This window comes from Pseudophryne corroboree, chromosome 6, assembly GCF_028390025.1.
Source record: "Pseudophryne corroboree isolate aPseCor3 chromosome 6, aPseCor3.hap2, whole genome shotgun sequence".
NCBI classification, from domain to species: domain Eukaryota; kingdom Metazoa; phylum Chordata; class Amphibia; order Anura; family Myobatrachidae; genus Pseudophryne; species Pseudophryne corroboree.
Genome location: NC_086449.1, coordinates 514,870,998 through 514,943,086, shown reverse-complemented (window position 1 = coordinate 514,943,086; position 72,089 = coordinate 514,870,998). Strand labels below are relative to the sequence as shown.

Below are 72,089 nucleotides of genomic sequence, written 5' to 3'. Positions count from 1 at the left end.
GTGAGACCTCCGCGGCGAGTGGTATCCCTTGCATAGTGATCTAAAAAACCACTTGGTGGACGGGGGGCAGAATGGTCGGTATCAGATGTTGAAGGGGAAGTTGTAACCTCAAATCTATCGAAACCCTTTTGTTTGAAATACCTCTGTGGCTCCGGCGTCGAGGTGTTTGTGCGTTACCAGTCAGCCAGCGATAGACCTGGTGATTAGCATAATCACTGGTTACTGTCTGTAACTTCTTCCTCTTAAAGGATACTAACTCGTCTTTAAAGGCATCAACGGAGGATTGTAGTTTTTCACACCACTTCTCAGTTTTATCCGCCTTAAAAGAAGGCAAACTGGCTTTGTCCAAAACTACAATCTCCTCGCGTACCTTAGCTACTTTAGACCCTACCTCTTCTATTGCTAGAAGTATAAGGTCTAAAGAGCATTTATTCAGCACGCCGCACCATTTGCTACAAAAGAGAGCATTGGTGCGGCCAATTGTAGGTATGTTAGCAACCCGAAAGCCGCGTGGGATTTTTTTGGTTCTGTGATATTCTGACAAGAATTGACCGTGCAGGGTCAATTCCACCTCTCTACGTTTTAGTCTAAGAAGTTTATGATAGATATCAACTGTTTTTTCAGTGGGTAATTTCTTGAATTCCAGATGGTCAAAGCAGATCTTGTCTGCATCGTCATCTGTCAGAGATACCAAACCACTTTCTGCGGCCTGTAATAAACTCTCGTCAAAAGCGATTGAAGCTGTCTGAGACATAGATAGAGATGAATGACCCAGAAGCAGAATTCTGTAACGGCAACAATGCAATCTGCGTACAGCCCGGTATAATATAACTAGCTGTTAAATACCAATAGCCCAACAGTTATATATCTGCTCTCTAAAATCTAGGAGCTTCAGCACAAAATTTACATGTGTTAGATCAAAACCTGAAATCAATCCATATCAAAGCATCATGATGTGAAGAGGCAGCGAGGAGCACCAAAGCCAACACGTCTAAACAACAAAAAAATGTAAAAACTGAAGAGCACCTTCAAAAATTAAGCAAGGTGAAACTTCCAATAAAAACCACTAGACTAAAGATGATATGAAAAAAACATCCATGTCAATAAGTAACGTGGGTGACAGACCAAAAACAATGTCCATATAGATGAGACTTTGTTCAAAATAATACTTCCAGGTATAGTCGCACTCTCACCGACCCAATAGATCAACGACTGGGGTGACTCCCAAGAGGTCCAGTGTAAAGTCCAGACTCCAGCATATAGAAAACCAATATAAAGGGGCAATCACCATATATATACATTTAGATTTATCAGATTTCTTTGATATTTATCTTTTATGAGACTATACAGTATGAAGTTTACTGAGGGCAGCTGACCTCTGCGGATAAGTTTCACTGTAGTGGTCTGAAAACTTAGGGCCTAATTCAGACCTGATCCCTGGGCAGCGATTTCTGCAGCCCTGCGAACAGATAGTCGCCGCCTACTGGGCGAGTTTATTTTAGCTGTACAAGTGTGCGAACGCATGTGTAGCAGAGCTGCACAAACTGATTTTGTGCAGTCTCTGGCTGCGCAGACCAGGACTTACTTACATACTAGCCGCTGCGATCACTTCAGCTTGTCTGGGACCGGAATTGACGTCAGACACCATCACTTCCAACGCTTGGACACGCCTATGTTTTTCCAGACACTCCCTGAAAATGGTCAGTTGCCACCCACAAATGCCCTCTTCCTGTCAGTCACCTTGCGATCGCCCGTGCAATCGCTTTTTTCGCACCATCCCGTCGCTATGCACCGATCCCCATTGCTGCGGTCTGACGTGCCTGTGCATTGCGGTGCATGCGCATGCGCAGTTCAGACCTGAACGCAGGCTGTGAGAAAATGCAGCCTAGCGATCAGGTCTCAATTACCCCCTTAGAAATAAGTATATTTTAAAACTAGAATGCTCTTCCTGTTGATAATATAGGGCAAAAGCTGGAGATTAATATCTAGAGCGGGATGTAATGCCTTCCGAGTTTGCCTGAGGTGAAGGATTCCAGCCAAACTCTGATGTTTTTTTTAAAGGGTATTCATTTACAAGGCATGGTTTTGCCTTGAAAATGACTGCCACCATGGCCGGATTAAGGGATGGCCGGCAGGAACGGCCGTCTCGGGCCCCCACACACTGCGTTGTCAATCAGAGGCAGGGCACACTGGAAAATTAGGAAATGTACACAGGTGCACGCCACTGAGCTGAGCCCGACAACCGCCGCCACGGACAGGCAGCAGAGGCGAGTGCCGGCTACGTCTGTGTTAACCACACATTGCAGCGGAGCAGCTCAGCCCGGCCCCTTTCCTTTTCCAGTAACAGCTCCATTGGCCGAGCAATAGCCGCTCCTCCCTCCCAGCTAGCCTGAATGATGGCAGTGGCGGCCAATCAGCCACCAGCAAATCCAGCCCCTCACAATTTAGTGAATAATGGCGATGCCAACCAATCACCAGCTGGCACCGCTGAGCCAATAGATGGAAGAGGTCCATCCTCCTGAATAAACATCCCGGCTCTCAATGCTCTTACATCTCATCATCTTGCTGGAAGTAAGGTACAGTAGCATCAGGTACAGTAGCAGCTATATGAAGTGTGCTATGTTTAATGGTTAATGTGCAAATAAACAATGTGCCCTGCCCTGTTGAACCCTTCCCTGTCTGGTGCACAGTGGGCAGCTAGTTACACCCCTTGTACACGGCTGCAAGTTTAAGAATATACAGAATGTACATGCACTCTATATATATATATATATATATATATATAAAAAATTAGATTTTAAACCTACCGGTAAATCTTTTTCTCGTAGTCCGCACAGGATGCTGGGACTCCGTAAGGACCATGGGGATAGACGGGCTCCGCAGGAGACATGGGCACTTTAAGAAAGACTTTGGATCTGGGTGTGCACTGGCTCCTCCCTCTATGCCCCTCCTCCAGACCTCAGTTAGAGAAACTGTGCCCAGAGGAGACGGACAGTACGAGGAAAGGATTTTTGTTAATCCAAGGGCAAGATTCATACCAGCCACACCAATCACACCGTCTAACTTGTGATATACTAACCAGTGAACAGTATGAAAACAACATAGCATCAGTCCAAGACTGATGAAAACTATAACATAACCCTTATGTAAGCAAAACAATATACAAGTCTTGCAGAAGAAGTCCGCACTTGGGACGGGCGCCCAGCATCCTCTACGGACTACGAGAAAAAGATTTACCGGTAGGTTTAAAATCTTATTTTCTCTAACGTCCTAGAGGATTCTGAGACTCCGTAAGGACCATGGGGATTATACCAAAGCTCCCAAACGGGCGGGAGAGTGCGGATGACTCTGCAGCACCGATTGAGCAAACAGGAGGTCCTCCTCAGCCAGGGTATCAAACTTATAGAACTTTGCAAAGGTGTTTGACCCCGACCAAGGAGCAGCTCGGCACAGCTGTAGTGTCGAGACCCCTCGGGCAGCCGCCCAAGATGAGCCCACCTTCCTAGTGGAATGGGCATTAACCGATTTTGGTAACGGCAATCCTGCCGTAGAATGCGCCTGCTGAATCGTGTTACAGATCCAGCGAGCAATAGTCTGCTTTGAAGCAGGGCCGCCGACCTTGTTGGCTGCATATAGGACAAACAGTGCTTCTGTTTTTCTGATCCTAGCCGTTCTGGCCAAGTAAATTTTCAAAGCCCTGACCACATCAAGGGACTCGGAATCCTCCAAGTCACGTGTAGCCACAGGCACGACAATAGGTTGGTTCATATGAAAGGATGAGACCACCTTAGGTAGGAATTGAGGACGGTCCGCAATTCCGCTCTATCCAGATAGGGGCTTTTATGTGATAAAGCCACTAATTCCGAAACTCTCCTAGCCGAAGCCAAGGCTAACAACATGACCACCTTCCAAGTGAGATATTTCAACTCCACTGTTCTAAGTGGTTCAAACCAATGTGACTTAAGGAAACTTAACACCACGTTAAGGTCCCAAGGCGCCACCGGAGGTACAAAAGGAGGCTGAATATGCAGTTCTCCCTTCACAAAAGTCTGTACTTCAGGTAGAGAGGCCAATTCCTTTTGAAAGAAAATGGATAAGGCCAAAATCTGAACTTTAATGGAGCCTAATTTTAGGCCCAAAGTCACTCCAGTTTGTAGGAAGTGAAGAAAACGGCCCAGATGGAATTCTTCCGTAGGAGCATTCCTGGCCTCACACCAAGAAACATATTTTCGCCATATACGGTGATAATGTTTAGATGTCACGTCCTTCCTAGCCTTTATTAGCGTAGGAATGACCTCATCCGGAATACCCTTTTCCGCTAGGATCCGGCGTTCAACCGCCATGCCGTCAAACGCAGCCGCGGTAAGTCTTGGAACAGACAAGGACCCTGTTGCAACAGGTCCTGTCTTAGAGAAAGAGGCCACGGATCTTCTGTGAGCATTTCCTGCAGATCTGGATACCAGGTCCTTCGTGGCCAAACCGGAACAATGAGTATTGTTCTCACTCCTCTTTTTCTTATTATTCGCAACACCTTGGGTATGAGAGGAAGAGGAGGAAATACATAGACCGACTGGAACACCCACGGTGTCACTAGGGCGTCCACAGCTACCGCCTGAGGATCTCTTGACCTGGCGCAATACCTTTGTAGCTTTTTGTTGAGACGGGACGCCATCATGTCTATTTGGGGCAGTCCCCACTGACTTGCAATCTGTGCGAAGACCACTCTCCCGGATGCAGGTCGTGTCTGCTGAGGAAGTCTGCTTCCCAGTTGTCCACTCCCGGAATGAACACTGCTGACAGTGCGCCTACATGATTCTCCGCCCAGCGAAGAATTCTGGTGGCTCCCGCCATCGCCACTCTGCTCCTTGTGCCGCCTTGGCGGTTTACATGAGCCACTGCGGTGATGTTGTCTGACTGAATCAGAACTGGTTGGTCACGAAGTAAGTTTTCCACTTGACATAGGGCGTTGTATATGGCCCTTAGTTCCAGGATGTTGATGTGAAGACAAGTCTCTTGACTTGACCAAAGGCCTTGAAAATGTCTTGCCTATGTGACTGCTCCCCAACCTCGGAGGCTCGCGTCCGTGGTCACCAGGATCCAATCCTGAATGCTGAACCTGCGGCCCTCTAGAAGGTGAGCACTCTGCAGCCACCACAGGAGAGATACCCTGGCCCTGGGGGACAGGGTGATCCGCTGATGCATTTGCAGATGTGACCCGTACCATTTGTCCAATAGGTCCCATTGGAAAATCCTTGCATGGAACCTGCCGAAGGGAATGGCTTTGTACGTCGCCACCATTTTTCCCAGGACTTGAGTGCAATGATGTACTGACACTTGTTTTGGCTTCAACAGGTTCTTGACTAGAGTCATGAGTTCCTGCGCTTTTTCTATTGGAAGAAAAACCCTTTTCTGGTCTGTGTCCAGAATCATGCCCAAGAAGGGCAGACGAGTCGTAGGATTCAGCTGCGACTTTGGAATATTGAGAATCCAGCCGTGTCGCTGTAACACCTTCAGTGAAAGTGATACGCTGTTCAGCAACTTCTCCCGTGATCTCGCTTTTATGAGGAGATCGTCCAAGTACGGGATAATTGTGACACCCTGCTTGTGCAGGAGCACCATCATTTCCGCCATTACCTTGGTGAAAATTCTCGGGGCCGTGGAAAGCCCAAACGGCAACGTCTGAAATTGGTAATGACAATCCTGTACCGCAAATCTCAGGTATGCCTGATGAGGAGGATATATGGGAACATGCAGGTATGCATCCTTTATGTCCAGATATACCATAAAATCCCCCCCTTCCAGGCTGGCGATGACCGCTCTGAGCGATTCCATTTTGAATTTGAACCGTTTTAAGTAAAGGTTCAGGGATTTGAAATTCAAAATGGGTCTGACCGATCCGTCCGGTTTCGGGACCACAAACAGAGTTGAGTAGTACCCCTTCCCTCTTTGAAGCAGGGGAACCTCGACCACCACTTGTTGAAGACACAATTTGTGAATCGCATGTAACACTATCTCCCTTTCCAGGGGAGAAGTCGGTAGCGCCGATTTGAAAAACCGGCGAGGAGGCACCTCTTCGAATTCCAGCTTGTATCCCTGGGAAACAATTTCTATTGCCCAGGGATCCACCTGTGAGTGAACCCAGATGTGGCTGAAAAGTCGAAGACGTGCCCCCACTGGAGCGGACTCCCTCAGGGGAGCCCCAGCGTCATGCGGTGGATTTTGCAGAGGCCGGGGAGGACTTCTGTTCCTGGGAACTAGCTGTGTTGTGCAGCTTTTTCCCTCTGCCCTTACCTCTGGCAAGAAAGGACGATCCACGTACTCTTTTGCTTTTATTTGAACGAAAGGACTGCATTTGATAATGAGGCGCTTTCTTAGATTGTGAGGGAATATAAGGCAAAAAATTCGATTTACCTGCCGTAGCTGTGGAGACGAGGTCCGAGATGCCCTCTCCAAACAATTCCTCACCCTTGTAAGGCAAAAACTCCATATGCCTCTTTGAATCGGCATTACCTGACCACTGTCGGGTCCATAAGACTCGCCTAGCAGAAATAGACATAGCGTTTATTCTGGAACCCAGTAAACTAATGTCTCTTTGAGCAACCCTCATATATAAGACAGCATCTTTTATATGCCCTAGGCCAGGGCTGGCCAAACCGGTCCTCGATATCTACCAACAGTTCATGTTTTCCAGGCCTCCTGGAGATCTGTAGAATTGTCAGTTAGGAATGAATGCAGCACATCTTAATTAGTAATGACTACACCTGTGCACCAGCTAGGTGGTCTGGAAAATGTGTACTGTTGGTAGATCTCGAGGACTGGTTTGGCCAGCCCTGCCCTAGGGTCATTAAAATGGTATCCTTATCAAGGGTCTCAATATCCGCTGATAAGGAATCTGTCCATGCTGCTACCGCACTACAAACCCAGGCCGACGCAATTGCCGGTCTGAGTAACGTACCAGAATGTGTGTAAATGGACTTCAAGGTAACCTCCTGCATGCGGTCAGCAGGATCCTTGAGGGTAGCCGTATCTTGGGATGGCAGCGCTATCTTTTTTGATAAGCGCGTCAATGCTTTTTCTACCCTAGGGGAGGATTCCCACCGTATTCTGTCCTTTGGCGGGAAAGGATACGCCATAAGAATCCTTTTGGGAATCTGCAGTTTTTTGTCTGGAGTTTCCCAAGATTTTTCGCATAATTCGTTCAGCTCATGTGAGGATGGAAAGGTGACCTCAGGCTTCTTTCCTTTATACATGTGTACCCTCGTGTCAGGGACAGGGGGTTCCTCTGTGATATGCAAAACATCTTTTATTGCAATAATCATATATCGAATACATTTAGCCACTTTTGGCTGTAATTTTGCATCATCGCAGTCGACACTGGAGTCTGAATCCGTGTCGGTATCTGTGTCAACTATTTGGGATAGTGTGCGCTTCTGAGACCCCGAAGGTCCCGGCGACATTGGGACAGATATGGTTTGACTCCCTGACTGTTCCCTAGCCTCAGCTTTGTCTAATCTTTTGTGCAATAAATTTACATTAGCACTTAAGACATTCCACGTATCCATCCAGTCAGGTGTCGGCGCTGCCAACGGAGACCTTACATTCCTACACTCCCCCTCCTCCTTAGGTGAGCCTTCAACCTCAGACATGTCGACACACGCGTACCGACACACCACACACACACACACACACACACACACACACACACACACACACACGGAAGCTCTTTTCTGAAGACAGGTTCCCCACCAGGCCCTTTGGAGAGACAGAGAGAGAGTATGCCAGCACACACCCCAGCGCTATATGACTAGGAAAAACACAGAATGTTTACCCAGTAGCGCCTTTATGTATGTATATGCGCCAATTATGTGCCCCCCCCCCCCTCTTGAAAACCCTCTGTCACCGTGAGTAAGCAGGGGAGAGTCCGGGGAGCTTCCTCTCAGCGCTGTGCTGTAGAGAAAATGGCACTGGTGAGTGCTGAGGGAGAAGCCCCGCTCAAAATTCTTAAAAACATGGCGGGGGCTCTTTATATACACGTACAGTGCCCAGCTGTACATGTATATATACTCTTTTGCCACAGGAGAGGTTTATATTGCTGCCCAGGGCGCCCCCCCTGCGCCCTGCACCCTTACAGTGACAGATGTGTGTGAGGTGAATGGGAGCAATGGCGCACAGCTTCACTGCTGTGCGTTACCTCTATGAAGATCAAGATGTCTTCTGCCGCCTCTGAAGTCTTCTTTTCTTCTCATACTCACCCGGCTTCTATCTTCCGGCTCTGCGAGGAGGACGGCGGCGCAGCTCTGGGACGGACGGCGAGGGTGAGACCTGCGAACCAATTTCTCTGGAGCTAAAGGTGTCCAGTAGCCTAAGAAACAGATCCTTGAAACTCAGAGAAGTAGGTCTGTTTCTCTCTCCTCAGTCCCTCGATGCAGGGAGTCTGTTGCCAGCAGGTTCCCTGAAAATAAAAAACCTAACTAAAATACTTTCTGACAGGAAACTCAGGAGAGCTCCCTGAAAGCACCCAGTTTCCACTGGACACAGTATCAAACTGAGGTCTGGAGGAGGGGCATAGAGGGAGGAGCAAGTGCACACCCAGATCCAAAGTCTTTCTTAAAGTGCCCATGTCTCCTGCGGAGCCCGTCTATCCCCATGGTCCTTACGGAGTCCCAGCATCCTCTAGGACGTTAGAGAAATAAATATATATATATATATATATATATATATATATATATATATATTAGTGGGGACCCCCATACCTTCATTGCCCTGGGCCCCTATCAGCCTTAATCCGGCCCTGACTGCCACCTAAAAATAAAGTCAGAGTTGAGACGGGATCCCGCACCTCTGGCAAACTTGGACGACATTACATGCTGCTTCAAAAATCTGTTTTAGTGCAGAGCAGTTGGTTGGATGGAGTTGGTGTCAGGGTCGATCTCACGTGTAATTCTACTTTTTCACTGCATTAGTACACACTAGGCCAATATAGGCATGATTTGCTGTATTGGCATGACAAATCGTGCATATCAGCTAGTGTGTAACCACTATGGCAAGCTCCCGTTGGTCGTACGTGATGTCTTCCAATCGGCTATGCTGCACGGTCAACCGGAAGATATTGCGTGCTACCTGGTGCATTATAATGAAGGACAAAATAGTGATTGTTCCATCCTGGTGTCTATGGGCAATCGGGCATAGTCCGGGCCGAAGGGAATTTGGTCCCACCATCGTCCCGATTAGCCGTGGTACTTGTGTGTACCCAGTCTTACTCTCTCCCCCTATACTTATTGTAAAGTAGCGCTGGACATTCCCAGTAGGCGGCACTAGACATTCCCCTCCAATGATGCAAACCCTAATGAAATGTGCTGCGCACGCTTATGGCTTTAATAGATAAATAGGTCTAATGGATAAAGCTGGGGCCAAAGATATAGCTTATCTAGACTTTAGTAAAGCTTTTGACACTGTTCCATGTCGCAGACTGTTATAAATAAACTTGAAAGCTTGGGATTGGATACTAAGATGGTTGATTGGATAAGATCTAGGTTGCAGAATAGAAAACAGAGTCGTTGTTAATGTAGTGCATTCACAGGAGGGAAATGTTTCCAGTGGAGTACCCCAGGGATCTGTACTTGGACCAGCGCTTTTTAATATCTTTATTGGTGACATTGCAAATGGTTTTGAAGTATGCCCTTTTCCAGATGATACAAAGGTATGCAACAGGGTAGACACTGTAGGAGGGGGTGAAACAAATAACTAATAATCTAGGTAGATTAGAAGAATGGTCAAGAGTGTGGCAGTTACAGATTAAAGCCAAAAAATTTAAAATTGTGCATTTTGGTCTGGGTGCCATAATGTCTAGAAATGTCTCTGAATATAGTATTAATGGCACTATACTGGAAACTACTGAGGAGGAAAGGGATCTAGGAGTCACTATTTTAGGTGACATAAAGGCAGTCAAGCAATGTAACAAAGCAATGAGGAAGGCTAGTGAGATGCTTGGTTGCATAGGGAGGGGAATCCGTAGCAGAAAGAAAGAAGTGATAATGTCACTGTATAAGTCATTGGTACGGCCTCATCTAGAATACTATACATTAGAGACTATACAAAGAAGGGCAACTAAAATGGAGCATGGCCTACATCACAAAACTTACTTGGAAAGATTAAAGATCTTAACATGTATAGTTTGGAGCAGAGAAGGGAAATTATAGAAACTTTCAAAAATATTAAGGGGTATATGCAATTCACGGCGAATCGCGGCAAATTATCGCCGTTTTTTAATTCGACACAATTTGACAGGTGAATTCCGGCAGGTGGCTGCCGGAATTCACCATATTCAATGAAAAACGGATTCGACATTCCCGCGGGCGAAAAACGGCCGATTTGCCGGATTTTGCCGCAAATTAAAAAAACGGGTAAAAACGGGAAACACCCGGAAAAAAATGGCGTGGGGTCCCCCCTCCAAAGCATAACCAGCCTCGGGCTCTTCGAGCTGGTCCTGGTTCTAAAAATGTGGGGACAAAATTGACATGGGATCCCCCGTATTTTTAAAACCAGCACCGGGCTCTGCGCCTGATGCTGGTGCAAAAAATACGGGGGACAAAAAGAGTAGGGGTCCCCCCGTATTTTATACACCAGCATCGGGCTCCACTAGCTGGACAGATAATGCCACAGCCGGTGGTCACTTTTTTACAGCGCCCTGCGGCCGTGGCATTAAATATCCAACTAGTCACCCATGGCCGGGGTACCCTGGGGGAGTGGGGACCCCTTCAATCAAGGGGTCCCCCCCCCCAGCCACCCAAGGGCCAGGGGTGAAGCCCGAGGCTGTCCCCCCCATCCAAAGGCTGCGGATGGGAGGCTGATAGCCTTGAGTAAAATGACAGAATATTGTTTTTCCAGTAGTACTACAAGTCCCAGCAAGCCTCCCCCGCAAGCTGGTACTTGGAGAACCACAAGTACCAGCATGCGGGAGAAAAACGGGCCCGCTGGTACCTGTAGTACTACTGGAAAAAAATACCCAAATAAAAACAGGACACACACACCGTGACAAGTACAACTTTATTACACACTGCCGACACACACATACTTACCTATGTTGACACGCCGACTGCCACAGTCTCCGACGATCCGAGGGTACCTGTTAAAAAATTATACTCACCTTCCAGCGTCCAGAGATAAATCCACGTCCAGAGTATAATCCACGTACTTGTTAAAAAAACAAACCGCATACCCGACCATATGCCGGACTGAAAGGGGTCCTATATTGACACATGAGACCCCTTTCCCCGAATGTGCCGGGACCCCACGTGACTCCTGTCACTGAGGTCCCTTCAGCCAATCAGGAAGCGCTACTACGTGGCGCTCACCTGATTGGCTGTGCGCTGTCTGTGCTGTGACAGCGCATCGCACAGCTCTCTCCATTATTTCAATGGTGGGAACTTTGCAGTCAGCGGGGGGGGGGTTACCCGCGGTCAGCCGCTGACCGGCGGGTGACCCCACCGCTAACCGCAAGGTTCCCACCATTGAATATAATGGAGAGGCTTTGCGATGCGCTGTCTGAGCTCAGACGCGCAGAGCCAATCAGCAGAGTGCAAGGACAGCTGTCACGTAGAGGTCTCTGCATTCGGGGAAAGGGGTCTCATGTGTCAACATGGGACCCCTTTCAGTCCGCTGGCACGGGTTTTTGCGTTTTGTTATTTTGCCAAGTACCTGGATTATACTCTGGATGTGGATTTATCTCTGGACGCTGGAAGGTGAGTAGGTGAGTATAATTTTTTAACAGGTACCCTCGGATCGTCGGAGACTGTGGCAGTCGGCGTGTCAACATAGGTAAGTATGTGTGTGTCGGCAGTATGTAATAAAGTTGTACTTGTCACGGTGTGTGTGTCCTGTTTTTATTTGGGTATTTTTTTTCCAGTAGTACTACAGGTACCAGCGGGCCCGTTTTTCTCCCGCATGCTGGTACTTGTGGTTCTCCAAGTACCAGCTTGCGGGGGAGGCTTGATGGGACTTGTAGTACTACTGGAAAAAACAATATTCTGACATTTTTCTCAAGGCTATCAGCCTCCCATCCGCAGCCCTTGGATGGGGGGGACAGCCTCGGGCTTCACCCCTGGCCCTTGGGTGGCTGGGGGGGGGACCCCTTGATTGAAGGGGTCCCCACTCCCCCAGGGTACCCCAGCCAGGGGTGACTAGTTGGATATTTAATGCCACGGCCGCAGGGCACTGTATAAAAGTGACCCCCGGCTGTGGCATTATCTGTCCAGCTAGTGGAGCCCGATGCTGGTGTAAAAAATACGGGGGACCCCTACTCTTTTTGTCCCCCGTATTTTTTGCACCAGCACCAGGCGCAGAGCTCGGTGCTGGTTTTAAAAATATGGGGGATCCCCTGTCAAATTTTTCCCCGCATTTTTAGAACCAGGACCAGTTCGAAGAGCCCGAGGCTGGTTATGCTTTGGAGGGGGGACCCCACGCCATTTTTTTCCTTGATTTTACCGTTCCAGCTATTAAAAAAAAAAAAAAAAAATCTTTTTAAAAATATATAAATAATACTTGTGCAACCAAAAAAGACAAACCAAGTACCTAATCCCTTCTAATATAAATAGATATGCTATTCCCAAAAAAAAACACACCAAAAAAAACATGTTTTAAATTTTTTTTATTGGTTTCACCCTCCAAAGTGTGGCGGATTGAAAATGACGAATTTAATGTCTAAAAGCACTGTTGTCGAATTTCCAAACTTGAATTGAATACACTTTGGTCGAATTGCAGCACTTGTATCATTGCAGAAAAGTCGAATTTGACAAAAGTCGAATTTCAAAAAGTCGAATTTTGAAAGTCCGTTTTTTTGACGGAAAGCACTGAATTGCATTGACGAATTTTTTTTTGGGCGAAAAAATCCAGAAATTCGACAATTTCGGGAATTCGACCGCAATTGCATATACCCCTAAGGGTTTTAACAAGGTACAGGAGGGAGGCATTTTTCAAAGGAAGAGAAGTATTAGAACACAAGGACATGCACTGAGACTGGAGGGAGGTAGATTCAGAGGAAACGCTAGGAAAAATTACTTCACAGCGAAGGTAGTGGACAAGTGGAATAGCCTCTCATCAGAGGTGGTAGAGGCTAAGACAGTAGAGCAATTTAAACATGCATGGGATAGGCATAAGGCTATCCTTATAAAGAAATAAGGATCAAATAGGGTATGAGGTAATAATATGGTTAAAAAGGGGGCAGGCTATATGGGCCAAGTGGTTCTTATCTGCCGTAAAATTCTATGGGCTAGATGCATCATCGCTTGGAGAGTGATAAAATGGAAAGAGAAAAAGTACCAGCCAATCAGCTCCTAACTGCCATGTCACAGACCCTCTTTGTAAAAATGACAGGAGTTGGTTGACTGGTAATTTGTCACTTTCCATTTTATTACTCTCCAAGCGATGATGCATCTAGCCCTATGTTTCTATGTAACATCGGTCACAGAGTTCAAACATGAATTATGCCCTCAGGGTGAGACTGGAGGGATCTACCCACACATAGAAGAAAAAGTAGATGTGACCACACCTAGAAACTACTCTGTGGAGACAGAGCCCAGATGGGGTCAGACAGTCCATGGGGACTGCAGTCAGCACCCAGTGTGCCTGGAGGCCAGTAGGGGCTATGAAGCCAGTGTTCTTACCTGCTGGATGCAATGAGAACTATATAACTCTGTATTTGAGAAGTTGTGACAGCCAAGTCAGTCTGGATACTATAGACATACCTACAAAGAGCAGGCAAGACTTTGAGACCTTTGTATGCAGACTAGCTGCCAAGTATAGGTAGAGGTCAAACAGTGAAATAGTTCAATTAATGAGGGGGGGTTAGGTTGTTTGTTATTTCTGCAGCAGGGTACATTGGTTTCCACAGGGAAAACATTGGGGGTGTAGTGTGGTTCTGGATCCAGAGGCACCAACAGGCATAGCTTTAGCTGTCCCAGGATATATAGGGGCCTCCTCTATAACACCGCCTCCAGACGCTGTGAGCTCAGTTTTGAAGTTGGTGCCTGCACAGCAGGTTACTAAACAGGAGGGCTGCACTGGCAGCCCTGAAAGCTTTTACTTTTTGACAAGAAATCTGACTTTTTTCTTCTGGGCTAGCAGCACTGTAAGTCAGAGTGACTTCAGAGCTGCAGCTCCATCACCTCCCAAGCGGTGCTGCATACTCCCGCTGGCCTGGTTCCCGGGTACTTGCGGCGTGGATGTCCGCGGACATAGGCACAGTCATGGACTGCTCTCCAGGATCATGTGGCTGCTAACGGGAGGCAGGTAAGAGGGTCTCCTAGCGGGACCCGCCATTAAATCGTGTTCCGACCACGGTCTAGGGAGATGGACCGTGGCGCTGGCGTGGACACTGTCACCGAGCAGGGACCCCACTAGACCACCAGGGCATATGGGCATAGGTATGGTGTATTAACACCTGTTTAATAAGGCCCTACAGGACCTGGTGTGGAAGACCAGCATAGGGGATATGGCGCTTGACCTGTAACCCCTCCCCCTGGTTTTGGGTGCCATCTAATGCAGATTTTCCGCCCTTGAGCTGCCTTAATCTCTCCCACTTTCCTCACAGAGACACTGACAGCCATCTTAACAGCATGTTGCTGCAGGTCTTAGGGATTGCTGGGCAATGTCTCCCATGTAAAACCGTCTGTATAAAGAGCTGTGTTTTTACATTACACTTCAGTATCCTACCTGTCTCTGAGACAGCGTTAGTGAGAAATGTGTACCTTGCAGATTATATTGTACGAGTATTCTGCTATATCCTCCAGTCTCTGGACCACGTTGTGATATACAAGTCCAGTGCAGCATTATTGTGATATAATTCTCTGCATTGCATGTGACTTTGTGTGCCTATACTGCTGTGTGGTTTCACTTTCAGTGTTTCCCAGCTATAACTATCACTGTATTCTATACCCTGGGCTAGGTGCGTTTGGGTCAAGTAATATAGTTGTACACAGTGTTTATTCATATGTAAGTATATTACATCTGTGTCACAGTCACACTATACCTTGTCTGTTTATTACACAGATTACTGTATTTGCCTGGCTATATATCGTACTGTCTGTGTAAGTCCACTTGTTCACATTGTGCAATGTCTAACAAAAAGGGCAGCAAATCAGCGGAAGCCCCTGCAGCATGCAGAATGTACTCCACGGGTTTCACAGAGGAGGAAGCATTACATGATGGTCTCTACACTGTTTGTAATACACCTCACAGTCAGTCCACAGCTCCTGTACCTAGTCAGGCGCCACCATCGGAAGCATTTACTGCAATGCTATGTACTCTGGTGGAACGCTGTCATGACTGTAGTTTTGTGAACCCGGCGTGTATGTGAAGTCCATGTGGGTAATTGGAGGACTGTGTGTATATTGACTGGTCTTTGGGAATCAGTGAGATGAAGAGCTCAAGGAAGACTATGGACAATGAAGTACTGTCGGTACAAAAAGTAAGATTTAATGGAGTAACGATAATTCACAGAGGCTGAGGTTACCCCAATGGCTGAACTGAAGAATGGAGTTAATAATTGTAAAACGATGCTGTAGCACTCTGTATGAAGAACAATGACTGTGGTTGTGACTTTAAGACAAGGCTGAAGAAGAACTGAAGACTGTGGCTGTGACTTTAAGATGAGACTGTACACTACTGTGGCTGTGTCTTTAAGACTAGACTGAAGAATACTGTGCCTGTGTCTTTAAGACGAGACTGAAGAATACTGCAGCTGTGTCTTTAAGACGAGACTGAAGAATACTGCGGCTGTGTATTTAAGACGAGACTGAAACTGGATATTACTAGTAACACAACTGTAATCCGGACTGGGTAGCAAAAGAGCAGAGTTTACAGGAACTAAGATAATAGTGTTACCTCTTAGGGAGCTCAGCTACTAAGCTCACACTGAGCTGTGTGACTCAAGGAACTGGATGCGTCTGTAACACAGGTCTCTACTTATACCTCTTGGTCCTTGGTGATTGGTGACTGGAGTAAGGTGATTCAGTGAGTCTCAGGTTGGCACAGGATTGGCTAGCTCATGGTCAGGTGATCAGACCCTGTCACGTCAGTACTCAAGGTTAGGCTCTGATGTGGAGTGAGGCCTAGCAGGCCGAAAAAACACTGAAGCCTGAACTTCTTAAAATGAACAGAGGATGCTGGCTTTTAGGCCTAAACTCCAGATTGCTTTACACAGTGAAGAATCAAATGCTGCTTTTAGATGACTACTGATTACTCGGAGGAATTCCTTCTCAGGTGGCTTAATCAAGAAAGCAGCACAGATTTGCAGTCTTCATGCTGAGCTTAAACAGATGCAGGTTACTGGATATGCTGAGGTAAGCCATAGAATATAAGTAATACAGTCAGGATCTTGAAAAACACCTTGCACCCCCTAGGGGGGCGCCTATGGCACTACCCCCACAAATTGTACCTATGGTAAATCCGCCTTGGGAGGAATATTTATCTAACCAACTGCAACAGCTTAATCAGTATCTGGTTAGACAAAAAATTTACACAAGTCACACACGTGTCCCTGGTCTCTCTAAGGGGGTTATTCCGAGTTGATCGCTAGCTGCATTCATTCGCTGTGCAGCGATGAGGCAAAAAAATGGCACTTCTGCGCATGCGTATGCGGCACAATGCGCACGCGTGTCGTACAATTGCAACGATCGATGTAGTTTCACACAAGGTCTAGCGAAGCTTTTCAGTCGCACTGCTGGCCGTAGAGTGTTTGACAGGAAGAAGGCGTTTCTGGGTGTCAACTGACCGTTTTCAGGGAGTGTTTGGAAAAACGCAGGCGTGCCAGGAAAAACGCAGGCATGGCTGGGCAAACGAAGGGCATGTTTGTGACGTCAAAACAGGAACTGAACAGTGTGAAGTGATTGCAAGCGCTGAGTAGGTATTGAGCTACTCTAAAACTGCACAAAAAAGTTTGCTGCCGCTCTGCGATCCTTTCATTCGCACTTCTGCTAAGCTAAAATACACTCCCAGTGGGAGGCGACATAGCGTTTGCACGGCTGCTAAAAACTGCTAGCGAGTGAACAACTCAGAATGACCACCTAAGTGGGCTGCTTCTTCCTCTCAGTCGACAAACCTCTCTGATGTCTCATCTGAAGAGGAGGGGGAGCATACTATACTGTCTGACACTGATTCCTGTGCTGCAGATGGGGAATCTCCCTTATTAATAGATGTCCCTGCCCTAGTGATTGCTCTTAAGCATATCCTCCAAATCACTGATGAAGAGGATTTCACTACAGTGGCAAAGAAAACTGACAAGTTTTTAGACAACAGAAGGTGATTAAAACTGTATTACCCCATTCTGATCATTTAGTGGACATCAGTAGGGAACCCTGGTCTAATCCAGGGAAGAAATTTCCTGTTCCCAAAACGACTTTGGCTCGCTATCCTCTCCCTGCAATGTGTACAAAATGGAAGACTCTGCCACCGGTGGATTCTCATGTCACCAGCCTTGTGGTGTTGTCCACTCTGCCTGTCAGCACTGTCATCTCACTGAGGGAGCCGTCAGATAAACGTATTGAGGGATGCCTGAAATCTATACTCCCTTAAAGGGGCTGTTCATAGACCCACTATAGCTGCCTCTTGGGCTGCAAGAAGTATTCAGGCGTGGTTTCAGGCATTAGAGGAGGATATCTCTGAAAATGCCAGACAATGCCTGTCTGATATTACCATTGATTCTTAGTATATTCAAGAAGCATCCTCTGAGGCGGGAGTATTGGCGGTCAAGGTGTCAACTACATCTGTCCTGGCACGCCGCGTACTGTGGTTGAGGTCATGGAAAGTGGTCTTGGACTCTAAAAAGACTTTGGAAGTCCTCCCCTTTACTGGGGACATTTTGTTTGTGGATGACCTGAATAAAATTGTGTCAGAGCTAGCAGCTGCTAAGACAGCTTTTCTCCTCTCTTCTAATCCTTCTCAGAAGGCAAAAAGTACCACTTCTCACTCCTTTTGAACTCAAGGGAAAGCTAAAAGTCAGTCATACCCTAGACAGTCTCGCGTTTCCAAGACCTCCAAGCCCAAGGTGAAACAGCCCCGGGCAGCTCGTCAGCCTGCAAAACATGACAAGTCTGCTGCATGATGGGGCGGGTCTCCCCCTAGAGGACCCCAGGGTGGGAGGCCGACTTCTGTAGTTTGCCCAGGTCTTGCTCACAACCACATTTAGATGATTGGGTGCTGGAAGTTGTCTCCCACGGGTACGTTGTCTCATTCAACAGACGGCCCCCTCACCAGTTCTGCACAATGGCTCTCCCATCAGATCGTTGAAAGCGCAATCTCTACAAACGGTTGTAAACTCCATCCTGAGTACTGGAGTGGTAGTGTCGGTTCCTCTGTCCCAGAGGAGCAGAGGTTACTACTCTACTCTGTTTCTGGTCTTGAAACCCAATGGGTCATACCGGCCTTTTCTCAACCTCAAGGCTTTGAACAAGTTTGTGAGAGTATCCAAGTTTTGTATGTAAATACTGCATTCAATAGTGCTGGCTATAGAACCCGGACACTATATGGTATTACTGGATATACAGGATGCATATCTGCATATTCCTATTGCCATCTTGCATCAGCAGTTCCTGCAGTTTGGTATTGGCAACCTTCATTACCAATTCCAGGCTCTGCCGTTTGGACTGGCTACGGCTCCTCGGATCTTCACCAAGGTCATGGCCGTGATGACGACCCACTTCCGTCGCCAGGGAATCAGAATCCTCCCATACTTGGATGACCTACTAATTCTGGCAAGTTCACACAAAGTTCTCCTCAGTCATCAATAACTGACGGTAACTTTCCTGCAAGCCCACGGGTGCCTGAAAAATTGGAAGAAGTCCTCGCTGGTCCCTGCTCAGAGTATGGTACATCTAGGGGCTCTCTTGGATACACACAGTCAGAGACAGTTCCTGTCTCCAGACAAGGTCTTGAAATTCCAGAACAGGATAAGGCATTTCATTTGTTGCCCCAGAGTGTCGATACACTCAGTGATGCAAGTCCTTGGCCTGATGGTGTCGTCCTTCAACATGATAGCGTTCGCTCAATTTCATTACCGCCCTCTACAACGGTTGATCCTTTCCAAGTGGGACAGCTTACATCATCGGATCAGATCTCAAGTGGTCTCGTTGACCCCAGAGGTTCGTCTGTCACTGACCTGGTGGCTCCAGGACCAGCAATTGAGCAGGGGACATCCCTTCTGGATCCCCAACTGGGTCCTAATGACAACAGACGCCAGTCTTCGGAACTGGGGAGTGGTGTTGGAGCAACACTCTTTTCAGGGTGGTTGGACCAGGGAAGAATCTCTTCTTCCAATTAATATTCTGGAGCTGAGAGCAGTGTTCACTGCACTGTCTCTTGCCCTGCCTCTGGTGCAGAACAGGCCTGTTCAGGTACAATCAGACAATGCCACCACGGTGGCATACATAAACCATCAAGGCGGCACTCTAATCCGCATGGCAATGTTGGAAGTGTCCAAAATCCTATGTTGGGTGGAATGCCATCTGCCAGCCATATCGGCAGTGTTCATTCCAGGCCTACACTGGGAAGCAGACTTGCCCAGTTGCCAGGACATTCACTCTGGAGAGTAGGGTTTTCATCCAGAAGTCTTCCAACTCCTGGTGGACCAGACGTGGACCTCTTGGCATCTCGATACAATCACAAGGTTCTAGTCTTCACATCATGAACCAGGGATCCTCAGGCAGTGTTTGTGGATGCATTGGCAGTTCCGAGGACATATTCCTTCCGGTGTCACTCCTGCCCAGGGTTCTTCATAAGTTCAAACAAGAAAAATTAATGATGACTCGGAACGCTCCAGTGTGGCCCAGATGGCGCTGGTTCTCAGATCTACAGGTTTTCTCGTCAGAGCGTTCCCTTCTACTTCCTCAGTGTCAAGACTTCCTAGTGCAGGACCCTTGCCTCTACCCAGACCCGGCCAGACTGGTTTTGATGGCATTACTCTTGAGGCATCACTCCTAAGGTCGAAAGGGTTCTCTGAGGCTGTTATTCAGACTATGCTGAAGGCCTGCAAACTGGCCTCTACCCGGATTTATTACATTCTTACTTCACCTGGTGTGCTGATAGGAATTATCACGCCTAGATTTTAAGAACGTCCCTCAAGGTTCACATTTGTGCCTTGTCGGTGTGGTTTCAATGCAAGATTGCCTCTATACCTGATGTTCACACGTTCATTCAGGGTATTTTACATATTCAGCCTCCCTATGTCTGCCCAGTGGCTCCATGGGATCTGTCTATTGTTCTGAAAGCCCTTTAAGAGTGTTCCTTCGAACCTCTTGAATCGGTGGACCTTAAATGGCTCATGGCCAAGGCCCTGTTCTTGCTGGATATTGCCTCTGCAAAAAGGGTCTCGGACCTGGGCGCTTTTTCCTGTCGTCCGCAATTTCTGATTTTCCTCTGTGACAGGGCGGTTCTCCGAACTCGGCCCAGTTACTTACCTAAGATGGTGTCATCATTTCACCTTAACCAAGAGATGGTGGTCTCGACCTTTTTCTCTTCAACTTTGTCGGCTAAAGATCGTTCTTTAGATGTGGTAATGGCTCTCTGTGTCTATATGGACAAGACTGCCTCTTTTAGACTGTCTGATGCCCTGAAGGGGCACCTGCATGTACCGCAGCACTTGTGTCGTTCACAGCGGGATCCAAGTGTGATTGCTGCTCTTCCAACGGATCTCTGCAGTGTACATGCCCTTTTTTATCCTGTTTGGATTTCACAAATGTGGCTGGCCTGCGAATAGGTAAACCTTGGCCAGATGGATTAGAATGGTGATTGCACATGCTTATGCGCAGGCTGGACTTCCTGCTTCTGCTGTGATTAAGGCCCATTCTACTCGGTCTGTTGGACCTTCTTGGGCGGCCCGCCTTGGCGCGTCTCCAGAACAATTGTACAAGGTGGCTACGTGGTCCTCAGTGAACACGTTTCTTAGGTTCTATGCCTTTGATACATTCGCCTCCCAGGATGCTTCCTTTGGACGCCGGATTCTCCTATCCACTAAGGTGTGTCCCCTCCTTTGAGGAACTGCTTTAGGACATCCCCGATGTTTTCCCTGTGGAAACCAGTGTACCCTGCTGCAAAAAGTAAGAGTTTTGGAAGACTTACCATAGTTAACTCTCTTTCTGCAAAGTACATTGGGTTTCACAGGGCACCCACCCTGACGCACCTAGCTTCTGTGGGTTTGTATGGCATTAGCCACTGGTACCTTCTCCTGTCATGAAAATGTATTCTTATGTGACTAACATCTTCCTTCTCTCTTGCCTGCTTCCTGCATTGAATTGGTTAACAAAACTGAGCTCACAGTGCCTGGACGCGGGGTTATAGAGGAGGCCCCTATGCATCCTGGGACAGCTAAAGCTTTGCCTGTTAGTTCCTCTGGATCCAGATCCACTCTACACCCCCTACATTTTCCCTGTGGAACCCAATGTACTTTGCAGAAAGAAAGTTAACAATGGTAAGTCTACCATAACTCTTACTTTTCTGTTTCATTTGTGTTGAAAACAGTAAAGCATTATTTTCATTTATTTAAATCTGGAAATCTGCGTGTGGACCCTTATTAAGCACCTAGACACTGCACCACTGATAACTCTACCAAGCTTATTACCCCTAGATTGCCACACTAACGTATAAATGCATGCCAAAGAGACAGGTTGACAAACACACAGCTACATGCCAATGTGCATTTCGCTGGTGCTTCATCAGGGTTTTAACCTATCCTGGGTTTAAAGGATTGCTGTTGAATCAGCTTCTAGGTCAGTTATCTGTAAATCATGTTTGAATTTCCATTAATGTAGTCAATAAGAGATATTTTTCTATGTTAGTATTTGTATCAATAATTAATTATATCTAAATAATCCTGTCTTATAATTGTGCCAAATTTTATTTTTCAATGAAATTATATTTACTTATAAATAGTTGTGCTGTTTGTATTTGATTATTTGTTAATGTGCTAGTAATAGCATTAATTTGTTACATTATTATAATACATTGAATATATTTATAATACATTGAATATATTTACATAACAATCTATATATAAACATAAAAAATAATAAAAAAAATATATAATGGAACAGCAATTATAATGATCTAATTGCATAAATAAAGTATAATAATAATAATAATAATAATAATAATAATAATAATTTGAATATAGCTAGTAGCCTGTCATAAAAAATGATTATTGATTAAAATAGGCTTACATAACATAAAATTAAATATAAGCAGGTACAGCGTACTGCTGACAGTTTAATACTTTTTTTATTTTTGTTAATAAAGGCTCAGTGACATGATGACATCACAAAGGCTGTATGTGATATTATCCTACTCAGGTGATAAATCACATCTTACCTGCATCACACCACTGCACGGGTGGATTGGGCCACCAGGATTGTGGGTAAGGTCCCACTGGGATGGTATCTTGACCCCCTCTGCTGGGCTGGGCCATCTGACAGTGACACAAACAGGTTACAGTGATGAATAATGTACTTCCCAGCTGGCGAACTTCTGGGATTTGCATTCCACTTGGAATGTAAATCGGAAGCTCCTGGCTTTACAGTACATTACTCATCACTGTAAACTGTCTGTGTCATGTTTGCGGTGCCCCATTCCTCTGCCATCCGAAGCTTGTGCCCCCTTCCCACATGTCTGGGACTGCTGGTGGAGAAGGACAGCTGAATTACATAGTATACAGACAGTAGATTTGTGTGGGATGCTGTTGAGGATCGTGACATGGGAGACTTCTGTCACACTCAGTCTCCTGTGTCTATGAGGGACTTATCCCTTCTGCCCCATTTTTTTCCTGTGGGGGCCAATACGTTTGCATTTTTTCTTTTTGGGGCCAATGTGTATTTTTTTCCCTGTGGATGCTAATATGTTTTTTTCCCCTGTGGGGGCCAATGTCTTTAATTGTTTTCTTATGGGCAAATGTGTTTTATATTTTTCTTGTGAGAGGCCAATGTGTTTTATTGTTTTCTGTGGGGGTCAATTTGATTTTTTTTTGTTTCCTGTTGGTGGTCAATGAGTTTGTTTATTTTCCTTTGGGGCCAAAGTTTTTTATTGTTTTCTGTGGTGGCCAGTATTTTTTCCTGTGGGGGCTAATGTGTTTTATTATTTCCTGTGGGGGCCGATGTGTTTTATTTTTTTCCTAGTGAGGCCAAAATATTTGTTTTTCTCTGTGCGTGCAATGTGTTTTTTTCCTGTGAGAGCCAATGTGTTTTAGTGCTTTCTTAGGGGTCAGAGTGTTTTTTTTCCTGTTGGGGCCAATGTGTGATCTATGAGACTGTGGTCGAGGTACTCAATGCTTAGTGTACCCCCTGCAATAATGGCACCAACGCTGACTGGTAAAACTAAGTGCTGGTTAGTTTATAGGGACCCAATGCATTCTTGTCACTTTTCCACCTCCAACCTAGGCTTAAATTTGTAAGGTGCCTTTAAAAAAAAATATATATATAAATAGATGGCTGTATCAACCCCTGTATAATGGAGGCTGTACAAGAGCAGCAGGGGCGTAACTCCCAGAGGCAATTGAGATGCCTGCCTCTGGGCTGCAAGCCCTGAAGGGGCACCTGCATGTACAGCAGCAATTGTGTCATTCACAGCGGGATCCAAGTGTGATTTCTGCTCTTCCAACGGAGCTTTGCAGTGTACATGTTGCTGCTGCTGCTGTGCTGCTGCAGTGTTAATTGGTTCTGTTCCAGGAACCCTGCTGACACCTGCAATTGGGGAAAGGACGGCTCCATCCTGGTACCATTCAGCCTGCGCTGCAGCAAGCAATGGTGCACCCGCCGCTGCTGCTGGACTGTGGAAGGCTTATTCTGCATGCTCCAGGTGTCAGAATCTCATGAGTCTGACCCTGACACAGCGACCGTTGTCACACAGCATAGCTGAAGGCCTGCCGATTCACTGTAGTCTCCGGTCCCTGTAGACTGGCTGAGAGCACTATATAATTCTGTAAAATGTACGTGTTTCCTTTTTATTTTAAGGGGTGGGGCACCAAACTCCAACTTGCCTCCGAGCGACTGGGATGAACTTACGACCCTGAAGAGCGGTATTTATATTCTCAGCATTCTGGAGGCTGGAGCTCACTTCTGAGCTACACCTTCCGTCTCCTGCAGTTTGTGTAGAAAGAAATGTCATGACATCTTTCCCATAGTGCCTAGAGCACAGAGGAGCTGTGGGTGGTGGGCGCAGAAGGACATTTAGTTTCGCAGGCAGGTAAGGCAGATGATCTGGACCAGCAATGAGTGAGTGACAGTGAGAGATTGGTGGCCAAACGAGATCTGGCACTGTGACTCACCCTATGGAAAGGGGCATTACTGTGTGACATTAGTGTATGGCATAATGTGTAAGGGGCATTACTGTATGGCATTTATGTGTAAGGGACACTACTCGGTGGCATAATATGTAAGGGGTACTCAGGGCCGGTGCAAGGTCTCTCTGCACCCTAGGCAAAGCTTCAGCTTAGCACCCCCTAACCTTCAAATTCCCCCCACCACCACCTCTAGGAGGGGAGATGCAGATGGTCACTAGGTGGGCTGGGATGAATTGCATAATTATACATATACAGAGACAAGGGACAACACTCAATGACTTTTAAAGTGAAAATGTATTCACAATATACTTTCACTTTCAAATCCTTGAGTGACGACCATTCGTACTGCCTATGTATACACGCTAGCTGCCATGTTAGGAACTGTGAAGGACACTGAGGCCAATTTAAAATTTTTGCTGAATAGCAGGATAATATATATGTATATTGGAGGAGGTGTATCAGAGCTATGAGGAGCGGCCGTGGGGGCGCCCCTCGGAAGCCATAGTTACATCTGAGGCACTGTAGTATAGCCTGATAGCGGCGGCCAGGGGTTAAAGTGAGCCGGAACGGGGCGGAACTGCGTTCCGTCAGTTCCACTTGGAGACGGAACGCAGTTCCGCCTCCCCCGGCTCACCTAACCCAATGTCCCGGCGCTGCAGGGAGATGCCGGGTGGCCGCTGTTATCAGCGGCGCCCGGCTCTCCCCGCACAGCGTTAGCTGGAGGCAGGAGCTCAGTACTGAGCTCCTGCCTCCGGCTCTGTCAGTACGCGCTATGGGAGAGACATCATGACGCCTCTCCCATAGTGCCGAGGAGCGGGCGCCAAGAGAGGACTGCGGCGGGAGCGGGGCTTGGTAAGTATGGTGCCTCTCTCTCCCCCCCCTCCCATATGTGCACTACTAGCGGCGCTGTTATTGGGGGGTCTATACTACAGAGGGGCCAAACTACTGGGGGGCTATACTACAGAGGGGCCAAACTACTGGGGGGCTATACTACCGAGGGGCAAACTACTGGGGGGCTATACTAAAGAGGGGCAAACTACTGGGGGGCTATACTACAGAGGGGCAAACTACTGGGGGGCTATACTACAGGGGGCCAAACTACTGGGGGGCTATACTACAGAGGGGCAAACTACTGGGGGGCTATATTACAGAGGGGCAAACTACTGGGGGGCTATACTACAGAGGGGCAAACTACTTGGGGGCTATACTACAGAGGGGCAAACTACTGGGTGGCTATACTACAGAGGGGCAAACTACTGGGGGGCTATACTACACAGGGGCAAACGACTGGGGGGCTATGCTACAGAGGCAAACTGCTGGGGGCTTTACTACTGGGGCAAACTACTGGGGGGCTATGCTACAGAGGCAAACTACTGGGGGCTTTACTACTGGGGCAAACTACAGAGGGGCAAACTACTGGGGGGCTTTACTACTGGGGGCATTACTACAAGGGGCAAACTACAGGGGGGCTGGGGCAAACTACTGGGGGCATTACTAACGGGGCTAAACTACATGGGGCAAAACTACTGGGGCCATTACCACTGGGAAATCTTGGGGGGGATGGGACAAACCTTTGGCGCTACCTGTCAATGATTAGTGGTTTGCAATAGAACACAATTTTTCACAATTGATATAAATTTAAATGTGCATAATTAAGCAACAGAGTATAGATATGGAGGCAGTGGAGTGTATTTAAATAACAGATTTTTTATTTAGTAAGTATTTGAAATTTTTGACAATAAAAGATTTGCACCTGAGTGCTTATTTGCGTTCTGTATATTGCTAGCAATCAATGAGATTAATAAAGGTAACAAAGAAAAATTAAAAATAATGGCTAAATTCTACTAAATTTAAAACAAGGAAAAATAAATGGAAATAGAAAAAATATATATAAAAAAGAAAAAATATATATAAAAAATATATAAAAATAAAAATAAAAATAGGAGTGAGAATAAAGGAGACCGGTCCCTTTGTATTTGCGGTGATTTTTGATGTGTCCCGGCAAAGGCGGTTGTTGCCGCAAAGAGGTCCGGTTTAAATGTGTTCCTGATGATCCGTGAATGCAGTTTTCAGTCACAGTGGTTTGGTTCTTAGGTGTTTGAAAAAAGGTGTTTGAAAAGAAGTTCGCTTACGTGTCTTCACCCTATTCAGGGCTGGGGAGTCCGTACGTGTCTGATGTTGCTGCAGGTGTCTTGTCTCCGTAGTCGCGGGGTGTTACAGGCGCCTGTAACTCCGGTTCCTTTGATGTTGTCTCGCCGGCGTCTTCCAGGGAATCGGGATCTCCGGGTTTCGGGTAGACAGAGAAGGGGGGCGTGGTCCAACGCGTTTCACTCGGCCAATGGTGCCGTGCTTCGTCAGGGACAGTTAGGATGATGTGTGTCTCAGGCTTTCTTAAGTATTATTAAGTCTGCTGTGATTGGTTCATGAAGGTCTCTTTCCAATTAGTGCAATTAGCAATTATATTGTAGGAGCTGTTTTTCTTTGAAGTCCTATTTTCGGTTTGTTTAATAGTAATGGAGATCTCTTTTCAGTATTACCTTTTCATAAACATTATTTTGTTACATATGAAAACAAAAAGTTATTTTGTTACATTTTAAGCCGAAATGCAGGTTTCTAGTCCAAGCTGTACGTCTGGAAAAAAGGTGTCTAATAAACCTTTTATATGAAGCTGGTGTTTTTTTTATAGGAAAGTTTGTAATTAGAAGGGGAGTGAGGAGGTTGTTAAAACGAAATTATATGTAGATAAATAGATTAATTGTTGATAGATGGATGTTTTAGACTGACAGTGCAGTAGTATCACATAAAACGGCTTATAATATTGTTTATGGAATTTGGGTATTGTGTTTACGAAATATTTATGTTAATATATATATGATATGGTGGCATCACGGGGAGCACTCTTTAGTACTGATGTTGTTTCTAGCAAGTGTTATTTGTAGCCGGTGTGTTTTAGATGTGGTGCCTTTTGTGGATCTGAAAAATTTATTAGAACAATTATTTTCTTAATTCGCATACAAATGAGTATTAGTAGTTATCCTGTCTTAATTGATAAGTGGGTGACTAGAAGTTTTCAAGCGGATGTTTCGTGGAGCAGTTCGATATTTAACGTTTCAGTTGTGGAAAGTTTGTTCTTTTTTGCTTGGTTATGTGTATTTTTGGTTGATTTTTCTTCTTCCTTGGTTTTTATTTGGTTTGAACCTGAATGTTTTTCCTGGTGGATTAGTCCTAATTCCACTTGTGTCTCAGGTAGGTTGTCCCATATTTTCACCAAGGTATTATCATAAGTGACATTACTGCACCCAGGGTTCATAGATGGTCCCCCAGTCTATTACTTGCTGGGCCCAAACCTCTTTACTTCCGAGTTCGGAATGGGATCGGGTGGTTTGTGGATGGTATGGCAGTATTTATTCACTTAATGGTAATTCTGGTGGTGTGGGTACATTCTACCGGGCATTATTGTGGTATTGGTTAATCCCCCAAGAAACTGCTGAGTTCAAAGTCAATGTTTAGACCTTTTGGCGTTAGGGTCTGCATATTGTATATCCAAAAGGTCTAAACATTGACTTTGAACTCAGCAGTTTCTTGGGGGATTAACCAATACCACAATAATGCCCGGTAGAATGTACCCACACCACCAGAATTACCATTAAGTGAATAAATACTGCCATACCATCCACAAACCACCCGATCCCATTCCGAACTCGGAAGTAAAGAGGTTTGGGCCCAGCAAGTAATAGACTGGGGGACCATCTATGAACCCTGGGTGCAGTAATGTCACTTATGATAATACCTTGGTGAAAATATGGGACAACCTACCTGAGACACAAGTGGAATTAGGACTAATCCACCAGGAAAAACATTCAGGTTCAAACCAAATAAAAACCAAGGAAGAAGAAAAATCAACCAAAAATACACATAACCAAGCAAAAAAGAACAAACTTTCCACAACTGAAACGTTAAATATCGAACTGCTCCACGAAACATCCGCTTGAAAACTTCTAGTCACCCACTTATCAATCAAGACAGGATAACTACTAATACTCATTTGTATGCGAATTAAGAAAATAATTGTTCTAATAAATTTTTCAGATCCACAAAAGGCACCACATCTAAAACACACCGGCTACAAATAACACTTGCTAGAAACAACATCAGTACTAAAGAGTGCTCCCCGTGATGCCACCATATCATATATATATTAACATAAATATTTCGTAAACACAATACCCAAATTCCATAAACAATATTATAAGCCGTTTTATGTGATACTACTGCACTGTCAGTCTAAAACATCCATCTATCAACAATTAATCTATTTATCTACATATAATTTCGTTTTAACAACCTCCTCACTCCCCTTCTAATTACAAACTTTCCTATAAAAAAAACACCAGCTTCATATAAAAGGTTTATTAGACACCTTTTTTCCAGACGTACAGCTTGGACTAGAAACCTGCATTTCGGCTTAAAATGTAACAAAATAACTTTTTGTTTTCATATGTAACAAAATAATGTTTATGAAAAGGTAATACTGAAAAGAGATCTCCATTACTATTAAACAAACCGAAAATAGGACTTCAAAGAAAAACAGCTCCTACAATATAATTGCTAATTGCACTAATTGGAAAGAGACCTTCATGAACCAATCACAGCAGACTTAATAATACTTAAGAAAGCCTGAGACACACATCATCCTAACTGTCCCTGACGAAGCACGGCACCATTGGCCGAGTGAAACGCGTTGGACCACGCCCCCCTTCTCTGTCTACCCGAAACCCGGAGATCCCGATTCCCTGGAAGACGCCGGCGAGACAACATCAAAGGAACCGGAGTTACAGGCGCCTGTAACACCCCGCGACTACGGAGACAAGACACCTGCAGCAACATCAGACACGTACGGACTCCCCAGCCCTGAATAGGGTGAAGACACGTAAGCGAACTTCTTTTCAAACACCTTTTTTCAAACACCTAAGAACCAAACCACTGTGACTGAAAACTGCATTCACGGATCATCAGGAACACATTTAAACCGGACCTCTTTGCGGCAACAACCGCCTTTGCCGGGACACATCAAAAATCACCGCAAATACAAAGGGACCGGTCTCCTTTATTCTCACTCCTATTTTTATTTTTATTTTTATATATTTTTTATATATATTTTTTCTTTTTTATATATATTTTTTCTATTTCCATTTATTTTTCCTTGTTTTAAATTTAGTAGAATTTAGCCATTATTTTTAATTTTTCTTTGTTACCTTTATTAATCTCATTGATTGCTAGCAATATACAGAACGCAAATAAGCACTCAGGTGCAAATCTTTTATTGTCAAAAATTTCAAATACTTACTAAATAAAAAATCTGTCATTTAAATACACTCCACTGCCTCCATATCTATACTCTGTTGCTTAATTATGCACATTTAAATTTATATCAATTGTGAAAAATTGTGTTCTATTGCAAACCACTAATCATTGACAGGTAGCGCCAAAGGTTTGTCCCATCCCCCCCAAGATTTTGCAAAACAGGAAACAAACAAAAAGAGTTTCCTACTCCAAACCTGGGCTGCTCGGTCACACAAACAAACAAGTACACATTCTTAGGGAGCGCAGAGCACACCCCCAGCTACACCATTACCACTGGGAGGCTAAACTAAAGGGGGGGGAGTAAATTACTGGGGTCATAACTGCAGGGGCATTACCAGTGGGGGCATGACTACTGGGGCTAAACTACAGGGGGCTAAACGACTGGGGGCATTACTACAGGCAAAATTACTACTGGGGGCAATACTACACAGGGGCATTACCATTAAGGGCATTACTGATGGGGTGCACTGCTAATGAGGGCATTGTAAAGAGGACACTTCATAAGGGGCACCACTCTTGGGGACATAAGGGGCACTACTATTGCGGGTATTGCATAAGGGGCACTACTACTGTGGGCATAGTATAAGGGGTGCTACTGCTGTGGGCATTACTGTATGGGCTGACAAAGAAGCTGAGCTCCTGGTCCGCCCTCCGTGGCTCTGCCCCTACCATCGCCGCCGCACTGGGATCCCTGGTTCCAGACTCCCAGCTGCAGCGGATCTGGGACCAGGCTGTCTTTATAATCCCTGCCGCCGCATCGCGCTCCTGTGACTGCGGCGCTACTAGTTCAAATCTGTCGCTGATTGGCTGCCGGTCCGCAGCAGTTTTGAAATATTAGCACCGTGGTGACAGGAGCTCGATGCGGCGGCAGGGATAATAAAGCCAGCCTGGTTCCCGATCCACTGCAGCCGCCCTCAGCCTCCTCTGCCGCCCCGCCCTCGGACCTCTGCATGCCCACAGCCTCCTCCTCCGCACTATCTCCGAGGCCCACAGCCTTCTCCACTCCACGCCTACCACAGCCTACTCATCCACAGCACTGCAGACCACCGCCACTGCTAAACAGGTAATCTTACCCTGCTGTCTTTCTCTCTCTCTAGTGCCTACTGTATGCCCCTGCTGTCACTCTCCATGTCCCTGCTGTCACTTTGCATGTCCCTGCTGTCATTTTCCATGTCCCTGCTGTCACTCTCCCTGTCACTCTCTCTATAATGTGAATTTCGGCTCATTCTGTATGCTATAATGTGAATTTCGGCTCATACCATGTGCTGTAATGTGAATTTCGGCTCATACCGTGTGCTATAATGTGAATTTCGGCTTATACTCTATGGTGTAATGTGAATTTGGCTCATACTGTGTGGTGTAATGTGAATCTCGGCTCATACTGTGTGGTATAATGTGAATTTCGGCTCATACTGTGTGCTATAATGTGAAAGGGGTCCTGTTAGTGTGGTGTATAAGGGGTATATGGTGTGGTAAACTACACTGAAGGGCACACCCCCTCTTGCATGGCCATGCCCCCTTTTCAGGAGCGCGCACGCCATCGGCGCGCACATAATTACAACCTTCACTTTTCCATACCCCCACTTCAAAATTTACACTTGGGTGCTACTACTGTGGGCATTATTACTATTGTGTGACCACGGCCCTTTCTTTTTGAGACCACACCCCCTATTTGCCGCGCGCGCCTAAGGCGCGCGCAATACCTTTATTACATGGCCGCCGTGGGGAGGGGGGTGAGTTCCACCACCTCTCTAGGACCACTTTAAGCATTGGCGGCGGCTGCACCTGATTAGACCCGCAGCAGCAGCCAGCACAGTGTTAAAGGAGGAGGCCGCATACAGAGACATCCTTCAATTTTTTGATAGATGAATTCAGTGGCACCCTTCAGGAACCGGCGCCCCTAGGCAGCTGCCTAAAGCTGCCTAATGGTAGAGCCGGCCCTGGGGGTACTACTGTGTAGCATAATGTGTATAAGAGGCACTATTTTGTGGCATAATGTGAATAAAGAGCTCCTGTGTGGTGTAATGTATATAAGGTGTACTGCTATGTGGTGTAAAAGTAAATAAGGTACACTGCGGGGCAGTACGGATGGTGTAAAGGTTAGCATTACTGCCTCACAGCACTGAGGTCATGGGTTCAATTCCCACCATGGCTTTAACTGTGTGGATTTTTTTGTATACTCCCCATACTTGCATGAGTTTCCTTCGGGTACACCGGTTTCCTCCCACAATCCAAAAATATGCTGGTAGGTTAATTTTCTCCCAACAAAATTAGCCCTAGTGTGAATGTACATGTGTTAGGGAATATAGATTATAAACCCCACTGGGGCAGGAAGTTATGTGAATGGCCAAATATTCTCTCTGTAAAGCGCTGCGGAATATGAGTGCGCTATATAAATAACTGGTAATAAAGAATAAATAATACTGTACAGTGTGATGTGAATACAGTTGCACACAGTTAACAGTTAACACCACCATCTTGATCTGTATTCCTTCCTATGCAGTTTTGTGTTAATTTAGACACAATCCACTACCCACTACTAAGGGGTCGGTTTAATTAGGTGCGAATTGGGTGATGCAATCCCTTCTTGACATACTCACACTATGGGTGCAAAAAGGTAAGGCGAATGTTCATTTTAAGGGAAAAAAATGTCAGGACTTGCTTCAGAACCCCTTGGAATCCTTTCTAATGATAAATTAGTAATTAGTAATTTGTGAGTTTTCATTTAGCTTATTTGGACCAATAACATCATTATTTACCTCAAATTACCCCAAAATAAAGTTGTTGTTTTTTTCATTTTCTTATGCACCACAAATTTAATTAAAGTATTTATATCAACAAAAACTTACTTTTTCTAAAAAAAAAAATGACATTTAAAAAAAATTAAGTTTTTTTTAATTTACTTTTTTTGCATTTTTCATTTAATTAGTTTGTAAGTAAATTAAATTAATTTGCCGTTTAGCATTTTGTTATTGTTGTTGTTTGGCACCCATAAAGAACCTCGTCTAGCAATTTTCCAATGCATACCAACAGCCTTATTCACCGTATATATGTTTCTACTATCTCAGTTGTCACTTTTTGGGGGTCCGAGATGGTTTCCCCACATTTTCATGCATTTCTCCTAGGTCACATTTTTTAGAAAATTTGCACACTCTCGCTATACCACAAATTGGCATTTGTATTTGTCGGGTACGCGCATTTGTGCAATGCATGCAAGTTTAATTATATGATCCTGCAAACTTGTACCCAGGGGCTTATTTACCAACGAGTGATCAAACTTGTTGTGACTGTTAAAACTTGTTGCGAATGATAAATGGTGCTCCAGCCAATCAGCTGCTGTCATGTGTTTGAAAAATGAGAGTTGGGAGCTGATCGTCTGGAGCAACATTTATCATACTGACTGAGTTTTATATTTTATGACTGCCGCACTGAATGACAGGTACACTGACAGCTAACCCCGCGCAAGCGCACTACACACGGCCGGCTCGCACCGATAAGAGCCCCTCTACTGCTACACACACAGCTACAGCAGCCACGCCCACCCCATGCCCGTATACACATGGCCACTCCCCCATGACGTCAGGTCCCCGTTTACTTCTCGCCAACATCACATGATGAAAAAGAAGTGACGTAAGAGGAAGAAGTCGCCATTAGAGAGCGGCCGATAGATTTTAGCGGAGCCCGTGGCCTGTTAGCGAGGCGCTGTGCAGCCGCTCTCTGTGCTTGTGCGGACAGGGGCGCTCTCCGGAGCTGCGTGTGGCCTGTGGTGTAGCCTGGGCTCTCGCTACATCGGCTTCCATGGCGGCTGGAGGTGGAGGCGGAGCTGGGGGCAGCAAGACGTACTCGTTCAAGGTGGTGCTACTCGGGGAGGGCTGTGTTGGGAAGACTTCGTTGGTGCTGCGCTACTGCGAAAACAAGTTCAACGACAAACACATCACCACCCTGCAGGTGCGAGTCTCTGCCGCGGCGCCGTGTACCCTGACAGCAGGAGGGTGCCCCCCACCATCGGGGACCGGCGCTGGCCTGGGAAGTTCTCTCCTCTGTGTGTCACCCGTGCTGCACCCCATGTCCCCGGTGTGTGCTGCTGGCCACTTGTTGTCTCTTACAGCAGCACACGTCCAATATGCCCTTGTCAGGCCGGTCACTGGTCTAATGCTGAGTGCAAGCATCCATGTTCTTGTATAGCACTGCTTCCCAGCTTCACTCAAGTATCTCCAACAGTTCATGTTTTCTGGATTTCTCTAATCATGCCTAGGTGAGAGAACCTATGTTGCTGGATCAGAAATGATCCCACCACCTTCCATAGATAGAAATCCTGAAACCATGATCTGCTGGGGGTACTGAGAAGTGGAATAAAGTAACACTGTGCTACAGTCAGGCTTGGACTGGCCCACAGTGGTACAGGGGAAACCACCGGTGGGGCCCATCGGTGGTTTCCCCTGTACCACTGTGGGCCAGTCCAAGCCTGACTGTAGCACAGTAGGGCCTACTGCCTGGGGGCCCACCTTCTGCTCTAAGGATCAGGTTCTAGCCTGTGCACTTGAATTATACATGTTACCTTATTCTGGACTATGGTGCATTTCTGTTATTAATCTGGTACATTATCATGAATGCAGCATCTGAATTTACTGTATATATTTAAGAAGGGGTCCAGATGTTGCACTCTATAATGGTTAGTCAAACCAATGAGGTGGCAGGCCACACCACTAAACATGGGCCCCTACCACTGCATTCCCCCGGTGGGCATTACAAGCCCCAGTCCGACACTGGCTACAGTATATGGTTACATTTACAGTCCCCAAGGTGTGTGGCTTATAACATCATGCTGTGCAAGGCTGCTGTTACCCGTTACATGCTCAATATTAGTCTACCTAATATTTATCTGGGGACAGATGTTTATTGTGTGAGTACTGTGTTTCTGGAACTGCATTAAAATGTGTCATGTGGATGATCACCAGCTGAAAGGATTTATTTCAGTTTCTTTTCCACTGTGTGTGTTGTGCTGCTGTTTATTGGCATTGTACCTAATTTGAACAGTAATCTCAATCTCTTTTCTTACACAATCTATGGTTGTGTATGGGGCAAGAATATCCTACTCTTTGTACCTTTTTTACCAGAGCGATTACTTTTATTATCCCTGTACAAGCAAGTAGGTTCAGATAACATAACAGTATGACCTAGACTTCAATCTGTGCTGTCAGGAGTAGTCTCTTATGATGACCCAGCTGGTTAATTGTAGACCTGATGCCTAATTATTAAGTACAGTATGGCGCAGGGATGTGTGGTGAGGTAAATTGCTGAGGAGGCACTGGCTAGAAACAGAGCCGGATTTAATGACCGTATGAGCCAAAGAGTTTGTGGGCATTTATACACATGTGCAGCAGTATAAACTCCTGGAAATTTGGTGTGGTTTGATCAGACGTGTGTAAAGATAGGCACCTGCCATAGACTTTTTACTCCAAAGTTTTGTCTATAAAAATTATTAGAATAATCAAAAGATATTAATAACATTCTTTGTATTTTTCATATACTTTATACAGTCAAAACTGTGGCGCAAACAGTATAACAGGAAAGGCTCTGCCTCACCCCACTGCACGTCACTGGGTGTGACACTCGTCAGTGCATCTCATTTCTTATACTTTTCCTCTTTCCTTTTTTTTTTTTTCTTTAACAAATTATTGCTCTTTTTATTGGTTTTAATCCCATTATTAAGTAGTTATGACTGGTGTGGAATAGTTTAATCTGACTATTACAGCACTCACAAAAATCCTCTTCTATCCGTTACTTTGGATAAACATAACTAATCCACGTGTGCATTCATTTGACTTGGCCATATAGATTTCATAGTTTTGGATGGTTGTCATCTATGCATGGCAGTGTTTAAAGTGATGTTATAATAAAACCTAAAAGTATGTGATATGTCGCCTAATAAGGCAATCTGTCATATGGTGTATATGTATGTGTGTGTGTGTGTGTGTGTGTGTGTGGTGTGTGTGTATGTATGTATGTATGTATGTATGTATGTGTATATATATATATATATATATAACACACACACACACAATTTTTTTTTTTTTTTTTGTGTGTGTGTGTGTGCCGGGGTGCCACAGGTTGCCAGCTCTGGATTAAAGTGTGGTTAACTTTAGCCAGCTAATCCCATCTTAAAACGGAGTCTACATTGGGGTCGATTCTATTCGGCAACTAATGAATAGCGCCGGGAATTAGCTCCCGACGCTATTCAATACAGCAACTAATTACCTGCAATTGTCGGGAATTCTTCTCTCATCCCCGGGGGATGAGAAGAGAAACCCGACAAAAGTGCTGCCTCGCGGCCGGCGCGAGGCTGATTCTGTCGGGAATCAGCCTCGCGCCGGGGAGTTAAGTCGGAGAATGTCCGTTCTCCCGACAATTCAACCTGTTTTGTCGGCGAGAACGGGCCATCGCCGACGTAACTAGTTGCTGAATTGAATAGCGTCGGGAGCTAATTCCCGGCGCTATTCATTAGTTGCCGAATAGAATCGACCCCATTGGTGACGTCCTAAAAGTTTGTGCTTTGCTGTGGTGAAGGTGTTTGTTTGCCGTCTCATGGTTTTAAGTTGTGTGAAGTTTAAAATGAGCTGTTGCAATGTTGGCCTGTTAATAGGCATGCTACAGTTTTGGCATTGTTTACTTGTCAGGAATATGAAAGAATAGATGGTAAGTCATAAGGCATTCACAAGATGTTACACATTAGTGTTAGCTTGCAGGCTGTTTGTAGACGTGTCTAAATGAATTTTATAGCTTTTACTGTCGTTTGCTGTTCTAGCTTACAAGCTTTTCCCCTAAGTTTTACTCTTACTTTTTTTTATTTAGGAAGTTTCAAAAACTGATTTACAATTTAAAAATTTGACCAAACCCCTCCATTTCACAAGAGCACTTGGAATGGATACGCCATCATTTGCTGTATTCAGCAGTGTCCATACAGCCTCCATATGGGATGTGGTTAGAATACTGACAGCGGGATACCGATTATGCTGTGGGTTAAGACTAGGGGTAAAAATATTTACTGCAATACGTTGGTGTTTTGACTATCGGGATCCAGCTGTTGGTATTTCTCTAACGTCCTAGTGGATGCTGGGGACTCAGTAAGGACCATGGGGAATAGACGGGCTCCGCAGGAGACATGGGCACTTAAAGAGAATTTAGATTCTGGTGTGCTCTGGCTCCTCCCTCTATGTCCCTCCTCCAGACCTCAGTTTGAATCTGTGCCCGGACAAGCTGGGTGCTGTTCAGTGAGCTCTCCTGAGCTTGCTGTAAGAAAATAAGAATTTACTTACCGATAATTCTATTTCTCATAGTCCGTAGTGGATGCTGGGGCCTCCGTAAGGACCATGGGGAATAGCGGCTCCGCAGGAGACTGGGCACAAAAGTAAAGCTTTAGAACTACCTGGTGTGCACTGGCTCCTCCCCCTATGACCCTCCTCCAAGCCTCAGTTAGGATACTGTGCCCGGACGAGCGTACACAATAAGGAAGGATTTTGAATCCCGGGTAAGACTCATACCAGCCACACCAATCACACCATATAACCTGTGATCTAAACCCAGTTAATAGCATGATAATAGAGGAGCCTCTAGAAAAGATGGCTCACTACAGCAATAACCCGATTTTTTGGTAACAATAACTATGTACCAGTATTGCGGACAATCCACACTTGGGATGGGCGCCCAGCATCCACTACGGACTATGAGAAATAGAATTATCGGTAAGTAAATTCTTATTTTCTCTGACGTCCTAGTGGATGCTGGGGACTCCGTAAGGACCATGGGGATTATACCAAAGCTCCCAAACGGGCGGGAGAGTGCGGATGACTCTGCAGCACCAAATGAGAGAACTCCAGGTCCTCCTCAGCCAGGGTATCAATTTTGTAGAATTTTACAAACGTATTTGCTCCTGACCAAGTAGCTGCTCGGCAAAGTTGTAAAGCCGAGACCCCTCGGGCAGCCGCCCAAGATGAGCCCACCTTCCTTGTGGAATGGGCTTTTACAGATTTTTGGCTGTGGCAGGCCCGCCACAGAATGTGCAAGCTGAATTGTACTACAAATCCAACGAGCAATAGTCTGCTTAGAAGCAGGAGCACCCAGCTTGTTGGGTGCATACCGAATAAACAACGAGTCAGATTTTCTGACTCCAGCCGTCTTGGAAACCTATATTTCCAGGGCTCTGACAACGTCTAGCAACTTGGAGTCCTCCAAGTCCCTAGTAGCCGCAGGCACCACAATAGGTTGGTTCAAGTGAAACACTGAAAACCACCTTAGGGAGAAACTGAGGACAAGTCCTCAATTCCGCCCCGTCCGAATGGAAAATCAGATGAGGGCTTTTACAGGATAAAGCCGCCAATTCTGACACGCACCTGGCCCAGGCCAGGGCCAACAGCATGACCACTTTCCTTGTGAGATATTTTAACTCCACATATTTAAGTGGTTCAAACCAATGTGACTTTTGGAACCCAAAAACTACATTTAGATCCCAAGGTGCCACTGGAGGCACAAAAGGAGGATGTATATACAGTACCCCTTTCACAAACGTCTGAACTTCAGGGACTGAAGCTAGTTCTTTTTGGAAGAAAATTGACAGGGCCGAAATTTGAACCTTAATGGACCCCCATTTCAGGCCCATAGACACTCCTGTTTGCAGGAAATGTAGGAATCGACCTAGCTGAAAATTCCTCCGTCGGGGCCTTACTGGCCTCGCACCCCGCAACATATTTTCGCCAAATGCGGTGATAATGTTTTGCGGTTATATCTTTCCTGGCTTTGATCAGGATAGGAATGACTTCATCCGGAATGCCTTTCTCCTTCAGGATCCGGCGTTCATCCGCCATGCCGTCAACCGCAGCCGCGGTAAGTCTTGGAACAGACAGGGTCCTTGCTGGAGCAGGTCCCTTCTTAGAGGTAGAGGCCACGGATCCTCCGTGAGCATCTCTTGAAGTTCCGGTTACCAAGTCCTTCTTGGCCAATCCGGAGCCACGAATATAGTGCTTACTCCTCTCCATCTTATAATTCTCAGTACCTTGGTATGAGAGGCAGAGGAGGGAACACATACACTGACTGGTACACCCACTGTGTTACCAGAGCGTCTACAGCTATTGCCTGAGGGTCCCTTGACCTGGCGCAATACTTGTCGAGTTTTATAAACATGTGGAAGACTTCTGGGTGAAGTCCCCACTCTCCCGGGTGGAGGTCGTGTCTGCTGAGGAAGTCTGCTTCCCAGTTGTCCACTCCCGGAATGAATACTGCTGACAGTGCTATCACATGATTTTCCGCCCAGCGAAGAATCCTTGCAGCTTCTGCCATTGCCCTCCTGCTTCTTGTGTCACCCTGTCTGTTTACGTGGGTGACTGCCGTGATGTTGTCCGAATGGATCAACTCCGGGTGACCTTGAAGCAGAGGTCTTGCTGAGCTTAGAGCATTGTAAATGGCCCTTAGCTTCAGGATATTTATGTGAAGTGATGTCTCCAGGCTTGACCATAAGCTCTGGAAATTCCTTCCCTGTGTGACTGCTCCCCAGCCTCGCAGGCTGGCATCCGTGGTCACCATGACCCAGTCCTGAATGTGCGGCCCTCTAGAAGATGAGCACTCTGCAACCACCACAGGAGAGACACCCTTGTGCTTGGTGACAGGGTTATCCGCTGATGCATCTGAAGATGCGACCCGGACCATTTGTCCAGCAGGTCCCACTGGAAAATTCTTGCGTGGAATCTGCCGAATGGGATTGCTTCGTAGGAAGCCACCATTTTTCCCAGAACCATTTTATTGATGTACTGAGACTTGGCTCGGTTATAGGAGGTTCCCGACTAGCTCGGATAAATCCCTGACTTTCTCCTCCGGGAGAAACACCTTTTTCTGGACTGTGTCCAGGATCATCCCTAGGAACAGAAGACGAGTCGTCGGAATCAGCTGCGATTTTGGAATATTGAGAATCCAATCGTGCTGCCGCAACACTACCTGAGATAGTGCTACACCGACCTCCAACTGTTCCCTGGATCTTACCCTTATCAGGGAATCGTCCAAGTAAGGGATAACTAAAATTCCCTTCCTTTGAAGGAGTATCATCATTTCGGCCATTACCTTGGTAAAGACCCGGGGTGCCGTGGACCATCCATACGGCAGCGTCTGAAACTGATAGTGACAGTTCTGTACCATAAACCTGAGGTACCCTTGGTGAGAAGGGTAAATTGGGACATGAAGGTAAGCATCCTTGATGTCCTGAGACATCATGTAGTCCCCTTCTTCCAGGTTCGCAATCACTGAGTCACTCAGAGCAATCTTGAATTTGAACCTCCGTATGTAAGTGTTCAAGATTTTAGATTTAGAATCGGTCTCACCGAGCCGTCCGGCTTCGGTACCCCAACAGTGTGGAATAATACCCCGTTCCCTGTTGCAGGAGGGAGGGGTACCTTGATTATCACCTGCTGGGAATACAGCTTGTGAATGGCTTCCAAAACTGCCTCCCTGTCAGAAGGAGACATCGGTAAAGCCGACTTTAGGAAACGGCGAGGGGGAGACGTCTCGAATTCCAATTTGTACCCCTGAGATATCACCTGAAGGATCCAGGGGTCTACTTGCGAGTGAGCCCACTGCGCGCTGAAATTCATTGAGACGGGCCCCCACCGTGCCTGATTCTGCTTGTAAAGCCCCAGCGTCATACTGAGGGCTTGGCAGAGGCGGGAGAGGGCTTCTGTTCCTGGGAACTGGCTGATTTCTGCAGTTTTTTTTTTTTTTTTTTTCTCTCCCTCTGTCACGGGGCAGAAATGAGGAACCTTTTGCCTTCTGGCTCTGTAAGGGGGCCGGCGGCGCAGCTCTGGGACCCATCCATGGCTGGGCCTGTGATCGTCCCTCTGGAGCTAATGTCCAGTAGCCTAAGAAGCCCAATCCACTCTGCACGCAGGTGAGTTCGCTGCTTCTCCCCTTAGTCCCTCGATGCAGTGAGCCTGTTGCCAGCAGGTCTCACTGAAAATAAAAAAACCTAAAACTAAACTTTTCACTAAGCAGCTCAGGAGAGCCACCTAGTGTGCACCCTTCTCGTTCGGGCACAAAAATCTAACTGAGGCTTGGAGGAGGGTCATAGGGGGAGGAGCCAGTGCACACCAGGTAGTTCTAAAGCTTTACTTTTGTGCCCAGTCTCCTGCGGAGCCGCTATTCCCCATGGTCCTTACGGAGTCCCCAGCATCCACTAGGACGTCAGAGAAAGTATTTTGTTAGGTTTTTTTATTTTCAGGGAGCTCTGCTGGCAACAGACTCCCTGCATCGTGGGACAGAGGGGAGAGAAGCAGCCCTACTCTTTGAAGCTAGGTCCTGCTTATGAGGCTACTGGACACCATTAGCTCCAGAGGGATCGTACACAGGATCTCACCCTCGTCGTCCGATCCCAGAGCCGCGCCGCCGTCCCCCTCGCAGAGCCGGAAGACAGAAGCCGGGTGAGTATGAGAAGCAAGAAGACTATGAAATCGGCGGCAGAAGACTCCGTTCTACACATGAGGTAACGCACAGCACTGCAGCTGTGCGCCATTGCTCCAAACACACCTCACATACTCCGGTCACTGTAAGGGTGCAGGGCACAGGGGGGGGGCGCCCTGGGAAGCATATGGACCTCTGTTGGCAAAAGTACTCATATATACAGTTGGGCACTGTATATATGTATGAGCCCCCTCCAAAAAGATATGTATTTTAGCGGGACAGAAGCCTACCGTCGAGGGGGCGGGGCTTCTCCCTCAGCACTCACCAGCGCCATTTTTTCTCCACAGCTCCGCTGAGAAGAAGCTCCCCAGGCTCTCCCCTGCAGGTCACGGTAAAAAAGGGTAAAAGGAGAGGGGGGGGGGCACATAATTAGGCGCTAAAAACACAATATACAGCAGCTACTGGGTTAACATTAAGTTACTGTGTTATTCCTGGGTTATATAGCGCTGGGGTGTGTGCTGGCATACTCTCTCTCTGTCTCACCAAAGGGCCTTGTGGGGGAACGGTCTTCAAAAAGGGCATTCCCTCTGTGTGTGGTGTCGGTACGCTTGTGTCGACATGTCTGAGGAAGGCTATGTGGAAGCAGAGCGGGAGCAAATGAATGTGGTCTCTGCCGACGGCACCGACACCTGATTGGATGGATATGTGGAAGGTTTTAAATGATAATGTTAATTCCTTACATAAAAGGTTAGAAAAAGCTGAAGCCTCAGGACAGTCAGGGTCCCAACCCATGCCTGATCCTATGTCGCAGAGGCCGACAGGGTCTCAGAAGCGCCCACTATCCCAAATTATTGACACGGATACCGACATGGATTCTGACTCCAGTGTCGATTACGATGATGCAAAGTTACAGCCAAGATTGGCTAAATCCATCCGTTATATGATTATAGCTATTAAGGATGTGTTGCACATCACAGAGGAAACCCCAGTCCCTGACAGGAGGGTTCATATGTATGGGGAAAAGAAGCCGCAGGTAACTTTCCCCCCCTCACACGAGCTCAATGAGTTATGTGAAAAGGCTTGGGAATCTCCAGATAAAAAACTGCAGATTTCCAAAAGGATTCTTATGGCGTATCCTTTCCCGCCAACGGACAGGTTACGCTGGGAATCCTCCCCTAGGGTGGACAAAGCTTTGACACGCTTATCCAAGAAGGTAGCCCTGCCGTCACAGGATACGGCTACCCTCAAAGATGCTGCGGATAGAAGACAGGAGGGTACCCTGAAGTCCATTTATACACATTCAGGTACCTTACTGAGGCTGGCAATCGCGTCGGCCTGGGTGTGTAGTGCTGTAGCAGCATGGACGGATACCTTATCTGAGGAAATTGATACCTTAGACAAGGATACTATATTAATGACCCTGGGGCATATTAAAGACGCTGTCCTTTATATGAGAGATGCTCAAAGAGACATTAGCCTACTAGGTTCTAGAATAAATGCTATGTCGATTTCTGCCAGAAGGGTCCTGTGGATTTGGCAATGGACAGGTGATGCTGACTCAAAAAGGCACATGGAGGTTTTACCTTACAAGGGTGAGGAATTGTTTGGGGAGGGTCTCTCGGACCTGGTCTCCACAGCTATGGCTGGAAAGTCGAATTTTTTGCCATATGTTTCCTCACAGCCTAAGAAAGCACCGTATTACCAAATGCAGTCCTTTTGATCACAGAAAAACAAGAAAGTCTGAGGTGCGTCCTTTCTTGGCAGGGGCAGAGGAAAGAAGCTGCACAACACAGCTAGTTCCCAGGAACAGAAGTCCTCCCCGGCTTCCACTAAATCCACCGCATGACGCTGGGGCTCCACAGGCGGAGCTAGGCCCGGTGGGGGCGCGTCTCCGAAATTTCAGCCACAAGTGGGTTCACTCCCAGTTGGATCCCTGGGCAATAGATATTGTGTCTCAGGGATACAAGCTGAAATTCGAGGAGATGCCCCCTCACCGATACCTCAAATCGGCCCTGCCAGCTTCCCCCTTAGAGAGGGAAATAGTGTTAACTGCAATTCACAAATTGTATCTTCAACAGGTGGTGGTCAAGGTTCCCCTCCTTCAACAAGGAAAGGGTTATTATTCGACCATGTTTGTAGTACCGAAACCGGACGGTTCGGTCAGACCCATATTGAATTTAAAATCCCTGAACATGTACCTAAAAAGGTTCCGGTTCAAGATGGAATCGCTGAGAGCGGTCATTGCAAGCCTGGAAGGGGGAGATTTTATGGTGTCTCTGGACATAAAGGATGCATACCTTCATGTCCCCATTTATCCACCTCGTCAGGCGTACCTCAGATCTGTGGTACAGGATTGTCATTACCATTTTCAGACGTTGCCGTTTGGTCTCTCCACGGTACTGAGAATATTTACCAAGGTAATGGGCGGAAATGATGGTACTCCTGCGGAAGCAAGGTGTCACAATTATCCCATACTTGGACGATCTCCTCATAAAAGCGAGGTCAAGTGAGCAGTTGCTGATCAGCGTAGCACGTTCTCTGGAAGTGTTAAGGCAACACGACTGGATTCTAAATATTCCAAAGTCGCGGTTGGTTCCTACGACTCGTCTGCCTTTCCTGGGCATGATTCTGGACACAGACCAGAAAAGGGTTTATCTCCCGATAGTGAAAGTTCAGGAACTCATGACACTGGTCAGGGACCTATTAAAACCAAAACAGGTGTCAGTGCATCACTGAACTCGAGTCCTGGGAAAGATGGTGGCATCATACGAGGCCATTCCCTTCGGCAGGTTCCATGCGAGGACCTTTCAATGGGACTTACTGGACAAATGGTCCGGATCACATCTTCAGATGCATCGGTTAATCGCCTTATCCCCCAGGGCCAGGGTGTCTCTCCTGTGGTGGCTGCAGAGTGCTCACCTTCTCGAGGGCCGCAGATTCGGCATTCAGGACTGGGTCCTGGTGACCACGGATGCAAGCCTCCGAGGGTGGGGAGCAGTCACACAGGGAAGAAATTTCAGTCAGACAACATCACCGCTGTGGCTCATGTAAACCGACAGGGCGGCACAAGGAGCAGGGTGGCGATGGCGGAAGCCACCAGATTTCTTTGCTGGGCGGAGAATCACGTAAGCTCATGTCAGCAGTGTTCATCCCGGGGGTAGACAACTGGGAAGCAGACTTCCTCAGCAGGCACGACCTCCACCCGGGGGAGTGGGGACTTCATCAAGAAGTCTTCGCACTGATTGCAAGTCGGTGGGAACTGCCACAGGTGGACATGATGGCATCCCGCCTCAACAAGAAACTACAGAGGTATTGCGCCAGGTCAAGAGACCCTCAGGCGATAGCTGTAGACGCCCTGGTGACACCATGGGTGTTCCAGTCGGTCTATGTATTTCCTCCTCTTCCTCTCATACCCAAGGTGTTGAGAATCATAAGAAAAAGAGTGAGAACAATACTCATTGTTCTGGATTGGCCAAGAAGGACTTGGTATCCAGATCTGCAAGAAATGCTCACAGAGGACCCGTGGCCTCTTCCTCTAAGACAGGACTTGTTGCAACAAGACTTAACGCGGCTGCGTTTGACGGCATGGCGGTTGAACGCCGGATCCTAGCGGAAAAAGGCATTCCGGATGAGGTCATTCCTACTCTGATAAAGGCTAGGAAGGACGTGACGGCTCAACATTATCACTGTATATGGCGAAAATATGTTGCTTGGTGTGAGGCCAGGAATGCCCATACGGAGGAATTCCTGCTGGGCCGTTTCCTTCACTTCCTACAGTCAGGAGTGACTTTGGGCCTAAAATTGGGTTCCAATAAGGTCCAGATTTCGGCCCTATCCATTTTCTTTCAAAAAGAGCTGGCTTCTCTACCTGAAGTTCAGACGTTTGTGAAGGGAGTGCTGCATATTCAGCCCCCTTTTGTGCCCCCAGTGGCACCTTGGGATCTTAACGTGGTGTTGAGTTTCCTGAAATCCCACTGTTTGAACCACTGAAAATGGTGGAATTGAAATATCTCACGTGGAAGGTGGTCATGCTACTAGCCTTGGCTTCGGCTAGGCGTGTGTCAGAATTGGCGGCTTTGTCACATAAAAGCCCCTATCTGGTTTTCCATGCGGATAGAGCAGAGTTGTGGACCCGTCCACAATTCCTGCCAAAAGTGGTTTCATCTTTTCATATAAACCAACCTATTGTGGTGCCTGTGGCTACTACTGACTTGGAGGATTCCGGGTTGCTTGATGTGGTCAGGGCTTTGAAGGTTTATGTAGCCAGAACGGCTAGAGTCAGGAAAACAGACTCTTTGTTCCTGTATGCTTCCAACAAGCTTGGTGCGCCTGCTTCAAAGCAAACTATTGCTCGCTGGATCTGTAACACGATTTAGCAGGCTCATTCTGCGGCTGGATTGCCGCTGCCAAAATCAGTTAAGGCCCATTCCACTAGGAAGGTGGGCTCTTCTTGGGCGGCTGCCCGAGGGGTCTCGGCATTACAGCTTTGCCGAGCAGCTACTTGGTCAGGTTCAAACACCTTTGCAAAGTTCTACTGGTTTGATACCCTGGCTGAGGAGGACCTTGTGTTTGCTCATTCGGTGCTGCAGAGTCATCCGCACTCTGAGCTTTGGTATAATCCCCATGGTCCTTACGGAGTTCCCAGCATCCACTAGGACGTTAGAGAAAATAAGGTTTTACTTACCGGTAAATCTATTTCTCGTAGTCCGTAGTGGATGCTGGGCGCCCGTCCCAAGTGCGGACTTCTTCTGCAATACTTGTATATAGTTATTGCTGCAATAAGGGCTATGTTATTGTGGCATCAGGGTTGAACTGATGCTCTGTTGTTGTTCATACTGTTGACTGGGTAAGTTATACGGTGTGGCTGGTATGAATCTTGCCCTGGATTACCAAAATCCTTTCCTGGTACGGTCAGCTCTTCCGGGCATAGTTTCTCTAACTGAGGTCTGGAGGAGGGGCATAGAGGGAGGAGCCAGAGCACACCAGAATCTAAATTCTTTCTTAAAGTGCCCATGTCTCCTGCGGAGCCCGTCTATTCTCCATGGTCCTTACGGAGTCCCCAGCATCCACTACGGACTACGAGAAATAGATTTACCGGTAAGTAAAATCTTATTATTAACTGTCGGGATCCCAACCTCTCCATATAGCCAGGATCTCTCCAATTCCCAGCTTGTGCTGTAGTTTGCTCTGTTATGGAGCAAGCAAAGTAGTTCAGTTAATCTAGGGATCCTGGTAAACAAAGCACACGTTGGCGGTCATGGAAACTGAGCTCCTTCCAATGCACTATGGGGTCTATTCATAAAGCAGAGAAAAGCAATGTTTTGCGGAAAACAAGGCTTTCTCTGCTGTGGCCTACTCAGAGTGGGTTACTGTGGAGAAGTTCCTGACTTCACCAGCGCTAACCTTGCTCCGTGGCTGAATCGCATCAATTTCATGAAGGAACGGAAATTTCTGCTTCCCGCTTCTTTATGGAGTTCAGATTCGCCATCTCAGGACAGCGTAATCTGAACTGCATTGTGAAGCGGGCAGGGAAGCTCAATGCTTCCCTGCTCGGTCCAGCACCTGGTGCTAGTTCCACCCCCTAACCTCCCTGCAGCTTCCAGGGGGCTCAGCTGGTGGCGCATACGGAGAAGGGACCCACTGGCTAACTTCAATCACTACAGAAGGGAAGGAGAGTATACATGAATTACTTTATCAAAGCTATATACTGTATCTCATCTGACAGATGTGATAAGTACCAATTCATTTTGCATTTTGTACATTAATAGAGCCCTGTATTTGAAAACCCCTCTTACTGCTATAATAAACTGAGATTTAGAAGTATTTTCTTTATTACACACACTGTTACTAAAGTCATGGCAGATAGCCCCTCTCTGCAAACTAGGAGCCACAAAACTACATTTCTAGCTTGCATTGATCAATTTGAAGTGACATTTGTACATCTGAGTCTGTGTAATAAGGGCTCCGATGTGAGCAGCCGCAGCTTTTTCTTACATCTTTCCATTATTTAATCTGTGACTTTGTGCTGATTTACAACTAACTTCTGTGCAGTTAATGTCGAATCCCAGCATCTCTAGTACACTGTGAGTGATGTTTCGCTTCATCTGTAATGCGAGTAAAACACAGTAGGGTCAATTCAATGTGGATGGGAGAGGCCAGGTAGGGTAGAAAACAGATACGCGCCAGTACTTTTGTTGGATTTCTGCTCACACCCCCAGAGGCGCGCAAGAAGAAATCCTCTCGCCGGGCATCGCGTTGTGCTGAATTGAGTAACTGTGGGAGCTCCCTCCTGTGCTATCCAATTTGTGCTGAATTGAATTGACCCCAGTGTAAAGAAAAATACGGTATGCTACTCCAGGAGCGCCTCTGTTACACCGTATGATGTATAGACTAAAATGTGGGTTTTTAGAAGTTGATATGTTGACCATGGCAGTTGGATTCTAGTAATTATCTTCTAGAAGGTCCTAATCTGGTTGCTATGGGCAACATCTCAATTTAAAAAAAAACCACACTTTAGTAAATATTTGTTTTACTACTTTTGCGCTGTATGACTTCTTTGTACGTACATAGCTTTGCGAAATCGTTGATTGTGGGGGTAATTCCAAGTTGATCGCAGCAGGAAATTTTTTAGCAGTTGGGCAGAACCATGGCCCTCAGTCCGAGTTGTTCGCTCGGTAATTTTCTTCGCATCGCAGCAATTTTCTGCTAATTGCGCATGCGCAATGTTCGCACTGCGAGTGCACCAAGTAAATTTGCTAAGAAGTTTGGTATTTTACTCACGGCATTACAAGGTTTTTTTCTTCGTTCTGGTTATCGGAGTGTGACAGGAAGTGGGTGTTTCTGGTCAGAAACTGGCCGTTTTATGGGAGTGTGTGAAAAAACGCTACAGTTTTTGGGAAAAACGCGGGAGTGGCTGGAGAAACGGGGGAGTGTCTGGGCGAACGCTGGGTGTGTTTGTGACGTCAAACCAGGAACGACAAGCACTGAACTGATCGCACTGGAAGAGTAAGTCTCGAGCTACTCAGAAACTGCACAGATAAATCTTTTCGCAATATTGCGAATATTTCGTTCGCAATTTTGTTAAGCTAAGATTCACTCCCAGTAGGCGGTGGCTTAGCGTGTGCAATGCTGCTAAAAGCAGCTTGCGAGCGAACAACTCGGAATGAGGGCCCATGTGCACTGCAGGGGAGGCAGATTTAACATGTGCAGAGAGAGTTAGATTTGGGTGTGGTGTGTTCAATCTGCAATCTAAATTGCAGTGTAAAAATAAAGCAGCCAGTATTTACTCTGCACAGAATCAAAATAACCCACCCAAATCGAACTCTCTCTGCACATGTTATATCTGCCCCCCCTGCAGTGCACATGGTTTTGGCCAACTGCTAAAAAATTTCTTGCTGCGATCAACTTGGAATTACCCCCTATGTCCTAAATTCAGAATGTTCTCAATCTGCACATAGTAGGAGCTGTGAAAGTTCTCCATAGCTTTCAAATCACCTGTTGTCTGCACGCAGTGTACAGTATTCTAATTAGCAGACCCAACTAATGTTCATGAGGCTACACTGGAATGCAAAGCAATAATCTCCTTAATATTGGCCCTCATGATTTGCTTCAGCGCTTTAAGTGCAAAACTCCCGCCAACTGTAACTTTTCCTTCGCTCCCACATACCAGGTCCCCTGAAAGTGCTGAGAAGGGAATCCAGTGTGCATGTGTTAGAGTTGTACAAACAATGTGTATACAAGGGACCAACATGGGACTTGACCAAGACTTATTCTTTCTCTTTGTTTGCAGGCATCCTTTCTTACAAAGAAGTTGAACATTGGTGGGAAAAGAGTGAACCTTGCAATTTGGGTATGTATGTCATAGCAATTGTTATTACTGTATGTAGTCCTCACAAATGTGATTGAACAATTTGTTATTGTCAATGCTGTAGACCATAATCCCCATGTGTGTCTCATTTTAAACGTAAACTAAACTGGTTTGTAACTTATATTGGCGTTGCCTAGTGCTGTTTGTTATCTAAAGGAAAGCTCAGGCTGAAAAGACAAAGTTTGAAATGATTAAAATATCAGCACCGTACTTTATTTTTAGGTTGCGCTTCAGTTATGTGAGATTCTGATGGAGCCTTGCACATTGTGTGGCTCATATTGTGGGTAATTACTGGAGGAAAACCCTCCCTTTTTTTTTTTTTTTTTTTTTTTTTACTCACTCTGGGACAGATGTATTAACCTGGAGAAGGCATAAGGAAGTGATAAACCAGTGATATGTGCAAGGTGATAAATGCACCAGCCAGTCAGAACCTAACTGTTAATTTACATATTGGAGCTGATTGGCTGGTGCCTTCATCACCTTGCACTTATCACTGGTTTATCACTTCCTTATGCCTTCTCCAGGTTAGTACATCTGCCCCAGTCTGTGTGTAGTGGGAGAAAAGAGCAAGGTGTTCTCACCAGATAAACCCCATTTACGTGACACCTGGACTTCCAAAGACCCTCATGGCTAATTGAATCTCCCACTTGCTTCTGCGCATAATTTGTTGACTGTAATAAATTTGTAAAGCTATTATAAAAGTTTGTTAATAAAACATGTAACTTGTATCTAATTACATAAAGTAGTCGGAAATGATGGAGATCCTTAAAGGGTAGATGGTAAAATTTGGTATGGATGTGAAACTAGGTCATTCTGTTTTTCATTACATATGTTCGGATGTTACTTGCTAAGCTATTTGGGAAATAGCAGCTGCACATGTAACGTGCAAGCCACCTTATTGCTTGAAAACACAGACTAAGCTTGATATTTGGCAGCAACACCATTCTGATGTTTTGTTAGCTGTATTTCTCATGAATATTTTGGTTTAGTTTTCTTTCTGTTTAACACTTTTGCCTCGCATAAAACGCAGTCCGATTGCAGCTGGTGTTTCAGTGTCTTCCTACAGAGACGTTGCTGTACAAATAAGTAAATCTCCACTTTTGTTTTTGTGTTTTGGGAACCTCTATACAGGATACTGCAGGTCAAGAGAGATTCCACGCACTTGGTCCTATCTATTACAGAGACTCTAATGGGGCTATTTTAGTGTATGACATTACAGATGAGGACTCCTTCCAAAAGGTATTGCTGTTTTAATGAGCTGACAAATTATAGTAAACAGAGAAAGTAACATGCTGCTAGACTAACACAAATCTAGCCCTATTTTTAATAGTGTACTTGTGGTCAGTCAGCATTCCACTCCATGGGCCGAATTCAAATGTCCCCCCTCCCACCCGTGACAGCGTTGCTGCCGACGGGTGCGACAAGTTCATTTCAGCTCACTAAAATGCGTGTAGAGAGTCCTGTTAGGGCACTCAGATGGGTCTTTTCACGCTCACTCCTATTACTTAGTCAGGTTTAGGTGCTTTGCGCACCTAAACCCGAGTGTAATGGGCGCGATAAATGGGGTCATTTCAATATTGCCCCTTGATCTCCCATCACTTTAGACAGGAGATTGGGGGGGGGGGGGGGGGGGATATCATTTGAAGTGCCCCCCTAATGTTTGTACAGCGTCCATTGCATTCTGCATATTTAGAAGGAGATCTATGCAAGTCCAACTCCAAACACATCTGGACAACGTGTTACTGCCTAATGATTAGTGTTAGTTATTGCCTTTTTGAAGAAAATTAATACAAAGAGGTATATGCAATTGCGGTCGAATTCCTGAAAATGTCGAAAAACGGGACATTTTCACCAAAAAAAAAAAAATTCGACAATGCAATTCAGTACTTTTCGTCAAAAAAACGGACTTTCAAAATTCGACTTTTTGAAATTCGACATTTGTCAAATTCGACATTTCTGCAATGGTACAAATGCGGCAATTCGACAAAAGTATATTCAATTGAAGATTGTAAATTCGACAACAGTGCTTTTAGACAGTAAATTCGTGATTTTCAATCCGCCACACTTTGCTGGCGGAATCTAATAAAAAATTTTAAAAACCTTTTTTTTTGTGTTTTTTATTTTTTTTATTTTTTTATTGGTAATAGCATATCTATTTATATTAGAAGGGATTAGGTACTTGGTTTGTCTATTTTGGAGGCACAAGTATTATTTATGTATTTTTAAAAATATATATATATGTTTTTTTAAATGGAATGGTAAAAATCAGAAGAAAAATGCGTGGGGTCCCCCCTCTTAAGCATAACCAGCCTCGGGCTCTTCGAGCCGGTCCTGGTTCTAAAAATCCGGGGGAAAAACTGACATGGGATCCCGCGTATTTTTAAAAACCGCACCGGGCTCTGGTGCTGGTGCAAAAAATACGGGGGACAAAAAGCGTAGGGGTCCCCCGTATTTTTTACACCAGCATCGGCTCCACTAGCTGGGTAGATAATGCCACAGCCGGGGGTCACTTTTATACAGCACCCTGCGGCCGTGACATTAAATATGCAACTAGTCACCCCTGGCCGGGGTACCCTGGAGGAGTGGGGACCCCTTCAATCAAGGGTTCCCCCCCTCCAGCCACCCAAGGGCCAGGGGTGAAGCCAGAGGCTGTCTTCTCTCCCCCCCCCCCCCCCCCCCCACTCCAAGGGCTGCGGATGGGTGGCTGATAGCCTTGTGAAAATTGAAAGAATATTGATTTTTCCTGTAGTACTATAAGTCCCAGCAAGCCTCCCCCGCAAGCTGGTACTTGGAGAACCACAAGTACCAGCATGCGGGAGAAAAACGGGCCCGCTGGTTCCTATAGTTCTACTGAAAAAAAAAACCCAAATAAAAACAGGACACGCACACCGTGAGAGTAACAGTTTATTTCACACATGTCGACACACACATACTTACCTATGTTCACACGCCGACCTCTGTCCACTTGTCCAAGTAGAATCCACGGTGTACCTGAAAATAAAATTATACTCACCTGATCCAGTGTCCTGTGGTCTTATTATAATCCACGTACTTGGCAAAAAAAAAAACGAACACCCGGACCAGGCGGACTGAAAGGGGTCTTCCCCCGAATGCAGAGACCCCCTTCCCCCTCCTCCCCGTGACAGCTGTCACAGAAAGGTCTCTTCAGCCAATTAGGAAGCGCCACTTCGTGGCACTCTCCTGATTGGCTGTATGCGCGTCTGCTGGCAGACAGCGCATCGCACAGCTCCCTCCATTAGTTTCAATGGTGGGAACTTTGCGGTCAGCGGTGGGGTTACCCGCGGTCAGCCGCTGACCGTGGGTGACCCCACCGCTGACTGCAAAGTTCCCACCAACGAATATAATGGTAAGGCTTTGCGATGCGCTGTCTGACAGCTCAGACGCGCATAGCCAATCGGCAGAGTGCCACGACGTTGCGCTCGCTGATTGGCTGAAGGGACCTTTCTGTGACAGGAGTCACGTGGGGTCCCGGCATTCGTGGAAAGGGGTCCCATGTGTAAACATGGGACCCCTTTCAGTCCGTTTGGTCCGGGTTGCCGTTTTGCCAAGTACGAGGATTATTTTAAAAGATCCGGACACTGGATCAGGTGAGTATAATTTTATTCACAGGTACCCCGGATTCTTCAGTGACGAGGGGGGCGTGGCAGTCGGCGGGTCAACATAGGTAAGTATGTATGTGTCGGCATGTATGAAATAACTTTTACTTTCACGGTGTGTGTCTCCTGTTTTTATTTGGGTATTGTTTTTCCAGTAGAACTACAGGTACCAGCGGGCCCGTTTTTCCACCCGCATGCTGGTACTTGTGGTTCTCAAAGTACCAGCTTGCAGGGGAGGCTTGCTGGGACTTGTAGTTCTTCTGGAAAAAAACAATATTCTATCATTTTACTCAAGGCTATCAGCCCCCCATCCGCAGCCCTTGGATGGGGGGGACAGCCTCGGGCTTCACCCCTGGCCCTTGGGTGGCTGGGGGGGGGGCCCTTGATTGAAGGGGGTCCCCACTCCCCCAGGGTACCCCGGCCAGGGCTGACTAGTTGGATATTTAATGCCACGGCCGCAGGGCGCTGTATAAAAGTGACCCCTGGCTGTGGCATTATCTGTCCAGCTAGTGGAGCCCGGTCCTGGTTTTAATAATACGGGGGTTCCCCTGTCATTGCCCCCCCCCCCCCCCCCCCCCAGATTTTTAGAACCAGGACCGGCTCGAAGAGCCCGAGGCTGGTTATGCTTAGGAGGGGGGACCCCACGCAATTTTTTTTCGTGGTTTTTACAGTTTTTTTTTTTTTTTTTTTTTTTTCTTCATTTTTACAAGTCTAATCAAAATCCGTCAAATCGGCCGTTTTTCGACAGCGGGACTGTCGAATCTTTTTTTTTTTAATTGAATATGTTGAATTCCGGCACCCACTTGCCGGAATTCGATGGTCGAATTGTGTCGAATTAAACGGGCGAAAAATTGCCGCGATTCGCCGGCAATTGCATATACCCCAAAGACTTTGTAAATACAATATCATCATATTGACATACTGTATATGAAAACCTATAAGAGGCACCATAAGAAGTGTAGCACATTAATACAGGTGCCGAAGCAAGGTATAAATAACTGCGTACCAAAATCTAAGTGACAATGAGCTTACCTTGCTGTGGGGGTACAACAGTTTTAGCCTGTTGCCTGATGCATGGACTACTCTGACAGGCAGGTTTTGTAAAAAACTGCCTTTCTGCAGAGTTAACCAGTTGTTTTCATGCTCCATGCACCAGTTTCCTCTTAATGTTCTGGTACACACATTTACCTTGCTTTAGCACCTATAATACCTGTTAGAAGATGATGCCTAGGTTGATCATTGGACATTAACCCCCTACATTGCAGAAAAATCATGGAATCTAGGAATGTTAAGACTTTATCATGCATTATGCAAAACATCTATTTTCTGTATATGGGCAGAGTGCACTATGTGATCGCCTGCACCTGGGTGGGCATCTATGTTAAAGAGGGGTGTCCCCTCCTAACAAATTATGTTGCCCCCTTTTATTTTAGCTGCTTTGTGATCTCCAGCCAATATTACACTGAGCTACAGAAAATGGAGGGAGGCCTGTCACGCCCATAATTACACTTTCAAACGTGTGGCACCCGCATATTAGAGGTGTTAATCACATCTTTTAAAATGATGTGCCCAATTGTCAGCTATTGTCTGGTGTCCACCCGCACTTCAGAAAAATTAGATTTTATGATCTAAGTGGGGAGCGCACATGATGCCCACCAGCAAAGAGGGAAGTCTTCTTTCAAACAATGTCTTCTCCCCCCACAATAGCTTTTTCCTATCGGTCACCAGACAATGACACAAAATAGCCAAATGTGGGGGGATTTAAAGCACAAGTTTTTCTTCCTTAACAGCAAAATGGATGAAAATTAACATTAGGTAAAACTTTTTCTCTAACGTCCTAGTGGATGCTGGGGACTCCGAAAGGACCATGGGGAATAGCGGCTCCGCAGGAGACTGGGCACAAAAGTAAAAAGCTTTAGGACTACCTGGTGTGCACTGGCTCCTCCCCCTATGACCCTCCTCCAAGCCTCAGTTAGATTTTTGTGCCCGAACGAGACTGGTGCAGGCTAAGGGGCTCTCCTGAGCTGCTTAGTGTAAAAGTTTAAAGTAGGTTTTTTTATTTTCAGTGAGACCTGCTGGCAACAGGCTCACTGCAGCGAGGGACTAAGGGGAGAAGAAGCGAACTCACCTGCGTACAGAGTGGATTGGGCTTCTTAGGCTACTGGACATTAGCTCCAGAGGGACGATCACAGGCCCAGCCATGGATGGGTCCCAGAGCCGCGCCGCCGGCCCCCTTACAGAGCCAGAAGACTGAAGAGGTCCGGAAAATCGGCGGCAGAAGACGTCTTGTCTTCAATAAGGTAGCGCACAGCACCGCAGCTGTGCGCCATTGCTCTCAGCACACTTCACACTCCGGTCACTGAGGGTGCAGGGCGCCGGGGGGGGGCGCCCTGAGACGCAATAAAAACACCTTTTTTGGCAAAAAATACATCACATATAGCTCCTGGGCTATATGGATGCATTTAACCCCTGCCAATTTTTCCATAAAAAAGCGGGAGAAAGGCTCCGCCCCCTTCTCGGCGGCCTATCTCCTCAGCACACTGGCGCCATTTTTTCCTCACAGCTCCGTTGGAGGAAGGCTCCCTGACTCTCCCCTGCAGTCCTGCACTACAGAAACAGGGTAAAACAAGAGAGGGGGGGCACTAAATTGGCATATAAATTTCTCTAACGTCCTAAGTGGATGCTGGGACTCCGTAAGGACCATGGGGAATAGCGGCTCCGCAGGAGACTGGGCACAAAAGTAAAAGCTTGAACTAGCTGGTGTGCACTGGCTCCTCCCCCTATGACCCTCCTCCAAGCCTCAGTTAGATTTTTGTGCCCGAACGAGAAGGGTGCATGCTAGGTGGCTCTCCTGAGCTGCTTAGAGTAAAAGTTTATTTTAGGTTTTTTATTTTCAGTGAGTCCTGCTGGCAACAGGCTCACTGCATCGTGGGACTAAGGGGAGAAGAAACGAACTCACCTGCGTGCAGAGTGGATTGGGTTTCTTAGGCTACTGGACATTAGCTCCAGAGGGACGATCACAGGTTCAGCCTGGATGGGTCCCGGAGCCGCGCCGCCGGCCCCCTTACAGAGCCAGAAGAACGAAGAGGTCCGGTGATATCGGCGGCAGAAGACGTTCCTGTCTTCAACTAAGGTAGCGCACAGCACTGCAGCTGTGCGCCATTGCTCTCAGCACACTTCACACTCCGGTCACTGAGGGTGCAGGGCGCTGGGGGGGAGCGCCCTGAGACGCAATAAAAAACAGAAATACCTTAGGATGGCAAAAGAAATACATCACATATAGCTCCTGGGCTATATGGATGTATTTAACCCCTGCCAGTTTTCCAGAAAAAAGCGGGAGATAAGGCCGTCGTGAAGGGGCGGAGCCTATCTCCTCACACACAAGCGCCATTTTCCCTCACAGTTCCGCTGGAATGACGGCTCCCTGACTCTCCCCTGCAGTCCCTACAGAATCAGGGTAAAAACGAGAGAGGGGGGGCACTATTGGCAGCTAAATTATAAACAGCAGCTATAAAAGGGAGTAACACTTATATAAGGTTATCCCTGTATGTATGTATATGTATATGTATATGTATATATATATATATATATATATATATATATATATATATATATATATATATATATATATATATATATATAGCGCTCTGGTGTGTGCTGGCAAACTCTCCCTCTGTCTCCCCAAAGGGCTAGTGGGGTCCTGTCCTCTATCAGAGCATTCCCTGTGTGTGTGCTGGGTGTCGGTACGATTGTGTCGACATGTATGAGGAGGAAAATGATGTGGAAGCAGAGCAATTGCCTGTATTAGTGATGTCACCCCCTAGGGAGTCGACACCTGACTGGATGGTTGTATTTAAAGAACTACGTGACAATGTCAGCACTTTACAAAAAACTGTTGACGACATGAGACAGCAGACAAATCAATTAGTGCCTGTCCAGGCGTCTCAGACACCGTCAGGGGCGATAAAACGCCCGTTACCTCAGTGGGTCGTCACAGACCCAGACACGGATACTGAGTCCAGTGTCGACGGTGAGGAGAAAAACGTAATGTCCAGTAGGGCCACACGTTACATGATCACGGCAATGAAGGAGGCATTGAACATTTCTGACACTACAAGTACCACAAAGAAGGGTATTATGTAGGGAGTAAAAAAACTACCAGTAGCTTTTCCTGAGTCAGATGAATTAAATGAGGTGTGTGATAAAGCGTGGGTTTCCCCCGATAAAAAAGTGCTCATTTCTAATAAATTATTGGCACTATACCCTTTCCCGCCAGAGGTTAGGACGCGTTGGGAAACACCCCCTAAAGTAGATAAAGCGCTCACACGTTTATCTAAACAAGTAGCGTTACCGTCTCCTGATACGGCCGCCCTCAAAGAACCAGCGGATAGAAGGCTGGAAAATATCCTGAAGGGTATATACACATACTGGTGTTATACTGCGACCAGCAATCGCATCAGCCTGGATGTGCAGTGCTGGAGTGGCGTGGTCGGATTCCCTGACTGAAAATATTGATACCCTGGATAGGGACAGTATATTACTAACTATAGAGCATTTGAAGGATGCATTACTATATATGCGTGATGCACAGAGGGATATTTGCACCCTGGCATCAAGAGTGAGTGCTATGTCCATTTATGCCAGAAGAGCGTTATGGACGCGACAGTGGTCAGGGGATGCGGATTCCAAACGACATATGGAAGTATTGCCGTTTAAAGGAGAGGAGTTATTTGGGGCCGGTCTATCGGACCTGGTGGCCACGGCAACGGCCGGAAAGTCCACCTTTTTACCCCAGGTCACCTCTCAGCAGAAAAAGACACCGTCTTTTCAAACTCAGTCCTTTCGTTCCCATAAGTACAGGCGGGCAAAAGGCCACTCATATCTGCCCCGGGGCAGAGGAAGAGAAAAAAGACTGCACCAGGCAGCCTCTTCCCAGGAGCAGAAGCCCTCCTCTGCTTCTGCCAAGTCTTCAGCATGACGCTGGGGCTTTACAAGCGGACTCGGACACGGTGGGGGCCCGTCTCAAAAATTTCAACGCGCAGTGGGCTCACTCGCAAGTGGACCCCTGGATTCTGCAGGTAGTATCACAGGGGTACAAACTGGAATTCGAGACGTCTCCCCCTCGCCGGTCCCTGAAGTCTGCTCTACCAAAGTCTCCCTCCGTCAGGGAGGCAGTTTTGGAAGCCATTCACAAGCTGTATTCCCAGCAGGTGATAATCAAGGTACCTCTCCTACAACAGGGAAAGGGGTATTATTCCACGCTGTTTGTGGTACCGAAGCCGGACGGCTTGGTGAGACCAATTTTAAATCTAAAATCCTTGAAAACTTACATAAAGAGGTTCAAATTCAAGATGGAGTCACTCAGAGCAGTGATAGCAAACCTGGAAGAAGGGGACTATATGGTGTCTCTGGACATCAAAGATGCTTATCTCCACGTCCCAATCTACCCTTCTCACCAAGGGTACCTCAGGTTTGTAGTACAAAACTGTCATTATCAGTTTCAGACGCTGCCGTTTGGGTTGTCCACGGCACCTCGGGTCTTTACCAAGGTAATGGCCGAAATGATGTTTCTTCTTCGAAGAAAAGGCGTTTTAATTATCCCTTACTTGGACGATCTCCTGATAAGGGCAAGGTCCAGGGAACAGTTAGAAGTCGGAGTAGCACTATCTCAGTTAGTGTTACGTCAGCACGGGTGGATCCTAAATATTCCAAAATCGCAGCTGATTCCAACGACACGTCTCCTGTTCCTAGGAATGATTCTGGACACAGTCCAGAAAAAGGTGTTTCTCCCAGAGGAGAAGGCCAGGGAGTTATCCGAGCTAGTCAGGAATCTCCTAAAACCAGGCCAGGTGTCAGTGCATCAGTGCACGAGGGTCCTGGGGAAAAATGGTCGCTTCTTACGAAGCGATTCCATTTGGAAGATTCCATGCAAGAACGTTTCAGTGGGATCTTCTGGACAAATGGTCCGGATCGCGTCTTCAGATGCATCAGCGGATAACCCTGTCGCCAAGGACAAGGGTGTCTCTTCTGTGGTGGCTGCAGAGTGCTCATCTACTAGAGGGCCGCAGATTCGGCATTCAGGATTGGATCCTGGTGACCACAGATGCCAGCCTGAGAGGCTGGGGAACAGTCACACAGGGACAAAATTTCCAGGGCTTGTGGTCAAGCATGGAAACATCTCTTCATATAAACATTCTGGAACTAAGGGCCATTTACAATGCCCTAAGTCAAGCAAAACCCCTGCTTCAGGGTCAGGCGGTATTGATCCAATCGGACAACATCACGTCAGTCGCCCACGTAAACAGACAGGGCGGCACGAGAAGCAGGAGGGCGATGGCAGAAGCTGCAAGGATTCTTCGCTGGGCGGAGAATCATGTGATAGCACTGTCAGCAGTGTTCATTCCGGGAGTGGACAACTGGGAAGCGGACTTCCTCAGCAGACACGACCTTCACCCGGGGGAGTGGGGACTTCATCCAGAAGTCTTCCAAGAGATGGTAAACCGTTGGGAAAAACCAAAGGTGGACATGATGGCGTCCCGTCTCAACAAAAAACTAGACAGATATTGCGCCAGGTCAAGGGACCCTCGGGCAATAGCGGTGGACGCTCTGGTAACACCATGGGTGTACCAGTCAGTGTATGTGTTCCCTCCTCTGCCTCTCATACCAAAAGTACTGAGAATCATAAGAAGGAGAGGAGTAAGAACGATACTCGTGGTTCCGGATTGGCCAAGAAGGACTTGGTACCCGGAACTTCAAGAGATGCTCACGGAGGACCCGTGGCCTCTACCTCTAAGAAAGGACCTGCTCCAGCAGGGACCTTGTCTGTTCCAAGACTTACCGCGGCTGCGTTTGACGGCATGGCGGTTGAACGCCGGATCCTGAAGGAAAAAGGCATTCCAGAAGAAGTCATCCCTACCCTGATAAAGGCCAGGAAGGATGTAACCGCAAAACATTATCACCGCATTTGGCGAAAATATGTTGCGTGGTGTGAGGCCAAAGAGGCCCCTACAGAGGAATTTCAACTGGGTCGCTTCCTACATTTCCTGCAAACAGGACTGTCTATGGGCCTAAAATTAGGGTCCATTAAGGTTCAAATTTCGTCCCTGTCGATTTTCTTCCAAAAAGAACTGGCTTCAGTGCCTGAAGTCCAGACGTTTGTCAAAGGGGTACTGCATATACAGCCTCCTTTTGTGCCCCCGGTGGCACCTTGGGATCTCAATGTGGTTTTGGGGTTCCTAAAATCACATTGGTTTGAACCACTCACCACTGTGGAATTAAAATATCTCACATGGAAGGTGGTAATGCTGTTAGCCCTGGCTTCAGCCAGGCGTGTATCAGAATTGGCGGCTTTATCCTATAAAAGCCCTTACCTAATTTTTCATACGGACAGGGCAGAATTGAGGACTCGTCCTCAATTTCTCCCTAAGGTGGTTTCAGCATTTCATTTAAACCAGCCTATTGTGGTGCCTGCGGCTACTAGGGACTTGGAGGATTCCAAGTTGCTGGACGTAGTCAGGGCCCTGAAAATATGTTTCCAGGACGGCTGGAGTCAGAAAATCTGACTCTCTGTTTATCCTGTATGCACCCAACAAGCTGGGTGCTCCTGCTTCTAAGCAGATGATTGCTCGTTGGATTTGTAGTACAATTCAGCTTGCACATTCTGTAGCAGGCCTGCCACAGCCAAGATCTGTAAAAGCCCATTCCACACGGAAAGTGGGCTCATCTTGGGCGGCTGCCCGAGGGGTCTCGGCTTTACAACTTTGCCGAGCAGCTACTTGGTCAGGGGCAAACACGTTTGCTAAATTCTACAAATTTGATACCCTGGCTGAGGAGGACCTGGAGTTCTCTCATTCGGTGCTGCAGAGTCATCCGCACTCTCCCGCCCGTTTGGGAGCTTTGGTATAATCCCCATGGTCCTTTCGGAGTCCCCAGCATCCACTAGGACGTTAGAGAAAATAAGAATTTACTTACCGATAATTCTATTTCTCATAGTCCGTAGTGGATGCTGGGCGCCCATCCCAAGTGCGGATTGTCTGCATTACTTGTACATAGTTATTGTTACAAAAATCGGGTTATTGTTGTTGTGAGCCATCTTTTCAGAGGCTCCTTCTGTTATGCTGTTAACTGGGTTCAGATCACAAGTTGTACGGTGTGATTGGTGTGGCTGGTATGAGTCTTACCCGGGATTCAAAATCCTTCCTTATTGTGTACGCTCGTCCGGGCACAGTATCCTAACTGAGGCTTGGAGGAGGGTCATAGGGGGAGGAGCCAGTGCACACCAGGTAGTCCTAAAGCTTTTTACTTTTGTGCCCAGTCTCCAGCGGAGCCGCTATTCCCCATGGTCCTTTCGGAGTCCCCAGCATCCACTACGGACTATGAGAAATAGAATTATCGGTAAGTAAATTCTTATTTTTTTACTAGGCCTCATTAACCCCCCTCCACTCCCAGTAATGTTACAGAATCTGAGATTTGAAAGGTTTGTTTACGTTTGCTAATATAATTGTGTCCTCGTGCAGGTAAAAAACTGGGTGAAGGAGCTGAGAAAAATGTTGGGTAACGAAATCTGTTTATGTATAGTAGGTAGGTAATTTTTATTTTATTTTTTTCCAAACTTTTTGTTAGTTTGCAATCCTGTATGAAATAATATTGTGAAATAATGAACTGTAATATAGCTTATTTACTTATGAAGTTTCCATTAATTTCATCTCATGTGACCAGATCGAAATTTTCACTTTTAGTTATGATGGAAGATGTCGCGAACACTGTATAATAATTGTGTATCTCAGAATATAAAACTGCTGACCAATTTATACATGGTTTTTACATATGTATATACATTTAACTGCAGCACAATATCTAAAAGAAACATTGTGCAGGGAAGGCACCAACCTTTTTTTTTTTTTTTGCCAATTCTGAGAACCAGTATTGCTGTAAACACCATTTTCACCATAAAATCCTTGACAAATATTGACCGCTCTCAAATCCAGTTAAATATTCTTAACTGTCCTTTACTTTACCCTAGCGTAAGCTGCCTTAACATTACTTGTATAATGTTAACCGTAAATAAACGTGCAATATATATGCAGACAGCCGTAGAAAAATGAGGATTAATAGAGTGGTGGAGATGGGTAAATAAGTTTACAGCAGGGAAATGGTACAGTCTGCATGCGAATTCCAATCTTACATGACTACTACATTGTTCTCTACAGGCATGAGACCTTTATTCCTAGTGATAGTATTTGGTAAAGTTAAATCTGCGCAGAAAAACTTGCAGTATAAAAATGGCTAATTGTTGTACTGTTGGGTTTAATATGAGTTAGCGGAGGTTGGGATGCCGGCGTTCAGTATACCGATGCCGGCATCCTGACAATTAAAAACCGACAGACGTGAGCTACCTATCTTCTCCCCTACACCTTAACCCTCGTTCTTTGGTTTCTAACCATTCCCCCCCATCCATTGTTGTCTAACCCTAACCTCCCAGGGTGGCGCTCAAACCTAACCCTCCTGCTATACTCACTGTCTGGATTCCAGGCTCTGTGTCCTGAACTTTTTCGGTATTCTGGCGACTGTATTCTGACGGGTGTCAGTATTCCGGGATCCCAACAGCCGGCATCTTGACGGGATCCCATACTGTTTAATGTCAATTGGTGCATGAATTTATTTTTGATACTTTATGGTTTTCTGAAAATTGATTTTAAGGAGGAAAAAATTAAATAAACTCCCTATTCTCTCAAAGATCAGTTTTGTTTTTCTCTTGGAACAGGAGATAATAGTGGCTTATAAAGGAGCTATTGTTCAAACTAAAATAATACTACTGCAGTAATTCTTAATGCCATCAACGATTGGCGCACTTTGCTTTTCTGGCTATGCCGTCTAAACAGTCATGCCAGCTTATTAATACTAGAAACCCACAGCTGCCTAGCAGACGGAAAGTTCCAAATTTGACGTCCATTTATTTTCCCCCGAACAGGTAACAAAGTAGACTTGGAAAAAGAAAGACATGTCTCAATTCAAGAAGCAGAAGCGTATGTTTATCTTCCCCCTTTTTTTATTTTTATTTTTTTATTTTATTTTATTGAGATAGTTGACTTATAGTTATAGATAAACAATTGGAAGTAAATCTTTATTTTCCTTCAAGGTATGCAGAGTCTGTGGGTGCTAAGCACTATCATACTTCAGCCAAGCAGAATAAGGGAATTGAAGAGTTGTTCCTTGATCTCTGTAAAAGTAGGTATTGAGATCTATGTGATTGCAAACTAAAATCTAAACCAGCACTCTATGTACCTTACTAATAGCTTGTTTACATGTGTGATAGAGGGTGTACCCACCTGACTTGACTCCAGAAAGGCATTGGGTGCTCAAGTCTTTTCTTCAGTTTGTCCTTAACAGGACACAATAGTAAACAATTCTGTCTGGTTATGTTAATGCCATTACATTTTGCATGTAGGGTTTATCCTATCATTTTGCTTGTAGGCTGTGGTTATCAGAAGCAAATTCCTTGTGTCTTATGTACTGATATACAGTACTTGCCAGTAAACTGATTCTGATTAGAAAATGGTGGAATATAAAAGATTTTTGTGGTTTTTTTTTTTTTTTTTTTAAATTCTGGTTGCCCTACAATGTTCATATATATTGGTAGATGCTCAATTAGCTTAATGATATCATTCAGGTGCTCGAAAGGGAGGGGTATTTCTAAGCAAGAAAAAAAGTGGCATTTGTTTCCCCCAGCACCCTGAATGATAACCATAACCAGATATAAATTCCACATAATAGAATTCAGGGTCTAAGATTAACCAGCAAGGAGCCACATGATAATGGCTCCTTACTACAATATGTCTAAGCTAAGAGCTACCTACCTTGGAGCAACCCCATAATGCTCCATGTGGCATGTCAGGGCCTGCACCTCCTCCTAATGCAGGAACCTCTCTGCCTCTCACAACAAACATATATATTGGTAGATGCTCAATTAGCTTAGTGATATTCAGGTGCTCGAAAGGGAGGGGTATTTCTAAGCAAGAAAAAAAGGCATTTGTTTCCCCCAGCACCCTGAATGATAACCGTAACCAGATATATAAATTCCACATAATAGAATTCAGAGATCTTCGTTACACATATTTGCGCAAATGTGTGAATAAGCCCCAAAGCCGCATCAAGGCGTCTCTATATTTGGGGTCCCTAGCGCTATATCTAGGTGCAGGGTGTGGCACCCCAAAACACCGGCATAAGGCAGAAAGCCCAGCATAGCATACCAGTGAAAAAACTATAGTGTTAATAAATTAGTATTTAGGAAGCCAAAGCTATAGAGAAAGTAATACAAAAATGAAATGCAATTAAAATAGAGAAATAGTGTTAAAAAATTAATAAGTGAAAAGTGTTAATAGAATGTAAAGGTATGCCACACTAAGGCCATCCAGCTCAGCCAGTCCAGAGGCACCACACCTCACACCTCCATTACCCCAATCTGGGTCTACAATTGCCCTACAATGTTTACATACGTTGTATAAGCTGACCAGTTACTAACTCATACACATCTTTCTTGTTCTGTACAGTAGCTATATGTGCTATGCTCCCAAATAGCTTACATCAGGGGGAATTCAATAGTTATCACCACCCAATATCCCGTCTAAAGTGACGGGAGAGTGCAGGGGCGATGTTCAATTGATGCTGGCTATTGCTCTGGTTGCACTCATTAGTGTTGGATTTAGCTAAACCTGACTAAACTAATGGGCGCGATAGCAAAAAGTGCTGTTGGGGTTCTCCCATTTTAAGCACTCCACCCCCATGTGTGGTGCGAGCAGAAATGCTGGAAGCTGGTTGTGCCCAAGAGGAGCAAAAATGTAATTGCGCTGTCTGGTGTGCAGGAGGCATTAACAATTGAATTCCCCCTAAAGTGTCTTTTGTGGTTGTTCTGTTCATTCCAGTAAACATCTATTTTACATTTTATAGGGATGATTGAAACGGCACAAGTAGATGAAAGGGCTAAAGGAAATGGCCCTAGTCAATCAGGAGCTGCAAGGAGAGGAGTACAGATTGTAGATGATGAACCACAGGCACAGAGCGCTGGAGGATGCTGTTCTGGATAAATGTACAAACTGAGTGCATACTTGTCCTATCAGGAAGATTGCCATATTCCAAGTCACATGTTCTTTTACCATTGGAGTAACAGAATTTAACATTTAACAGTATTTAAATGAGGAAAAAAGTAACAAAATCAGAGACCAAGTGCTATACTAGTGGAGTACGTGACCAGAGAATTGGCATTTTCTACAACTGTTAACCGAGCAATTACCAATGGCCTTTTTACATATGTTTTTTCTTTAAAGAAGAATTATATGCATGTAGAAAAGACCTACTTAAAGCTTCATTTATATTCTTTTTAAATCTGATCCTTATTTAATAACTTATGTACATTGTTAGAATGGTATGCACTTTGCTGCCCTTTGTATTTTGTGGAAAACTAAATGTATTCTAAAATGCATTTTTTTTTCTCTCAGATACCAGTCATATTTTTGCAGGGTTTGCACATATTCTGACTGTCCACTTTGGTTATTCTTCATTCTGTAAAATGATCTGGTAAATGTGCACTGTGCATTACATATTAAATATTTTATCTGCTTTTTCATGTGCAAGAAATGTACTACAATATTGTGAGTATGATTTTGCAGTTGGCATACTTAATACTGTTCTACAAGTGACCTTCACGTCCCTTCTATTGCCTATTCATGTAACTTGCTTTAATTGCTGTGGTTGCATACACTTTTATTTTTTTTTTTTTTTAATAGCCCCTCTCATTTTTCAACATTTTGAAATAATCTGCTAGAAAGCATTCACCTAATCCTCTTTTGGATCTCTGTAATTGCAGATCAAAGTATACAACATGAGGACTAGAACCAGCTCCTCTAGTGTGATACATATTAATGCACCCCCACCCCCGCCCCCATTTCATGTAACTGTTATTATTCGTTGTAGAATAAATCCATCATTTGTTAACAATGTAAATCTTTTTAGTTTTGAAAAATTATGTTCAAAATCTGAAATTCATTGAATGGTTTTAATAATTTTTCATTCTTGCACTGCTTTATCACTTGGAGTGGGCAAAATTTTATTTTCTTATGTACCTCTAAACTTTACATTTTGTGTGGCTTAAGTATTGAAATAATGGAACTTCTAAAACAGATGAGTGATGATTTAAAAGTTTATGGTGGCGGGTTTTTCTGTATGTTGTCTCCCCAAAGTTTTAATTCTGAATAATCACAGGGAGAGTGGATTGTTGGTAAAAGCAAGTGGTTTATTTTTTGTTTTTTACATTTATTGTCATTCCTGAAAATACAAAAAACCCAGTAAATGTAATGTCTAAGACCTGGATATAAACCATGACTTATTCCTTCTGTGTCTTGAAAATCGTTTGGACTCTAAATAAGGATAATGGGGAATATTCAATTGTTTGAAAAGTCGGTTGGGTGTCTGTTTTTTTCCTGTCTATTAGACAGGAAAAAACAACGTCCAACTGACTTTATCAAACAATTGAATACTGCCCAAAGTGTGTGTCATCCTCCTTGTGGGTGGGCATATGAAAATTCAGTATTGTGGTGCAAGAAATCTGCTCACAGATACTGGGGCCTTCGATTTGCATAAAAACTGCCCTGATTGTCAGGATGACCAAAAATGTCATTAGCATTATTCAGTCTCAAGGTAATTATTGTGAAAGGGTCTCTTCTTCGGACCAGCCCAGTGCTCTGACTGCTGACTCCACCCGCTCCTCCTCTGAGATGCATCCATATATTCTGAATAGTTTTCATGTTAACTCAGTCTGGTTATGTAATTAAAACTGAAAATAGTTTAGTGAATACCGCATGCTGTGTTCAAAGTTTTAATAGCGGTTACAAAACATTTGGCCTCTTGTCATGAAATTCCTTTATAACCTTGACAAACCTATCCATGCTTCCCACACAGCCCTCCTCTGGTATGTCACAACACCCTCATTATGCAACCACTAATAAATATACAATATATTTTTTTTTTTCAAGGGGCCAAAGCATTGGTGATATGATTTCCTAGGTGACTATCCATTTGCAAACATGATGAGCTACAAGTTGAAGGAGGGAAACATTCACATTTATAGATTACTATGTTCCCAACCAGGGAAAACTAGCTTATTAAGAGCCTAGGGGGGGGATGTACTATGCAGTGGTAAGTGTGGAGAAGTGAGCCATTGGAGAAGTTGCCCCTGGCAATCAATCAGTTGCTCTGTATAACTGTATAGTTTGCAAATTATAAATGTTACTTCAATGGTGATTGGTTGCCATGGGTAGCTTCTCCCCTGGCAAATTTATCCACTTTTATCACGGCTTAGTACTTCTCCCCCCTAAAGCAGGTGCCTTTGTTTGAAATTGAACTGGGTGAAGGAAAAGAACTGTAAATGTGTTGTGATATTCGGTGCTATAAAACACATTTCACAAGCTGGTTGAAAGCTGGAGACTGCCCCACCCCATTTGGGCAAAACGGGAGCGTTGGACAGCCCCATAGTCGGCATGCCGACTAACGGACTTTCTCTGACGTCCTAGTGGATGCTGGGAACTCCGTAAGGACCATGGGGAATAGCGGCTCCGCAGGAGACTGGGCACAAAAGTAAAAGCTTTAGGACTACCTGGTGTGCACTGGCTCCTCCCCTATGACCCTCCTCCAAGCCTCTGTTAGATTTTTGTGCCCGGCCGAGAAGGGTGCACATTAGGGGCTCTCCTGAGCTTCTTAGTGAAAAGTTTAGTTTTAGGTTTTTTATTTTCAGTATGACCTGCTGGCAACAGGCTCACTGCATCGAGGGACTAAGGGGAGAAGAAGCGAACTCACCTGCGTGCAGAGTGGATTGGGCTTCTTAGGCTACTGGACACCATTAGCTCCAGAGGGACCGAACACAGGCCCAGCCTCTGAGCTCGGTCCCGGAGCCGCGCCGCCGGCCCCCTTACAGAGCCAGAAGCAAGAAAAGGTCCGGAAAAATCGGCGGCAGAAGACATCAGTCTTCAACAAGGTAGCGCACAGCACTGCAGCTGTGCGCCATTGTTACTCAGGCACACTTCACACTCCGGTCACTGAGGGTGCAGGGCGCTAGGGGGGGGCGCCCTGAGCAGCAATGTAAAACACCTTGGCTGGCATAAATACACCACATATAACCCCCAGGGCTATATGGGTGTATTTTAACCCCTGCCAGAATTACCAAAAAAGCGGGAGAAAAGGCCGCCGAGAAGGGGGCGGAGCCTATCTCCTCCGCACACGGGCGCCATTTTCCATCACAGCTCCGCTGGAAGGACGTCTCCCTGACTCTCCCCTGCAGTCCTGCACTACAGAAAAGGGTAAAAAAGAGAGGGGGGGCACTAATTTGGCGCAGTTTTATATTAACAGCAGCTATAAAGGAAAAGCACACTTGATAGTGGTATTCCTGTATATATATAGCGCTCTGGTGTGTGCTGGCATACTCTCCCTCTGTCTCCCCAAAGAGCTAGTGGGGTCCTGTCCTCTATCAGAGCATTCCCTGTGTGTGTGCGGTGTGTCGGTACGATTGTGTCGACATGTTTGAGGAGGAAAATGAGATGGAAGCGGAGCAATTGCCTATTATACAGTTGTCACCCCCTAGGGAGTCGACACCTGAGTGGATGAGCTTGTGGAAGGAATTGCGTGACAGTGTCAGCTCCTTACGACAGACAGTTGACGACATGAGACAGCCGGCTAATCAGCTTGTGCCTGTCCAGGGGTCTCAAACGCCATCAGGGGCTTTAAAATGCCCGTTACTTCAAATCACAGACACAGACACGGATACTGATTCCAGTGTCGATGATGAGGAGACAAACGTGACTTCCACTAGGGCCACACGTTACATGATTGAAGCAATGAAAAATGTATTGCATATATCTGATAATACAAGTACCACTTAGAAGGGTATTATGTTTGGTGAGAAAAAACTGCCTGTAGTTTTTCCTGTATCCGAGGAATTAAATGAAGTGTGTGATGAGGCGTGGGTTTCCCCCGATAAAAAACTGATAATTCCTAAAAGGTTATTGGCATCGTACCCTTTCCCGCCAGAGGATAGGGCACGTTGGGAAACACCCCCTAGGGTGGATAAAGCACTCACACGCTTGTCTAAACAGGTAGCACTACCCTCTGCTGATACGGCCGCCCTAAAGGAACCTGCCGATAGAAAGCTGGAGAATATCCTAAAATGTATATACTCTCACAGTGTTATACTGCGACCAGCAATAGCCTCAGCCTGGATGTGCAGTGCGGGCCTGGTGTGGTCGGATTCCCTGACTGAAAATATTGATACCCTTGATAGGGACAGTATATTATTGACTATAGAGCATTTGAAGGATGCATTTCTATATATGCGTGATGCACAGAGGGATATTTGCCGACTGGCATCAAGAGTTAGCGCGCTGTCCATTTCTGCAAGAAGAGGTTTATGGACGCGGCAAGGGTCAGGTGATGCGGATTCTAAAAGGCACATGGAAGTATTGCCTTATAAGGGGGAGGAGTTATTTGGGGTAGGTCTATCAGACCTGGTAGCCACGGCAACTGCTGGAAAATCCACATTTTTACCCCAGGTAGCTTCTCAACCTAAGAAGACGCCATATTATCAGGCGCAGTCCTTTCGGCCCCATAAGGGCAAGCGGGTAAAAGGCGCCTCATTTCTGCCCCGTGGCAGAGGGAGAGGAAAAAGGCTGCAACAAACAGCCAGTTCCCAGGAACAAAATCCCTCTCCCGCCTCCGCAAAGTCCTCAGCATGACGCTGGGGCTTTACAAGCGGACTCAGGCATGGTGGGGGCCCGTCTCAAGAAGTTCAGTGCGCAGTGGGCCCACTCGCAAGTGGACCCCTGGATCCTTCAGGTGGTATCTCAGGGGTACAAATTGGAATTCGAGACGTCTCCCCCTCGCCGTTTCCTAAAGTCTGCCTTACCGACGTCTCCCTCAGACAGGGAGGCAGGAAGCCATTCACAAGCTGTATTCCCAGCAGGTGATAATCAAGGTACCCCTCCTACATCAGGGAAAGGGGTACTATTCCACACTATTTGTGGTACCGAAGCTGGACGGCTCGGTGAGACCAATTTTAAACCTGAAATCCTTGAACACTTACATACAAAGGTTCAAATTCAAGATGGAGTCACTCAGAGCAGTGATTGCAAACCTAGAAGAAGGGGACTATATGGTGTCTCTGGACATCAAAGATGCTTACCTACACGTCCCAATTTACCCTTCTCACCAAGGGTACCTCAGGTTTGTGGTACAGAACTGTCACTATCAGTTTCAGACGCTGCCGTTTGGATTGTCCACGGCACCCCGGGTCTTTACCAAGGTAATGGCCGAAATGATGATACTCCTTCGAAGGAAGGGAGTTTGTTATCCCTTACTTGGACGATCTCCTGATAAGGGCAAGATCCAGGGAACAGTTGGAAGTCGGGGTAGCACTATCTCAGATAGTGCTGCGCCAGCACGGTTGGATTCTCAATATTCCAAAATCGCAGCTGATCCCGACGACACGACTTCTATTCCTAGGGATGATCCTGGACACAGTCCAGAAAAAGGTGTTTCTCCCGGAGGAGAAAGCCAGGGAGTTATCCGAACTAGTCAGAAAGCTCCTAAAACCAGGCCAAGTCTCAGTGCATCAATGCACAAGGGTTCTGGGAAAAATGGTGGCTTCTTACGAAGCAATCCCATTCGGCAGATTCCACGCAAGAACCTTCCAGTGGGATCTGCTAGACAAATGGTCCGGGTCGCATCTTCAGATGCATCAGCGGATAATCTTGTCTTCAAGGACAAGAGTGTCTCTCCTGTGGTGGTTGCAGAGTGCTCATCTTCTAGAGGGCCGCAGATTCGGCATTCAGGACTGGGTCCTGGTGACCACGGATGCCAGCCTGAGAGGCTGGGGAGCAGTCACACAGGGAAGAAATTTCCAGGGCTTGTGGTCAAGCCTGGAGACATCACTTCACATAAATATCCTGGAGCTAAGAGCCATCTACAATGCTCTGAGCCTAGCAAGACCTCTGCTTCAAGGTCAGCCGGTGCTGATCCAGTCGGACAACATCACGGCAGTCGCCCACGTAAACAGACAGGGCGGCACAAGAAGCAGGAGGGCAATGACAGAAGTTGCAAGGATTCTTCGCTGGGCAGAAAATCATGTGATAGCACTGTCAGCAGTGTTCATTCCGGGAGTGGACAACTGGGAAGCAGACTTCCTCAGCAGACACGACCTCCACCCGGGGGAGTGGGGACTTCACCCAGAAGTCTTCCACATGATTGTGAACCGTTGGGAAAAACCAAAGGTGGACATGATGGCGTCCCGCCTCAACAAAAAACTAGACAAGTATTGCGCCAGGTCGAGGGACCCTCAGGCAATAGCTGTGGACGCTCTGGTAACGCCATGGGTGTACCAGTCAGTGTATGTGTTCCCTCCTCTGCCTCTCATACCCAAGGTACTGAGGATCATAAGAAGGAGAGGAGTAAGGACTATACTCGTGGCTCCGGATTGGCCAAGAAGGACTTGGTACCCGGAACTTCAAGAGATGCTCACAGAGGACCCGTGGCCTCTACCTCTAAGAAAGGACCTGCTCCAGCAGGGACCCTGTCTGTTCCAAGACTTACCGCGGCTGCGTTTGACGGCATGGCGGTTGAACGCCGGATCCTGAAGGAAAAAGGCATTCCGGATGAGGTCATCCCTACCCTGATCAAAGCCAGGAAGGAGGTAACCGTACAACATTATCACCGTATTTGGCGTAAATATGTTGCGTGGTGCGAGGCCAGGAAGGCCCCTACAGAGGAATTTCAACTGGGTCGTTTCCTGCATTTCCTGCAAACAGGACTGTCTATGGGCCTAAAATTAGGGTCCATTAAGGTTCAAATTTCGGCCCTGTCGATTTTCTTCCAAAAAGAACTGGCTTCAGTTCCTGAAGTACAGACGTTTGTCAAGGGGGTACTGCATATACAACCTCCTTTTGTGCCTCCAGTGGCACCTTGGGATCTCAATGTAGTTTTGGGGTTCCTAAAATCACATTGGTTTGAACCACTTTCCACTGTGGACTTAAAATATCTCACATGGAAGGTGGTAATGCTGTTAGCCCTGGCTTCAGCCAGGCGTGTCTCAGAATTGGCGGCTTTATCCTATAAAAGCCCTTCCCTAATTTTTCATACGGACAGGGCAGAATTGAGGACTCGTCCTCAATTTCTCCCTAAGGTGGTTTCAGCATTTCACTTGAACCAGCCTATTGTGGTGCCTGCGGCTACTAGGGACTTGGAGGACTCCAAGTTGCTGGACGTAGTCAGGGCCCTGAAAATATGTTTCCAGGACGGCTGGAGTCAGAAAATCTGACTCGCTGTTTATCCTGTATGCACCCAACAAGCTGGGTGCTCCTGCTTCTAAGCAGACTATTGCTCGTTGGATTTGTAGTACAATTAAGCTTGCACATTCTGTGGCAGGCCTGCCACAGCCAAAATCTGTAAAAGCCCA

At 46.2% G+C, this 72,089-nt stretch overlaps 1 protein-coding gene and 2 pseudogenes across 1 annotated transcript; 2 read left to right on the top strand and 1 right to left on the bottom strand.

The window, feature by feature from the left end:
- Positions 1-27,603: 27,603 nt before the first annotated feature.
- On the bottom strand, positions 27,604-27,722 carry LOC134937534 (5S ribosomal RNA; annotated as a pseudogene).
- A 250-nt stretch (positions 27,723-27,972) lies between these two features.
- On the top strand, positions 27,973-28,091 carry LOC134937533 (5S ribosomal RNA; annotated as a pseudogene).
- Positions 28,092-33,274: 5,183 nt separating this feature from the next.
- RAB21 (RAB21, member RAS oncogene family) lies at positions 33,275-65,988 on the top strand. Its single transcript, XM_063927456.1, has 7 exons — positions 33,275-33,628; positions 48,906-48,965; positions 50,115-50,222; positions 61,117-61,180; positions 62,571-62,625; positions 62,739-62,827; positions 64,547-65,988. Exons 1-7 carry the CDS (start codon positions 33,479-33,481, stop codon positions 64,681-64,683), a joined length of 663 nt encoding a protein of 220 aa, XP_063783526.1. The 5' UTR covers positions 33,275-33,478; the 3' UTR covers positions 64,684-65,988.
- Positions 65,989-72,089: the final 6,101 nt, after the last annotated feature.

Coding starts and splice junctions, on each gene's coding strand:
- RAB21 (XM_063927456.1), top strand. CDS start 33,479: ATGGCGGCTGGAGGTGGAGGCGGAGCTGGGGGCAGCAAGACGTACTCG. Junction 48,966..50,114: donor GAGTGAACCTTGCAATTTGG/GTATGTATGTCA, acceptor ACCTCTATACAG/GATACTGCAGGTCAAGAGAG. Junction 61,181..62,570: donor AATCTGTTTATGTATAGTAG/GTAGGTAATTTT, acceptor TCCCCCGAACAG/GTAACAAAGTAGACTTGGAA.